At 36.7% G+C, this 71,464-nt stretch overlaps 10 protein-coding genes across 10 annotated transcripts in view; 2 read left to right on the plus strand and 8 right to left on the minus strand.

The window, feature by feature from the left end:
• Positions 1 to 23,603: 23,603 nt before the first annotated feature.
• LOC149373241 (uncharacterized) lies at positions 23,604 to 26,642 on the minus strand. The gene has a single exon (XM_089597631.1). It carries the CDS (start codon positions 26,640 to 26,642, stop codon positions 23,604 to 23,606), a length of 3,039 nt encoding a protein of 1,012 aa, XP_089453757.1.
• Positions 26,643 to 26,735: 93 nt separating this feature from the next.
• On the minus strand, positions 26,736 to 27,455 carry LOC149373242 (uncharacterized). The gene has a single exon (XM_089597632.1). It carries the CDS (start codon positions 27,453 to 27,455, stop codon positions 26,736 to 26,738), a length of 720 nt encoding a protein of 239 aa, XP_089453758.1.
• Positions 27,456 to 27,509: 54 nt separating this feature from the next.
• On the minus strand, positions 27,510 to 28,793 carry LOC149373243 (uncharacterized). Its single transcript, XM_089597633.1, has one exon. The coding sequence runs from the start codon at positions 28,791 to 28,793 to the stop codon at positions 27,510 to 27,512; it is 1,284 nt and encodes a 427-aa protein (XP_089453759.1).
• A 2,116-nt stretch (positions 28,794 to 30,909) lies between these two features.
• Positions 30,910 to 33,948, minus strand: LOC149373244 (uncharacterized). The gene has a single exon (XM_089597634.1). The coding sequence runs from the start codon at positions 33,946 to 33,948 to the stop codon at positions 30,910 to 30,912; it is 3,039 nt and encodes a 1,012-aa protein (XP_089453760.1).
• Positions 33,949 to 34,041: 93 nt separating this feature from the next.
• Positions 34,042 to 34,761, minus strand: LOC149373245 (uncharacterized). Its single transcript, XM_089597636.1, has one exon. It carries the CDS (start codon positions 34,759 to 34,761, stop codon positions 34,042 to 34,044), a length of 720 nt encoding a protein of 239 aa, XP_089453762.1.
• A 54-nt stretch (positions 34,762 to 34,815) lies between these two features.
• Positions 34,816 to 36,099, minus strand: LOC149373246 (uncharacterized). Its single transcript, XM_089597637.1, has one exon. The coding sequence runs from the start codon at positions 36,097 to 36,099 to the stop codon at positions 34,816 to 34,818; it is 1,284 nt and encodes a 427-aa protein (XP_089453763.1).
• Positions 36,100 to 43,602: 7,503 nt separating this feature from the next.
• Rpe (ribulose-phosphate 3-epimerase) lies at positions 43,603 to 44,880 on the plus strand. The gene is made up of 4 exons (XM_014356481.3): positions 43,603 to 44,032; positions 44,239 to 44,346; positions 44,429 to 44,650; positions 44,727 to 44,880. Exons 1-4 carry the CDS (start codon positions 43,796 to 43,798, stop codon positions 44,844 to 44,846), a joined length of 687 nt encoding a protein of 228 aa, XP_014211967.2. The 5' UTR covers positions 43,603 to 43,795; the 3' UTR covers positions 44,847 to 44,880.
• Positions 44,096 to 46,653, minus strand: LOC106641902 (28S rRNA (uridine-N(3))-methyltransferase). The gene is made up of 2 exons (XM_014356480.3): positions 45,868 to 46,653; positions 44,096 to 45,794 (listed from the first exon to the last, which is right to left on the minus strand). Exons 1-2 carry the CDS (start codon positions 46,495 to 46,497, stop codon positions 45,228 to 45,230), a joined length of 1,197 nt encoding a protein of 398 aa, XP_014211966.2. The 5' UTR covers positions 46,498 to 46,653; the 3' UTR covers positions 44,096 to 45,227.
• A 639-nt stretch (positions 46,654 to 47,292) lies between these two features.
• LOC149373247 (uncharacterized) lies at positions 47,293 to 58,427 on the plus strand. Its single transcript, XM_089597615.1, has 4 exons — positions 47,293 to 47,331; positions 49,486 to 49,629; positions 49,829 to 50,048; positions 57,198 to 58,427. Exons 2-4 carry the CDS (start codon positions 49,487 to 49,489, stop codon positions 58,344 to 58,346), a joined length of 1,512 nt encoding a protein of 503 aa, XP_089453741.1. The 5' UTR covers positions 47,293 to 47,331; position 49,486; the 3' UTR covers positions 58,347 to 58,427.
• Positions 58,428 to 64,118: 5,691 nt separating this feature from the next.
• LOC149373248 (uncharacterized) overlaps positions 64,119 to 71,464 on the minus strand; it is a 13,061-nt gene continuing 5,715 nt past the window's right edge. Inside the window, exons 2-4 of the mRNA XM_089597638.1 lie at positions 66,884 to 67,040; positions 66,348 to 66,435; positions 64,119 to 65,519 (exon numbers count right to left, since the gene is read on the minus strand). Coding sequence (XP_089453764.1) covers positions 64,119 to 65,519; positions 66,348 to 66,435; positions 66,884 to 67,040 — 1,646 coding nt within the window. The remainder of the gene's footprint in view (positions 65,520 to 66,347; positions 66,436 to 66,883; positions 67,041 to 71,464) is intronic.

Consider the following 71,464-nt stretch of genomic DNA (forward strand, 5'->3'; position numbering starts at 1 on the left):
ATTATTTATTCTTAAGAGTTGCCAGTTAGCGTCCCGTGTCATTGGTCGATAGGTGCTTGTGTTAGCAATAATTCTTTATTCTTTCGAGTTGCCAGTAAGCGTTCCGTGTCATTGGGTGATAGGCGATTGTGTTATTAAAAATCATTTATGGAACAGAGAGGCCAGTAAGTGCCCCGATTATTTATTAAACTGAGTGGCCAGTAAGTGCCACGAGTCATTTGGTGATGGGCACTTGTGTTATTAATAATTATTTATTCATCCGAGTTGCCAGTAATCGCCCTGTAACTTTAAGTGATAGGCGCTTTTGTAATTATTAAAACTATTCATTGAACAAAATGGCCAGTAAGTGCCCCGTGTCATTGGGTTATAGCCGCTTGTGTTATTTATAATTGTCTATCTATCCGAGTTGCCAGTTATCGCCCTGTATCATTGGGTGATAGGCTTTTGTGTTATTAAAAATTATTCAATGAACAAAGTGGCCAGTAAGTTTTCCGTGTCATTGGGTGATAGGCACTTGTGTTATTTATTAATAATTATCTGCTAAACAAAGTTGCTAGTAAGCGCCCTGGATCATTGGGTGATAGGCGCTTGTGTTATAAAAAATTAATTATTAAACAGAGTGGCCAGTAAGTGCCCCATGCCATTGGGTGATAGGCGCTTGTGTTATTAAAAATTTGTTATTAAATAGAGTGGCTAGTAAGCGCCCTGTATCATTGGGTGATAGGCGCTTGTTTTATTTATTAATAATTATCTATTAAACAGAGTGGCTCGTAAGCACCCTAGTTAATAAGATGATAGGCGCTTGTGTTATTTAGAATTATTTTTTGTACAGAGTGGCCAGTAAGGGCCCCGTGTCATTGGGTGATAGGCGCTTGTGTTATTAAAAGATATTTATTCAACAGAGTGGTCAATAAGCGCACTGGGTCATCAGGTGATAAGGTCTTGTGTTATTAAAAATTATTTTTTTAACAAAGTGGCCAGTAAGGGCCCTCAGTTATTGAGTAATAGGCGCTTGTGATATTTAAAATTATTTATCAAACAAAGTGGCTACTAAATGCCCCTTGTTATCGAGTGATAGGCGCTTATGTTATCAAAAATTTGATATTAAACAGAGTGACCAGTAAGCACCCTGTGTCATTGGGTAATAGGCGCTTTTGTTATTAAAAATTATTCATTAAACTGAGTGGCCAGTAAGTGTCCCGTGTCATTGGTTGATAGACACTTGGGTTATTAAAAATTACTCATTGAACAGAGTGGCTATTAAGTTCTCCGTGTATTTGGGTGATAGGCTTTTGTAATATTTATTATTAACTATCTATTAAACAGAGTAGCCAGTAAGCGCCCCTTGTCATTGAGTGATAGACGCTTGCGTTATTAAAAATTTGTGGTTAAACAGAGTGGGCAGTAAGCGCCGTGGGTCATTGGGTGATAGGCGCTTGTGTTTTTTATAATTACCTATCCATTCGAGTTGCCAGTTATCGCCCTAAGACTTTGGGTGACAGGCGCTTGTGTTATAAAAGATATTTATTGAAGAAAGTGGCCAGTTAATGCCCCTTGTTATTGGGTGATAGGCGCTTTTGTTAATAAGAATTGTTCATTGAACTAAGTGGCCAGTAAGTGCCCCGTGTCATTGGGTAATAGGCGTTTGTGGAAATAAAAATTATTTATCGAAGAGAGTGGCCAGTAAGTGCCCCGTAACATTAGGTAATGGACACTTGTGTTATTAAAAAATATTCATTGAACAGAGTGGCCAGTAAGTGCCCCGTGTCATTGGGTAAAAGGCGTTTGTGGAAATAAAAAATATTTATTAAAGAGAGTGGCCAGTAAGTTCCCCGTGTCATTATGTGATAGACACTACTGTTAATAAAAATTAATCATTAAACAAAGTGGCCATGAATATACTGTGTCATTAGGTGATAGGTGCTTGTGTTATTAAACAGCGTGGCCAGTAGGAACCCCGCGGCATTAGGTAAAGGCGCTTGTGTTATTAAAAATTAATTAATAACCATAGTGGCCAGTAAGAGCCTTGTGTCATTGGTCGAAATGTGCTTGTGGTATTAAAAATTACTCATTAAACAGAGTGGCCAGCAGGTGCCCCAGGTCATTGGGTTATAGGCGCTTTTATTATTAAAAAATTTTTATTAAACTGAGTGGCCAGTAAGTTCCCCGTGTCATTGTATGAAATGTGCTTGTGGTATTAAAAATTTTTATTACACAAAGTGGCCAGCAGGTGCCCCAGGTCATTGGGTTATAGGCACTCGTGTTATTAAAAATTATTTATTAAACAGTGTGGCGAGTTAGCGCCTCGTGTCATGAGGTAATAGGCGCTTGTGTTATTTATAAATGATCATTTATTTAACAGAGTGACCAGTAAGCGCCTCGGGTCATTGGGAGATAGGTGCTGCTGTTATTTAGTAATAATTATCTATTCAACAGAGTAACAAGCAAGCGCCCTGGGTCATTTGGTGATAAGCGCTTGTGTTATTAATAATTATCTATCAATCCAAGTTGCCAGTAATCGCCCTGTAACATTAAGTGATAGGCGCTTTTGTAATTAAAAAATTATTATTTGAACGAAATGGCCAGTAAGTGCCTCATGTAATTGGGTTATGGGCGGTTGTGTTATTTATAATTGTCTATTCATCCAAGTCGCCAGTTATCGCCCTGTAACATTGGGTGATAGGCGCTTGTGTTATTTAAAATTATTTATTAAACAGAGTAGCTAGTAAGTACCCCGGGTCATAATGTGTTAGGCACTTGTGTTATTTATAATTATTTCTCTATTAGAGTTGCCAATTATTGCCCTGTAACATTAGGTGATAGGCACTTGTGCTGTAAAAAATTGATTATTAAACAAAGTGGCCAGTAATTGCCCCATGTTATTGGGTAATAGGCGCTTGTGTTATTAAAAGATATTTATTTAACAGAGTGGTCAATAAGCACACTGGGTCATTAAGTGATAGGGGTCTGTGTTATTAAAAATTATTTATTAAACAGAGTGGCTAGTAAGTGCCCCTTGCTATTAAGTGATAGGCGCCTGTGTTTTTGAAAATTTGATATTAATCAGATTGGCCAGAAAGCACCCTGTGTCATTGGGTATTAGGCGCCTTTGTTATTAAAAATTGTTCATTGAACTGAGTAGCCAGTAAGTGCCCCGTGTTATTGAGTGATGGACACTTGTGTTATTAAAAAGTATTCATTAAACAGAGTGGCCAGTAAGTGCTTCGTGTCATTAGGTGATAGGCGCTTGTGTTATTAAAAAATTGTTATTAAACAGAGTGGACAGTAAGAACCCCGTGTCATTGGGTGATAGGCGCTTGTGTTATTAATAATTATCTATTAATCTAAGTTGCTAGTAATCACCCTGTAACATTAAGTGATAGGCACTTTTGTAATTGAAAAAATTATTCATTAAACAAAATGGCCAGTAAACACCCCATGTAATTGGGTTATAGGCGCTTGTGTTATAAAAAATTAATTATTAAACAGAGTATCCAGTAAGTGCCCTATGTTATTGGTTAATAGGCGCTTGTGTTATTAAAAATTTGTTATTAAACATAGTGGCGAGTGAGCGACCCGTGTCATTGGGTAATAGGCGCTTGTGTTATTTAAAACTAGTTATTGAACTGAGCGGCCAGTAAGTGCCCTGTGTCATTGGGTAATAGGCGTTTGTGGTAATAAAAATTATTTATTGAACTGAGTTGCCGGTAAGCGACCCAGGTCTTTAGTCGATAGGCGCTTGTGTTATTAAAAATTATTTATTGAACAGAGTGGCCAGTAAGTGCCCCGTGTCATTGAAAGATAGGCGCTTGTTTTATTTTAATAATTATTCATTTAACTGAGTGGCCAGTAAGTGCCGCGTGTCATTTTAAGATGGGCACTTGTGTTATTAATAATCATTTATTAAACATAGTGGCCAGTAAGTGCCTTATGTCATTGGGTGATAGGCGCTTGAGTTATTTATAATTTTCTATCCATCCAAGTTGCCAGTTATCGCCCTGCAACATTGGGTGATAGGCGCTTGTTTTCTTAAAGATATTTATTGAAGAGAGTGAACAGTAAGGGCCCCGTGTTATTAGGTGATAGGCGCTTGTGATATTAAAAGATATTTATTTAACAGAGTGGTCAATAAGCACACTGAGTCATTAGGTGATAGGGATCTGTGTTATTAAAAATTATTTATTCAACACCGTGGCCAGTAAGTGCCCTCTGTCATTGAGTAATAGGCGCTTGTGTTATTGAAAATTTGATATTAAACAGAATGGCCCGTTAGCAACCTGTGTCATTGGGTAATAACCGCTTTTGATATTAAAAATTAGTCATTGAACTGAGTGGCCAGTAAGTGGCCCATGTCATTGGGTGATGGACACTTGTGTTATTTAAAATTACTTATTAAACAGAGTGGCCAGTATGTTCTCCATGTAATTAGGTGATGGGCTCTTGCATTATTAAAAAATTGTTTCTAAACAGAGTGGCCAGTAAGTGCCCGGTGTCATTAGGTAATGGATACTTGTGTTATTAAAAATTATTTATTAAACAGTGTGGTGAGTTAGCGCCTCGTGTCATGAGGTAATAGGCGCTTGTGTTATTTATAAATAATTATTCATTAAACAGAGTGACCAGTAAGCACCCCGGGTCATTGGGTAATAGGCGCTTATGTTATTTAAAATTTTTTATTAAACAATGTGGCCAGAAAGTGCTCCTCGTCATTAGGTTATAGGCGCTTGTGTTATTTAATAATAATTATCTATTAAACAAAGTAAAAAGTAAGCGCCCTAAGTCATTTGGTGATAGGAACTTGTGTTATTTATAATTATCTATCCATCCGAGTTTCCAGTTATCGCCCTGTAACATTGGGTGATAGGCGCTTGTGTTATAAAAAATATTTATTTAACAGAGTGGTCATTAAGCTGACTGGGTCATCAGGTGATAGGGGCTTGTGTTATTAAAAATTATTTATTCAACACTGTGGCCAGTAAGTGCCCTATGTCATTAAAAGATAGGCGCTTGTTTTATTTAAAATTATTTATTCAACAGAGTGGCTAGTAAGTGGCCCTTAATATAAGGTGATAGGCTCATGTGTTATTAGGAATTTGTTATTAAACAGAATGGCCAGTAAGCGCCCTGTGTCATTGGGTAATAGGCTCTTTTGTTAATAAAAATTATTCATTGAACTAAGTGGCCAGTAAGTGCCCCGTATCATTGGGTAATAGGCGTTTATGGAAATGAAAATTATTTATTGAAGAGAGTGGCTAGTAAGTGCCCCGTATCATTAGGTAATGGACACTTGTGTTATTAAAAATTAATTATTGAACAGAGTGGCCAGTAAGTTTTACCGTGTTCTTGAGTGATAGGCGCTTGTGTTGTTGAAAATTTGTTATTAAACAGAAAGCGCAGTAAGCGCCCTGTGTTGTGGTTAATAGGCGTTTGTGGAAAAGAAAGTTATTCATTAAAGAGAGTGGCCAGTAAGTGCTCCGTGTCATTATGTGATGGACACTTGTGTTGATAAAAATTAATCATTGAACAAAGTAGCCAGTAAGTGCCCCGTGTCATTAGGAGATAGGTGCTTGTGTTTTAAAAAAATTGTAATCAAACAGAGTGGCTAGTTAGCACCCCGTGTCATTGGGTGATAGGCGCTTGTATTATACATTAATAATTATCTATTAAACAGAGTGGCTTGTAAGCACCCTGGGTAATTGGATGATAGGCGCTTGTGTTATTAAAAATTATTTTTCGTACAAAGTGGCCAGCAGGTGCCCCAGGTCATTGGGTGATAGGCGCATGTGTTGTTAAAGATTTGTTATTTAACAGAGTGGCTAGTAAGCGCCCCATCTCATTAGGTGGTAGAAGCTTGTGTTATTATTAATTATTTATCCTTAAGAGTTGCCAGTTAGCGTCCCGTGTCATTGGTCGATAGGTGCTTGTGTTAGCAATAATTATTTATCCGTTCGAGTTGTCAGTAAGCGTCCCGTGTCATTGGATGAAAGGTGCTTGTGTTATTTCAATAATGATTCATTTAACAGAGAGTCCAGCAAGTGCCGCGTGTCATTGGGTGATAGGCGCTAAGTTACGGATAATTATTCATTCTTACGAGTTCCCAGTAAGCGTTTCATGTCATAGGGTACTAGGCGCTTGTAATATTAGAAATTATCCATTAAACAGAGTTGCCAGTAAGCACTTTGATTTATTGGGTAATAGTTACTTGTGTTATAAATAATTCTTTATTCTTTCGAGTTGCTAGTAAGCGTTCCGTGTCATTGGGTAACAAGCGCTTGTGTTATTAAAAATTATTTATTTAACAAAGTTGCCAGTAAGCACCCTGTGATATTGGATGATAGGCGCTCGTTTTGTTAAAATTTATTTATTAAACAGTGTGGCGAGTTAGCGCCTCGTGTCATGAGGTAATAGGAGCTTGTGTTATTTATAAATAATTATTTATTAAACAGAGTGACCAGTAAGCGCCCCGGTTCATTGGGTGATAGGCACTTATATTATTTAAAATTCTTTGTTTAACAAAGTGGCTAGTAGGTGCACCTCGTCATCAGAGGGAAAGCGCTTGTGTTATTAACAATTATCTATCAATCCAAGTTGCCAGTAATCGCCCTGTATCGTTGGGTGATAGGCTTTTGTGTTATTAGAAATTATTCAATGAACAAAGTGGCCAGTAAGTTTTCCGTGTCATTGGGTGATAGGCACTTGTGTTATTTATTTATAATTATCTGCTAAACAAAGTTGCTAGTAAGCGCCCTGGATTATTGGGTGATAGGCGCTTATGTTATTAATAATTAATTATTTATCCGAGTTGCCAGTAATCGACCTGTAACATTAAGTGATAGGCGCTTTTGTAATTAAAAAATTTATTCATTTAACGAAATGGCCAGTACGTGCCCCATGTCATTAGGTTATAGGCGCTTGTGTTATTTATAATTGTCTATTCATCTGAGTTGCCAGTTATTGCCGTGTAACATTAGGTGATAGGCGCTTGTGTTATTTATTAATAATTATCTATTAAACAGAGTGGCTCGTTAGCACCCTAAGTAATTAGATGATAGGCGCTTGTGTTACTTAAAATTATTTTTTGTACAGAGTGGCCAGTAAGAACCCCGCGTCATTGGGTAAAGGCACTTGTGTTATTAAAAATTAATTATGAAATGTAGTTGCCAGTAAGTGCCCCGTGTCATTGAAAGAAAGGCGCTTGTTTTATTTTAATAATTATTTATTCAACTGAGTGGCCAGTAAGTGCCGCGTGTCATTTAGTGATGGGCACTTGTGTTATCAAAAATTATTCATTAAACAAAGTGGCCAGTTGTCCGTGTCATTGGGTGATAGGCACTTGTGTTATTAAAAAATATTCATTCAACAGAAATGCCAGTAAGCACTTAGTGTCATTGGGCTATAGGTGCTCATGTTATCAAAAATTATTCATCAAACATAGAGGCGAGTTAGCGACTCGTGTCATTGGGTAATAGGCACTTGTGTGATTTAAAACTATTTATTGAACTGAGCGGCCAGTAAGTGCCCTGTGTCATGGAGTAATAGGCGTTTGTGGTAATAAAAATTGTTTATTAAACTGAGTTGCCAGTAAGCACTTTGATTCATTGTGTAATAGGTACTTGTGTTATAAATAATTTTTTATCCTTTCAAATTCCCAGTAAGCGTTCCATGTCATAGGGTAATAGGCACTTGTAATATTAAAAATTATTCATTAAACAGAGTTGCCAGTAAGCACTTTGATTCATTGTGTAATAGGTACTTGTGTTATAAATAATTTTTTATCCTTTCAAGTTGCCAGTAAGCGTCCCGTGTCATTGGGTAATAGGCACTTGTGTTATTATAAATTATTTAGTTAACAAAGTTGCCAGTAAGCACCCCATGTCATTGGGTGATAGGCGCTCGTGTTATTAAAAAATATCAATCAAACAGTGTGGAGAGTTAGCGCCTCGTGTCATGAGGTAATAGGCGCTCGTGTTATTTATAAATAATTATTTATTGAACAGAGTGTCCAGTAAGCGCCCCGGGTCATTGGGTGATAGGCGCTTGTGTTATTTGAAATTATTCAGTGAACGAAGTGGCCAGTAAGTTTTTCGTGTCATTGGGTGATAGGCACTCGTGTTATTTATTAATAATTATCTGCTAAACAAAGTGGCTAGTAAGCGCCCTGGGTAAGTGAGTGATAGGCGCTTGTGTTATTAATAATTATTTATTCATCTGAGTTGCCAGTAATCGCCCTGTAACACTAAGTAATAGGCGCTTTTGTAATTATTAAAACTATTCATTGAACAAAATGGCCAGTAAGTGCCCCATGTCATTGGGTTATAGCCGCTTGTGTTATTTATAATTGTCTATCCATCCGAGTTGCCAGTTATCGCCCTGTATCATTGGGTGATAGGCGCTTGTGTTATTTAAAATTATTTATTAAAAAGAGTAGCTAGTGAGCACCCCGGGTCTTTACGTGTTAGGCTCATGTGTTATTTATAATTATCTATCTATCAGAGTTGCCAATTATTGCCCTGTAACATTGGGTGATAGCCGCTTGTGTTATAAAAAATTAATTATTAAACAGAGTGGCCAGTAAGTGCCCCATGTCATTGGGTGATAGGCGCTTGTGTTATTAAAAATTTGTTATTAAATAGAGTGGCTAGTAAGCGCCCTGTATCATTGGGTGATAGGCGCTTGTATTATTTATTAATAATTATCTATTAAACAGAGTGGCTCGTAAGCACCCTAGTTAATAAGATGATAGGCGCTTGTGTTATTTAGAATTATTTTTTGTACAGAGTGGCCAGTAAGGGCCCCGTGTCATTGGGTGATAGGCGCTTGTGTTATTAAAAGATATTTATTCAACAGAGTGGTCAATAAGCACACTGGGTCATCAAGTGATAAGGTCTTGTGTTATTAAAAATTATTTTTTTAACAAAGTGGCCAGTAAGTGCCCTCAGTTATTGAGTAATAGGCGCTTGTGTTATTTAAAATTATTTATCAAACAGAGTGGCTACTAAATGCCCCTTGTTATCGAGTGATAGGCGCTTGTGTTATCAAAAATTTGATATTAAACAGAGTGACCAGTAAGCACCCTGTGTCATTGGGTAATAGGCGCTTTTGTTATTAAAAATTATTCATTAAACTGAGTGGCCAGTAAGTGTCCCGTGTCATTGGTTGATAGACACTTGGGTTATTAAAAATTACTCATTGAACAGAGTGGCTAGTAAGTTCTCCGTGTATTTGGGTGATAGGCTTTTGTAATATTTATTATTAACTATCTATTAAACAGAGTGGCCAGTAAGCGCCCCTTGTCATTGAGTGATAGACGCTTGCGTTATTAAAAATTTGTGATTAAACAGAGTGGGCAGTAAGCGCCCTGTGTCATTGGGTAATAGGCGTTTGTGGAAATAAAAATTATATATTGAAGAGAGTAGCCAGTAAGTGCTCCGTGTTATTATGTGATGGACACTTGTGTTAATAAACATTAATCATTTAAGAAAGTGGCCAGTAAGGGCCCTGTATCATTGGTTGATAGGCGCTTGTGTTATTTAAAGATATTTATTTAACAGAGTAATCAATAAGCACACTAGGTCATCAGGTGATAGGGGCTAGTGTTATTAAAATATATTTATTAAATAGTGTGGCCAGTATGCACCCTGTGTCATTAAGTAATAGGCGCTTTGGTTATGAAAAATTGATCATTGAACTGAGTAGCCAGTAAATGCCCCGTGTCATTAATATAGGCGCTTGTGGAAATAAAAATTATTTATTGAAGAGAGTGGCCAGTAAGAATCCCACGTTATTGGGTGATAGGCGCTTATGTTATTTATTAATAATTATCTATTAAACAGAGTAACAAGTAAATGCTCTGGGTCATTTTGTGATAAGCGCATGTGTTATTAATAATTATCTATCAATCCAAGTTGCCAGTAATCGCCCTGTAACATTGGGTGATAGGCGCTTGTGTTATTTGAAATTATTTAATGAACGAACTGGCCGGTAAGTTTTTCGTGTCATTGGGTGATAGGCACTTGTGTTATTTATTAATAATTATCTGCTAAACAAAGTGGCTAGTAAGCGCCCTAGGTGATTAAGTGATAGACGCTTGTGTTATTAATAATTATTTATTCATCTGAGTTGCCAGTAATCGCCCTGTAACATTAAGTAATAGGCGCTTTTGTAATTATTAAAACTATTCATTGAACAAAATGGCCAGTAAGTGCCCCATGTCATTGGGTTATAGGCGCTTGTGTTATTTATAATTATTTATTAAACAGAGTGGCTAGTGAGCACCCCGGGTCATTACGTGTTAGGCACACGTGTTATTTATAATTATCTATCTATCAGAGTTGCCAATTATTGCCCTGTAACATTGGGTGATAGCCGCTTGTGTTATAAAAAATTAATTATTAAACAGAGTGGCCAGTGAGTGCCCCATATCATTGGGTGATAGGCGCTTGTGTTATTAAAAATTTGTTATTAAATAGAGTGGCTAGTAAGCGCCCCGTATCATTGGGTGATAGGCGCTTGTTTTATTTATTAATAATTATCTATTAATCAGAGTGGCTCGTAAGCACCCTAGTTAATAGGATGATAGGCGCTTGTGTTATTTAGAATTATTTTTTGTACAGAGTGGCCAGTAAGGGCCCCGTGTCATTGGGTGATAGGCGCTTGTGTTATTAAAAGATATTTATTCAACAGAGTGGTCAACAAGCACACTGGGTCATCAGGTGATAAGGGCTTGTGTTATTAAAAAGTATTTATCCCTTTAAGTTGCAAGTAAGCGTCCCTTGTCATTAGGTGATAGGCGCTTGTGTTATTTTAATAATTATACAACAGAGTGGTAAGTTAGCGCCACGTGTTATAAGGTGATAGGCGCTTGTAATATTTATTAATATTTATTTATTAAACAAAGTGGCCAGTCAGCCTCCCCGGTAATTGGGTCATAGGCTTTAATGTTATTAAAAATTATTTATTACTCAGAGTGGCGAGTTAGTGCCCCGTATTATTACAAAATAGGCGCTTGTGTTATTACAAGTTATTAAATAACAGAGTGGACAATAAGCTCACTGGGTCATTAGGTGATAGGCGCTTGTGTTATTTTAATAATTATCTATTGAACATAGTGGCCAGTAAGTGCCCCGTGTCATTTGGTGATAGGTTCTTGTGGTATCAACAATTATTTATTGAACAAAGTGGCCATTAAGCACCCCGGGTCATTACGTGATAGGCAGGTGTGTTATTTATAATTATCTATTTATCAAAGTTGCCAGTTATTGACTTGTAACATTGGGTGATAGGCACTTGTTTTGTAAAAAATTTATTATTGAACAGAGTCGCCAGTAAGTGTTTTGTAACGTTGGGTGATAGGCAATGGTGTTATTAATAATTAGTTATTTATCTGAGTTGCCAGTTATCGCCCAGTAACGCCCGCGTTATTGGGTGATAGGCGCTTGTGTTATTAAAAATTATTTATTAAACAGTGTGGCCAGTAAGTGCCCCGTGTCATTGAATAATAGGCGTTTGTGGAAATGAAAATTATTTATTGAAAAAAGTGGCCAGTAAGTGCCCCGTGTCATTAGATGATGGACACTTGTGTTATTAAAAATTATTTATTGAACAGAGTGGCGAGTAAGCGCCCTGTGTTATTGGGCGATAGGCGCTTGTGTTATTTATTAATAATTATTAATAAAACAGAGTGGCCAGTAAGCGCATAGGGTCTTTGTGTGATAGGCGCTTGTGTTGTTAAAAATTATTTATTGAACACAGTGGCCAGTTAGTGCCTTGTGTCATTGGGTAATAGGCGCTTGTGTTTTAAAAAATTGTTTATTGAACAAAGTGGCCAGTAAGCGTTTCGTTTTATTGGGTAATAGGCACTTGTATTATAAATAATTCTTTATTTTAGAAAGTGGCCAGTGAGCACCTTGGGATATTGGGTAATAGGTGCTTGTGTTATTAATAATAAGTAATCCATCCAAGCCGCCAGTAAGCGCTTTGTGTTATTGAGTGATACGTGCTTGTGTTATTAAATATTATTTATTGCACAGAGTAGCCAGTAAGCGCCCTGAGTCATTCAGTGATAGGTGCTTGGGTAACTAAAAATTATTAATTGAACAGAGTTGCCAGTAAGCACCCCAGGTTATTGGGTAATAGGTGCTTGTGTTATTAAAAATTATTTATTGCACAGAGAGCCAGTGAGCGCCCTGGGTCATGAGATGATGAACACTTGTGTTATTAAAAATTATTTATTGAACAGAGTGGCCAGTAAGCGCTTCGTGTCATTGGATGATAGGCGCTTGTTTTATTAATAATTATATATCCATCCAAGTTGCCAGTAGGCGCCTCGTGTTTTTGGATGAGAGGTACTTGTGTCATTGAAAATCATTTATTGCACAGATTGGCCAGTAAGCACCCCGGTCATTGGGTGCTAGGCTTTTGTGATATTTTAATAATTATTTATTTAACAGAGTGGCCAGTAAAAACCCTGAGTTATTAGGTAATAGGCGCTTGTGTTATTTATTAGTAATAATTTAATGAACATTGGTGCCAGTAAGCGCTTCGTGTCATTGGATGATAGGCGCTTGTTTTATTCAACATTATTTATTAAACAGAGTGACCAGTAAGCACCTTGTGTCATCAGGTGATGGGCATTTTTTTTTTTTTAATTAATTATTTATCTAAGTTGTTAGTAAGCGCCGCGTGTTATTGGGTGATAGGTTCTTGTGTTATCAAAAATCATTTATTGCACATATTGGCCAGGAAGCACCCTGGGTTATTGGGTGATAGACGCTTGAGTTATACAAAATTTTTTATTAGACAAAGTGGCCAGTAAGCGCCCTGGGTCATTAGGTGATAGGCTCTTGTGTTATTTAAATAATTATTTATTAAACAGAGTAGCCAATAAGTACTCTGTGTCATTGGATGATAGGCGCTTGTTTTATTAAACATTATTTATTGGAAAGAGTGGCCAGTTAGTGCCTCATGTCATTGGGTGATAGGCGCTTATGTTATTTTAATAATTATTAATTGAACAGAAATGCTAGTAAGCACCCCGTTTTATTGAGTTAAAGGAGCTTGTGCTTTTGATAATTAATTATTTATCCAAATTGACAGTAAACACCCAGTGTTATTGGGTGATAGTTGCTTGTATTATTAAGAATCATTTATTGCACAGAGTGGATAGTTATTATCCTGGGTTATTGGGTGATAGACGCTTGTTCTATTAAACATTATTTAACGATGAGAGTTGCCAGTACGTGGCTCGTGTCATTGGGTGATAAGAGCTTGTGTTTAGAAATTTTTTATAAAACAGAGTGGCAAGTATGCATCCCGTGTTTTTGTGTAATAGGCACTTGTGTTATTTATTTATAATTATTTATAAAACAGAGAGGCCAGTAAGCACCCCGAATCATGAGGTGATAGGCGCTTTTGTTATATTAATAATTATTTTTTGAACAGAGTGGCCAGTAAACGCCCTGTGTTATTGGGTTAAAGGCACTTGTGTTTTTAATAATTATTTATTGCACAAAATGGCCAGTAAGCGCCCCGGATCATTGAGAGATAGGCTCTTGTGTTATTAAAGATATTATTTATTGAATAGAGTGGCCAGTAAGTTTCTCGGTAGATTGGGTAACAGGCACTTGTGTTATTTTTATAATTAGTAATTTAACAAAGTTGCCAGTAAGTGCCTCGTGTCATTGGGTGATAGGCGCTTGTGTTAATAATAATTATTTATCAAAATAAGTTGCCAGTAAGCACTACGTTTTATTAAGCCCAATCAAAAGGATCCATATGGAAATCCATATGGATTTTCCATATGGAAATCCATATGGCGTTTTGGAACGAAATCCATATGGATTTCCATATGGATTCATCCAAAAAAATTTCCATATGGATTAATCCATATGGATTTTCATATAGACGTGTGCGTTTGTTATCACTGCATTAAGCATAAGCGGAAAATGCATATAGCACTAATAATATTCCGCATTTATTGGAATGAAGATTTCCATATTGATGGATCCATATGGAACAATCCATATGGATTTTTATCTGGAATTTTTATTTTGTCATAATAGCAGTGTAAGAATAGAATACACAATAAGAGTAATTATACGAATAGATTTTTATATAGATTTATCTATTTGGATTTCCATATGGATTTTTATACAGACAGAACCATTTGCTATACCTGCATTCAGCATAAGTGTAAAATGCATGTGGCACTAATAATATTTAGAAAACATTTAAATAAAGATTTTTATATGGATAGATCAATATGGAACAATCCATACGGATTTTATAACTGAAATTTTTATATTGCCAGAATATCATTGTAACAATAAAATATACGATAAGAGTAATTATCCATATGGATTTTTATATAGACTGATCCATGTGGATTTCCATATGGATTTCTATATGGATAGATCCATTTGGAACAATCCATATGGATTTTGTATCTGGAATTTTTATTTTGTCATTATAGCAGTGTATTAATAGAATATACACTAATAGTAATTACCCGAATAGATTTTTATATAGATTTTTCTTTATGGATTTCCATATGGATTTCCATATAGATGGATCCATAAGGAACAATCCATATGGATTTTATATCTGGAATTTTTACCTTGTCATAACAGCAGTGTAAGAATAGAATAAACAACAAGAGTAATTATCCGAATAGATTTTCATATAGATTTATCTATATGTATTTCCATATGGGTTTCCATATGGATGGATCCATATGGAACAATCCATATGAATTTTATATCTGGAATTTTTATTTTGTCAGAATAGCAGTGTAAGAATAGAATATACAATAAGAGTAATTATCGGTATGGAATTTTATATAGACTTAACCATATGGATTTCCATATGGATTAATCCATATGGATTTTCATATAGACGAATCCATTTGTCATATCTGCATTCAGCACAAATTTAAAATGCATGTAGCACTAATGATATTTCGCATTAATTTAAATGAGGATTTTTAAATGGATAACTTGGCGACTGTGGGCGACCCGCGGTGGCCCGAACTCGCCTGAAATCAACAAAATAGCGTTCTTTGGCCTAGCTGAGCGAGTTCGGGCCACCACGGATTGCCCGCTGTCGCCTAATTTCGGATCCTCCAACATACCTTACATTTGACAGTATGAGTTGAGATTGCTGATTTCCTTTTTTATGATGATCGTCAAGCGTCAATGTGGAATTTCCTACATTTATGTTTCACATATATGACACGTGTTAAAATAAGATTTTTTTCGTACAAGACTAGTCGTACGTCATATTTTAAGCTTAGACATAATGATTTGGAGAGACAATTTTTTTTTTAATATACTACAGGAATTTTTTAGGATTAAAATAGTTTTCTGAGATTCTGCTGTATGAGAAATAAAATCCGGTACTTACTACGACCCAAAAGATGTTGGGGTAATGTTATCGAAAAAGCTTATAAAAGGTGCAGATGTTCTACATTAGGGTCTATATAAATTAATATTTAACAAGACAAATCATGTTTAACAAAGTTTAATTTCAAGAATTATTATTTTTGTTGTACTTCCTCCATTACATCACAGTGTTAATTTTAAAGAAGCATACATAATTATACTTACACCTGAGGACGAAAGATTCATCATACATTTATTTTGAAATATTTCAAATTAAGTCATACGAACTTGTTTCTTGGGTTTCTTTTGTTGATTAAGAGTCAAGTTCACAACTGTGATTTTTAAACGTATGTTATCAAAATCATTTCAAACGGACAATGGAAAACACTCACAATATGATTGAAACAGTGATGTTTGTTGAATCACTATCCTGAAGTGACAGACTTCTTCTTAATTTTTTTCTGAAACCAAAAAAAATTTTTTTTTATCGGCAAAGTTTTTATTCTCATTGCATTTTATACAGAAAGTTCGAAATCAAGTGGCGCGGTAGATCTACATGTCAGTTTGTGTAGCAGACGAGCCTGTTTACCGCGCTATTTATGTACGTCTAAAATCGTCTTCCAAATTTCCTAAATCAATAAAAAAATACTTAACACTGCTACACACCTGATATTTCGTAATAATTCGACATTTTTAACGTTAAACTATGATTTACACAAAAAATCTGGACAAGAACTATCGTTAAACATCGTTTTTACAAGGTTTGTCAATGCAAAATGGTGATTTTATTATTTTCCAGTTTTCTTCCAGTCCGAAAAATTCAGACTCTTAATTTAGTCGCAAGTCAGTATGGATATCACATAGAGATATAAGAATATAGCAAGTCAATACAACGCAAGAATATTGCACAAATACATTATTTCAGTCATAATTTACTTTAAAAATGTAATAGTGTATGAAAATAAGGTAATAACTGTGAGTACCAGTAGGCAGGAGAAGCAAGAAAGCCACAAGAAATATACTACATAAATATGATCCTGAGTACACGGTGGTCTAGCGCACTAGTCACGACATTAGTAATCCGTTAGTCTGGGTTTAATCTTGATTAGAACGAATTTTTTTAATCGACCAAGTGATTTTAATAAGCAAAAGATTATGACGTTTTGTATTAAATTAAAGAAAACGAGTAAACTTAATTAAAAAATTGTAAATTTAAACATGACATCATCTACGTAAGCGCCAAAATTTGAAAATAACCGTTATTTTTCGTTCATGAGGAAAAATTTGAAATATGTTTTAATATGTACATTTACATTTTCAATATGTTCATTTACATTTAAATTTTACATTTTTACCCGTACTTTTTCACGAAAGATCCCAATTAAGTAATGGACATTGCTTGCTTACCTCCTTCTTGATCTGGTAATTTATTTCTTCGGTTATAAACTTATTCATATTTTTGATGGCCTCCGCTTTTTTAGCTTCTGTCAAAGACGGTTTATGCGTTGCAAACCAGGTTAAGCACTCTGAAACAATTTTTTACAACTGTTAAGTACTGTAGTATGTAATTTTTTTAAATTCATAGTTATTATTCGTGCGAAGCGTGCACTTTATCCACATAAAATTAATGCAAAAACCAACGAAAGTACAAATGCCTCAATCAGGGTTTATCACTATCAAAGTTAAAGACCGGCTTTCTTCGCATCGTATGTGAATAGACCATTATTAATAGGCCATTATTAATACTTACAATGAAAATTTTGAGAAATGTGAATACAACATTTCAAATGTTACGATAATGTCTAGCCAACGTACTTACGGGCAGTAATTTTTTTCCACACACTTGTAATCATAAAATTTTTATTTTGAAAAGAATTAACTGATTGTTGCATGATTGTTGGTCTTTGTCTTCCACACAAATATTACTTTCTCCTATCACGCATCTAGCACTCCACAGGTAAAATAATTGAATAATTGAAATGTTTTTATATACATATTACTATTATTTTCATAAGTTACACTAATACTTGAATTTTTGTTAATAACAGCGACTGACATTTTCTCTACTGCTTTAGTTACTATATTTTAATAATGATAAAATAATTTCTTACGATCGCTCCATACAGTTAATTGTAATTTAAGTCTTTGAATTATTGCTTTTTACTATTACAGAGAAATTAATAGAAACAATCTTGTATGCATTATATATGAATTACCTTTTAAACAATTCACAGTATCATCAGGAATAACTTATAAGAGCATATTAACAATATAATTCGTGCTCATATTTATTATAATAGATGATTGGTAGGCTTACTACATTTTTGCATGCTATATTCGTGCGTCGTAACCTTTATTACACTAATAACGTGACAATCATAATACTACCACGGTAACTAACTTCACTTGTGATACCATATCAATAATTTTGCTAAGTACTTAGTAGGTTGTTACAAATATCATGGTATTGTCAGTTATGTTGAAATCTTTTGTTTACTGGTTAGTTTGTTTGTTCATTGTTAAATTCTTTTTATGTTATATACAAATTTATTCTTAAAGTGCATTAAAAAAAATTTTTTTATTTTGGCAATTTTAGACTTGAATTTTAATTTCTTCTTAAAATTACGTTTAAAAAAAAAAAAATTAATAATAATAATTAGTATTTGCGTCATGAAGAATTTCTGAAACTTGAAAAATAAAGAAAATATGAAAATAAAATAAAAAAAACAAATTAAACGAATTTTAAGACACACTTGACTAAGAAATATAGTCGTGAAAACTATTTTAAACAAGTTGTAACTTGCACTTGGTACACGAAAAATCATCTCAGAAATTGAATAATTCGATAAAAAATTGTCTCATAAAAAACCAGCCGTCAGTGGGGTATCCAAGTATGAAGTTATACATCTCTGGCAGATAAATGTATAAATGTAGATAAATCTTTTACGAAACGATATATTAAATGACACGCGACAATTTATCGAAGGTGATTCAACTGTCCTTGAAATTTGAAAACAAATAATACATCAGGTTAATGGATGACATTGCTGTCCTTAGCTTAACCTAAAAATCTTTGTTACTTGTGGATGAGCTTCTTTTTCCTGCCCAAAATTGAAGCATTTTTTTTCAAGAGCTCTTGAAATTGCTTTAAAGTAAGTTTTCCGTAATAGCTTTCGTCTTGCATTTTAAAAGGAACGTGCTGCTAATACTTTGCTTTTGTTGACAAGCTGATTGCTGAGTCAGCTGATAATACATGAGCTTGTCAAGTTGACCAATACAATTTTATACATCATATTTACTGTGCGTATAGCCTATAGCAGTATGCACAAACATACAGTATCCGCAATATACACGAATACATTATCCTAGTGTTACTGAGGGAAAATAGTGGGGGTTTGCTAGCCGAGCTACATGCTGCCCTCTGGTAGCCAGTTTTTTGATACTCCCTCATTGCCAGCGTTGCTGCATATTTGTGATTTCCTCACCTCTCTGAACTTTCTCCTCGCTAACTGTGATGGACAATGATGAACAATGAAAATAAATTAATAGATTTATAGAATGTCATATAAATAAAATATCAGTAAAAAAAATATTGAAAAATAAGAAACTGCTTGAAAGAATTTCGAAAAAAATACAAAAAAATTTATAAACAATTATTCATTTATGTATTTCTTTTAAAATTAACGAATTATTGGAAATCAAATAAATGTTTATTAACGTATAGAAATGCTGCTACTAAAAAACATTTTTCGAAGTTTTGAAAAAAATTACTCAATTATACCTTTACATGATCAACTGTGTATAACAAATTATACATTATAAACGAATTAATTATTAAACAGTAAATTTATATTTAAATTGAAAATAAGTTTGAATAATTTAAGAAAAGTAAAAGGTATCCTCTTTTCAGGCATAGCTCATGGTTGAGTGAATGTCGTGATAGGTTAGTATGAAAAAGGTCGTAAGTTTAAGCCCGGTGAAAAGTGTGGTTTTTTTCTTAGGAATCAAAATAAAAAATTTATTTGTGTCACTTATTTCTCAATCCCGGGATCGTAAACGAAAGTAAAAATTTACGATTCCATTAAAAAATTTTTTGAAGGAGAAACATTGAAATCATTGACTTACTCTTGTGCATGTATAGTGCGCCTACAGAAGTAAAACTCTAAAAATTGAGATTAGCAGTGTAGGCAATGACATGTAAATAGCTGATTTTCTTCTGATTCACATAAACTTACACAGTGAACTCATGTTTATGTATATCACTTAAATCATGCGTAGTAAATGGTACCCCAACAGAAAAAATTAATGTATGAAAACGTAACAAACCATAAATTTCTGTGATACTGTGTTGGATTTTGGACCACTGTTACAGTTTTGTACGTTTTGTTACGTTTGATTATAGTCTACTACAACTCAATACAATACCTTACAACTCGTTACGTTTTATTATGATTCTAAAAAGGCTCTTGAATCTCGTGATAATGCAACTGTAATAAACTCTAATAAATCGTAAGGAAATGTTGTCATCTGTAATATTTTGTAACAGCTGACATTTTGTGGCAGTTTATTACACTTTTTTACATTTTATTATAATTTATATAACTGTTAGACACATTTTCTGACATTTTTGAATAAAATTCACTATTAATGAAAAAAAATCGAGTAACTATTATGAAAAATTAATAGTGTTATAGTATATGATAAATCATGACAAAACGTAACAAAACATAATGAAATGTAAGAAACGTCCGAAATCCATGAGAATATTACAGTTTCTTACGTTTTCTTACGTTTTCTTGCGTGTCATATGGCATATTACTACACATGTTTACTTTTTCTTACACTTAGTTACTATTTCAAATTTTTGCTCGGGTAATATTTAAGATATTTTTCTATACAACATATTGTTCTACGGTATGATAAATTATCCTAATATTGAATAATATTTATCTTAAAACTAACATATACTTGATCCGTAAATTGTAGGTGCACTTATTTATTATGTTATTTCGATTGATAGTATTTAGTAGTCTTACTAATATATAAAGCAAAGTCGCTAAAACCGTTGTAATCGCTAACCGCGAAAACTATTGAACCGATTTTGCTGAAATTTTGCACACTGATTCATGATACCTCCTAGATGGTTTTAGTATAGTTTTTATCTTAAAAAATTTAATAACAATAGCAATAAATGAGCTCAAAGTTTTGCAAAAATACGCCAGCTTTTCACTTTAGTTCAGTAAAATCCGCTAGGTGGCGTCGACATAAAATCGAAGCTACCTGCAACATAATTAAATAAGTGTGGTTATAATAAGCCGGAGCGTATCGATAGCTGTATAGTCGAGCTTCGGCAGCTCAACAAGCTGTTCAGAGAATGCTGGTGATAGTCCTGCAGCTGGATATCCCGGTTACGGACGACACTCTTCTCTAAGGGAAAGGGGCCTAAGTGTCCCTTCACCCCGAATCTCGACGAGTGCGATCAAAACAAAAAATTAATCACAACCGATGCCGTCTCTGCCACAATACCAGGAGACATATCTAGCCGGAGCACAATCTGCTCCAACCCATCAAAGTTGTGAGGGAGTTCCACCATCCCACCTGGTGCAGTTAGAGAGTTTGTGGCTACGAATGTAAGCAAGGGAAGAAAACAGCTCTGAGCTCTGAGGGGCATGGGCAGCCACAACGGCTACCTTCTTGGTCGTCGCGTCCCCAATGCGCTCACCCACATGTTCCCGTCTAACGGTGAGCGGTTGGTTATCCGGGGAACGACCCGAGACGAGATATTCTTTGGTCAGAAGCGTACCTCCCTCCATCCACAGTCTCAGTATATCGAGACTCCCAGGGTAAGAATCAAGCAACCGTAGCCAGCTCTTCATCATCAGGAATAAGAATAGCCTGGAAGTTTCACCACTGGCGCTTTTAAGGGCCATTATAAGTATTTACGTTCCCTACTTAACCATCAATTTCATCGGTTCTTTTTAGGGGCCGCCTAAGTGTAAACTACCTTGCCAACAAATACATTTTTATTACCATTTCCGGAAGCGATTCGTCGACTAAAAGACTATATTAACTAAAGACGGGCACTATTAAACCAAGTCAGCTATTCACTGGCAGACGTCACCTGCGGAGTTGTTCTTCGCAAGTCTGGAAAACCCGGTGACCGACGACTCTATATTAACCTCTTGACTCTAAGCATTTAACCAGGAATCACTGATCCTCTCCAAGGTCTGCGCTGGGCAAACCTATAACAGCTATAAAGGAAAAAAAACTTGAGCCAACGGGACAGCCTCCACTGGACAAGTATCACTAACCAATCTCCCCGTCTAAGATCACCAAAACAACTGAATCTGCAAATAAAAAAGGTGCTTTAGACACCAACGTCTTCGACGTTATACCGGGAGACGTTGGGAAAGAGCACTACAACTAGCCCCAAAGCTTCGGACTTTGTAATTTTTCTCCCAATCAGTCTGGGTCTTCAACAGTAAGCCAGAGAAGATCACCCTAAGGTATCCAGGCAGTCACAATTGCTGTTAACTGCAGTCAAGAAAGAGTTAACTTAAGAAGCTCACCGGTCTTTTTTAGGGCCATCTGTTGCGTGTGAACACAGCCGATCCCACATGGATTGCCTGGTTCGAATTCAAAGGAATGAGATATAGATATAAGGGGGGGCTTGTACTGTATAGAGGGGTTGCTTAAGTTAAATTAAAAAAATTAATACAAAAAAAACAAATAGGGATTAAAAACTAAATAGAATTAAAGGGAGAGGAAAGTTAACACAATAAGAACAACTAATTAATGGGAAAAAGCCTATGGCATAAAAAACCCAGATTTATTAAAAAACGAATCAGAATTAATACAATTGAAGAAAAAACGGTTAAACTAAATATACCATTAACAATGGGAACAATAATAAACCTATGTTGTGTTAGTATGGGTATGTGTGAGGATGTGCGGGAGGACCTGGTGGTAACGACTCCCAGTGTGTGTGAATTCAAGGCGAATGAGGGAGGAGTGATCTCCTCTGCGAACCGGCGGGCCCTGCACGGTCGCACGAGTCAGCGCAAGGCTGGTGAAAGCGGGCCGACGCCCGAAAGTCGAAATTAACTACCACCTGCGGCAGCTCAGTAATGATGTTATGTGAATGGCGTATTCGGGTGAGGACCCTGATTCCGAAACGAGAAACGGGATTGAACGGATGAGACGTGGTGTGATGACAGCGGGATGACGATATGCACTGAGTATGGTGTAACAGACGTGTGATTGGTATAATAGACGTATGATTGATGCAGGTAATGGTGTGATTGAGTGCGGATGCGTGGATAGAAGTTAACCTAAAATGATGTTGGAAATATGTAGACAGAGACACTGAGCGGATGATGATAGAGGTTGTAGGGTGACGTGACGTATGGATAAGCTGTTCGTTGACGTGAGGTGAAATGATTAGCGAGATATGTGTTGAGCAGGGCGCAGATGATGCAGATGGTATAAGCGTAGGCGTATAGACGGGTGAAAAAGGATAAGTCGAGAGCGACTGTGAAGGTGATTCCGGATAGAGAAGGGTTGTATAGAAAACAGAAGAGTAGCACGAACGAGAGGAGAAAAGGTTGTGATGACGATGAGGACGAGCAAGGGATCGATGGATGACGATGAGCAAATGAGAATGGAGGCTGTAGAGGCACAGACTTAGCACGACGCGTGCTTAATGAGATGTGATGAAGAGGCAAGTCATGAGAGAATGAGAGGTCGAGTTAATGAACGAAAGATGAAGACGAAATGCAAATTAAATGAATTATGATAAAAAAAACTTAGCGTCTCGATGTCGATGTCCTGAGTCCTGGGGCTCGATGACAGCGGCGAAATCTCCTGCTGACGGTGCAGACTGCAAGCGATAAAAAACACTAAGCGTGAAGATGCTTCCAATTCGGCAGGCCAAGCAAGAGAGCGAGTGCAAGCGAAAAGCAACTGACAAGTCCTGAAGTCCCGCCCCTCCCGTCACCGTGCCGATGGGATATGAGCCAATCAGCGACGGAGGCGGGCGCGCGCAAGGCTCCAGGGAAAAATGAGGTGCGTGCGATTCTGGAATTCGGAACGAAAAGGAATTAGCTCAATTCCGTCCCTCGACGGAACAGGCTCCCCCCGTTGCGAGAGTATGCGAGCAAAATGATTTGAAGTGTGTTTGTGTCTGTGTAACATGTTAGTGGCGCTACATATTGAGTCCAAATACAATTAAATTTGACTACAGTCTAACAGCGGGCATAACTGAGTGATATTTCTCTTGTAGATTCCTGTCTTGGTTTTCACAGACACCACTCGGAGGACACCATCGCTCCCAGGATAAACCTCCATGACTACTCCCAACGGCCATTGGTTATAATCTCTATTCTTATCGCTGATTACTACGACTGCGCCCACCTTGACTTCTCCCTTGCTCCCAAGCCATTTCTGTCGTTTTTGCAATTCGCTGAGGTACTCTGTGTGCCAACGTTTCCAAAAATCCTGCCGTGCCTTGACGATGAATTTCCATGCTGGAAGACGATTATCTGGAATAGAAGTCATGTCATGATCAGGTAACATAGTTAATGGTCGGCCAATAAGAAAATGCGCAGGGGTCAGTGCGGCAGGATCGTTTGGATCCGCTGACATACAACTAATCGGGCGAGAATTTAAAATCGACTCTATTTCTACGCATAAAGTATTAAGTTGTTCGAAGGTTAGTAACTGCTGTCCTATAACTCGTTTAAGATGATGTTTAAAGGATTTGACGGCTGCTTCCCAAATACCCCCAAAGTGAGGAGAAAGAGGTGGGTTAAAATGCCAGACAATGTTACGTTGTTGGGTGTATCCGCTAAGTGCATCGCGAAAGGGTTCTGACTGAATCAAGGCGTAAATCTTACTCAACTGATTATTCGCACCTACAAAGTTTGTCCCGTTATCCGAATATACGTGAGATGGAATTCCCCGGCGGCTTACGAATCTTTTGAACGCACCTAGAAATCCATCGGTAGTCTGATCGCTCGCTATCTCAATGTGGACTGCTTTTGTGTTCATGCAGATAAAAACGCAACCATAAGCTTGAAGAATAACACGATTCCTAAACTGTTTTTCCTTGATGTTGATAGGGCCAAAGTAATCTACTCCTACGTGTTCGAAGACCGAAGCTTGTTGCACGCGCGCCTGGGGTAAATCGCTCATTTTTCCCTGAAAGGCTATTGGACGATGTTTTACGCATGTGACGCAATGCCGCACAACTCTCCTAACTTGATTTTTTCCATCTAACAACCAAAATTTCTGACGAATTCTATACAACGTGCTCTGGATTCCTGCATGCAATAACGACTGATGAGTTTGGCGAATAATGAGATCCGTTACGTGGTGATAAGAGGGTAGCAATATTGGATATTTTTGTTCATCAGAAATCTGCGCGTTGCGAAGCCGGCCACCTACACGAAGTAAACCGTTGGGATCGATAAAGGGGTTGAACGCTGCTAATTTCGTATTTTTTGTAGAACCAGTTTTCTCGATTTGCCTAATTTCCCTTTCAAACTGCTCATATTGGATCGATTTCAATAATTTCCATTCTGCTCTGGATCTCTCGGCCACCCTGAGTGAATCATGGTTTCGATCAGCTGAAAAACGCCAACGCAAACAATACGCAAGTGAATTAAGTAGCGACTGATAGGATGAAAAGCGCCTGTAACTTAATGGGTCCTGTGACAAGGGGTTGGGCCTAGGGACTTTTGAAGGCAGAACTTCATTAGCGGTGAGTGCAAGACAGGTTGGAGTTCTTAATCCTGGAAGTTCGACGTTGGGGTCTCTCTCTCTCGCAGATTTGGGCCAATTTTCCTCTGATTGGTACAGCCATTTCATCCCTGAACTCCATGTATCATTCTGAATGAACTCGGCTGGAACTTGACCCCTAGAAAGAACATCGGCGAAATTGTTTTTGCTGGAGACATGACGCCATTCAACGATACTCGACAACTCTTGGATTTCTGCGACACGATTCCCTTCAAAAACCTTAAGGGTTTGTGGAGGCTTTTTAATCCACTGCAAAACAATCTCTGAATCGGACCAAAACACGACCTTGTGGAACGAAACTTCAAATGATTCCCGAAACTCTCTAAACAATCTCACTAGCGTTAGAGCGCCACACAATTCAAGCCGGGGAATGGTGGTTTGCTTGACTGGAGCTACCCGAGACTTGGCGCACGCTAAGCGAACGAGGACCTGGTTGGTTTTATCGAATGATCTTAAGTATATACAAGCACCATATCCTCGCTTGCTTGCGTCGCAAAATCCGTGCACCTCAATCGCTAATGCGCCGGGTAAAATAAGATGTCTAGGGAACGATACTTCTTCTAATCGATCTAGTTGCTCTACAAATAAACGCCACCTGGTGTGTAGTTCTTGTGGCACTGATTCATCCCATCCTACCTTTGCCTTCCAACAATCCTGCATGATGACCTTAGCTGCGAACACGACTGGCCCTAAAAGCCCTAGGGGATCGAAAATCTTTGCGATTTCGGATAGAATGACTCGTTTCGTGACTATTTGGGGCGTTTCTATTCGTTTAACTACATATGAAAAACAATCTAATTGGGAGTCCCAAGATATACCTAAGGTTTTAACTATCGGATCCCCCTCTGTTAAGCTATCCATTTTAAAGACCCTCCCCTCTGAATCGTCAAGTGCATGAGCGTGATTTGAAGCCCATTTTCTAATAGGAAACCCCCCGCTAGCTAACAATTGAATTAACTCATCCCGAATCTGTAGAACCTCCTGTAAAGAATTTGCCCCAGTAAGTAGATCATCTACATAAAAATCCCGCTTCAAGATAACACTAGCCCTAGGGAAATTTGCCTTTTCATCCTCTGCTAACTGATGAATCGTCCTAATAGCTAGAAAGGGAGCGGATGATACTCCAAAGGTAACCGTGTTCAGCTCGTAAGTCCTAATTCTACCCTGATGTTCCCATAGAATTCGTTGGTAGGGCCGGTCCCGGGGATCTACTAAAATCTGCCTATACATTTTCTCTATGTCCGCAGTAATGACGTAAGTATGAGCACGAAACCTAAGGAGGTGGTTGAAGAGTTTAGGTTGAATTGTAGGGCCCACCATGAGCACGTCATTCAGTGAGAGATTTTTATCGGTCTTGGAAGACGCATTGAAGACTACGCGAGTCCTTGTTGTAATACTAGATGGTTTGACAACGGCATGGTGGGGCATACAATATCCCCCGGCACCCTTATCCTTTGTCAATGTCATGTGACCTGAGTCCATATATTCTTGCATAACCTTAGTGTATTCGAGTTGAAGATTGGGGTTTGTTTTAAATCGGTGTCGCATGGCCTGCAATTGTCAAAACGCTTTCGACCGCGAATCTCCGAGTTGAGGATCTACTTCTTTGAAGGGTAACCTAACCATGTATCTGCCGCTTGGAGTACGCTTAACATTTTTGACATAATGTTCTTCGCATGCTTTCTCCTCAGAGGAATACGCCAATCTATTTCCAATCTCCTCCAATTCCCAAAACCTGGTCAATTGTGTGTCCAACTCCACTATACTGCAGGTAGCTTCGGCCTCGCTGTCTGGATTCGTTCCCCCTACAATAACCCAACCTAACTGTGTTTTCTGGAGGTAGACGTCGTATTGATCTCGAGACAAATGGACCTGGCCAATGGACAAAAAGGACAAGGTTTCTCCTGAGCCTATAAGAATGTCGACTGGACGGGGAATATGGAATTGGGGATCAGCCAATCGGATTCCTTTGGGAAGATCAACTATCTCTCGTGGAAATGGTTCACTTGGGATCGCACTAGTTATAATTGGAACGACAAGACAATCTAATACCCTATGAAATTCATTAAGACGCGAATGGATCTCGATTTGAATGCTACCCTTCGAGCTAGTGCCAGCACCCCCGAATCCCTTGATGGGCATCGCCTGATTCTGCACTGGAAGTCGTAACCGTTGAACGAATTTTTCGGTTATGAAGTGGTTTGTTGAGCAGGTGTCTAGCAAAGCACGACCCTCGATGAACTTCCCTCGATTCGATTTGACATGAACAACAGCACTCATTAACAATTGAGATGTACGAGCTCTGGAAACAGCGCTAAATACGTCAAAATCTAGTCACGCCGATGACGCACCACCTCCGCCATTACTCGCTAGACTTCCGGTGGACTGGGCTGGATTTTGGGACGATCTTGGATCTGTGTGGAGCAAAGTGTTGTGATATCGATCGCAGCGTTTACAATGACCTAACGAACATTTACCCCCGTGGGATCGCAAACAATTGAAACACAATCGGTGAGACCTGACGAAATCCCAACGACCTTGGACTGGCAAACTATTGAACGCTGGACATCGAAACAATGAATGCTGCTCGTTACACTGGATACAAGACGTCTCAGACCTTGTTACTAAGACGCGTCCACCGTCGTTCGTCTTTCGCGCCTTTCGTGTCTCGGAGTCCTGCTTGGCCATCGATTTCCCAGCTGTTGACTCACTGCCCCGTGGAACGTCAGTCTCCATGGTGTAAAGCCTGGACACAACTCCATCTATAAACCTATAAAATTGTTCAAGAGTTGGAAGCTCGTCTACCCCTAGTGAATCCTCCCACTTTTGCCTAATAGAAGGGGGCAAAGCTCTCTCTAACAACCTAACAATCATACGTGGAGACTCCTGCACACCTAACGATTCGAGAGTATTCAAATGCTGCTTGACATCATCCACCATCTTCGAGAGATCCTTGGACGTAGCGGATTGAAGAGGACCAATATCAAGAATGGCGTCGAGATGCTTTGATACCAGAATACGTTTTCGCTCGTACGACTCGATGAGTGTTTTCCAAGCGACGCTGTAATTTCTCTCACTAACGTCATAAATCGCAACCTTTTTCAACGCCTCACCCTGTAACGTGTTCTTTAAATACATGAACTTAACGAGATCATCTATATCATTACGCATGTGGATCATAGTGTGGAACGAGTTCTTGTAAGACAGCCATTCTTCGTGGCCACCACTAAACTTAGGGAGCTCTGCTACCGGGAGCTTTAAGAGCTGTTGCTTCTCGATAAAAGTCGAATGACCCATAGGGACTCCTACATTGGACGCTCCGATGCCTCCGTTTCCCATTCGTGCAATCCTTCCCGCAAGATTATAATAATCCTGAGAGACGTCTGCCCAGCCCTTCGCTTCTACAGCCCTTCCCTGTTCTACACTCATCGCGTCTGTCAGATCTTCAATCGCTTGAAACCTCCTAGTCAAATCTTCTAGTCTCAGTTTCGCATTCGTGCTATCTACATTGCCCTCCGTGATCAACTTGTCTAAACCCTTGAGCCGAAACGTAAACAGATTGATCTTGACCACTACTTCTGACTGCCCCTGTTTGGTCTCCTTACCGTCGTTGGTCATGGTTATAAGTTGAATCCCACAGTACAGGGTTTCCTTCCAATAAGTCAATGACGACTATACCCTATTCTTACACGACTAAACGCTTGACGCAAATAAAAGAATCCTGTTGATCAGGAACGCTCAATCAAATCTAATATGGAACGCAATTTTTATGAGGGGATATGAAATCAAGTGTCACAAGTTAAAAATCTAAACAAATGACCCAAAAAAACTTAAATCGACTAAGCAGCGCAAAAGGGGGGCTTAAATTATACTCACGCACTGACACTTATTATTATAATTAACCGGTTTAGGCAAGAAGAGACAAAATAAAGGGCACTTAGCTGTAGAACTTAAAAAATGTAGACAGGCTGCGGCCGCTGGGAGAGAGGTGTCCGGTGAAGCGATGATGGTTTGCCAACGAAGAGATGATTTTGCAGATTGACGATGAGTGATGAGAATGATGCAGCGTGAATTCTACCTCACAGGAGGCACCAAAATGTTGCGTGTGAACACAGCCGATCCCACATGGATTGCCTGGTTCGAATTCAAAGGAATGAGATATAGATATAAGGGGGGGCTTGTACTGTATAGAGGGGTTGCTTAAGTTAAATTAAAAAAATTAATACAAAAAAAACAAATAGGGATTAAAAACTAAATAGAATTAAAGGGAGAGGAAAGTTAACACAATAAGAACAACTAATTAATGGGAAAAAGCCTATGGCATAAAAAACCCAGATTTATTAAAAAACGAATCAGAATTAATACAATTGAAGAAAAAACGGTTAAACTAAATATACCATTAACAATGGGAACAATAATAAACCTATGTTGTGTTAGTATGGGTATGTGTGAGGATGTGCGGGAGGACCTGGTGGTAACGACTCCCAGTGTGTGTGAATTCAAGGCGAATGAGGGAGGAGTGATCTCCTCTGCGAACCGGCGGGCCCTGCACGGTCGCACGAGTCAGCGCAAGGCTGGTGAAAGCGGGCCGACGCCCGAAAGTCGAAATTAACTACCACCTGCGGCAGCTCAGTAATGATGTTATGTGAATGGCGTATTCGGGTGAGGACCCTGATTCCGAAACGAGAAACGGGATTGAACGGATGAGACGTGGTGTGATGACAGCGGGATGACGATATGCACTGAGTATGGTGTAACAGACGTGTGATTGGTATAATAGACGTATGATTGATGCAGGTAATGGTGTGATTGAGTGCGGATGCGTGGATAGAAGTTAACCTAAAATGATGTTGGAAATATGTAGACAGAGACACTGAGCGGATGATGATAGAGGTTGTAGGGTGACGTGACGTATGGATAAGCTGTTCGTTGACGTGAGGTGAAATGATTAGCGAGATATGTGTTGAGCAGGGCGCAGATGATGCAGATGGTATAAGCGTAGGCGTATAGACGGGTGAAAAAGGATAAGTCGAGAGCGACTGTGAAGGTGATTCCGGATAGAGAAGGGTTGTATAGAAAACAGAAGAGTAGCACGAACGAGAGGAGAAAAGGTTGTGATGACGATGAGGACGAGCAAGGGATCGATGGATGACGATGAGCAAATGAGAATGGAGGCTGTAGAGGCACAGACTTAGCACGACGCGTGCTTAATGAGATGTGATGAAGAGGCAAGTCATGAGAGAATGAGAGGTCGAGTTAATGAACGAAAGATGAAGACGAAATGCAAATTAAATGAATTATGATAAAAAAAACTTAGCGTCTCGATGTCGATGTCCTGAGTCCTGGGGCTCGATGACAGCGGCGAAATCTCCTGCTGACGGTGCAGACTGCAAGCGATAAAAAACACTAAGCGTGAAGATGCTTCCAATTCGGCAGGCCAAGCAAGAGAGCGAGTGCAAGCGAAAAGCAACTGACAAGTCCTGAAGTCCCGCCCCTCCCGTCACCGTGCCGATGGGATATGAGCCAATCAGCGACGGAGGCGGGCGCGCGCAAGGCTCCAGGGAAAAATGAGGTGCGTGCGATTCTGGAATTCGGAACGAAAAGGAATTAGCTCAATTCCGTCCCTCGACGGAACAGGCTCCCCCCGTTGCGAGAGTATGCGAGCAAAATGATTTGAAGTGTGTTTGTGTCTGTGTAACATGTTAGTGGCGCTACATATTGAGTCCAAATACAATTAAATTTGACTACAGTCTAACAGCGGGCATAACTGAGTGATATTTCTCTTGTAGATTCCTGTCTTGGTTTTCACAGACACCACTCGGAGGACACCATCGCTCCCAGGATAAACCTCCATGACTACTCCCAACGGCCATTGGTTATAATCTCTATTCTTATCGCTGATTACTACGACTGCGCCCACCTTGACTTCTCCCTTGCTCCCAAGCCATTTCTGTCGTTTTTGCAATTCGCTGAGGTACTCTGTGTGCCAACGTTTCCAAAAATCCTGCCGTGCCTTGACGATGAATTTCCATGCTGGAAGACGATTATCTGGAATAGAAGTCATGTCATGATCAGGTAACATAGTTAATGGTCGGCCAATAAGAAAATGCGCAGGGGTCAGTGCGGCAGGATCGTTTGGATCCGCTGACATACAACTAATCGGGCGAGAATTTAAAATCGACTCTATTTCTACGCATAAAGTATTAAGTTGTTCGAAGGTTAGTAACTGCTGTCCTATAACTCGTTTAAGATGATGTTTAAAGGATTTGACGGCTGCTTCCCAAATACCCCCAAAGTGAGGAGAAAGAGGTGGGTTAAAATGCCAGACAATGTTACGTTGTTGGGTGTATCCGCTAAGTGCATCGCGAAAGGGTTCTGACTGAATCAAGGCGTAAATCTTACTCAACTGATTATTCGCACCTACAAAGTTTGTCCCGTTATCCGAATATACGTGAGATGGAATTCCCCGGCGGCTTACGAATCTTTTGAACGCACCTAGAAATCCATCGGTAGTCTGATCGCTCGCTATCTCAATGTGGACTGCTTTTGTGTTCATGCAGATAAAAACGCAACCATAAGCTTTAAGAATAACACGATTCCTAAACTGTTTTTCCTTGATGTTGATAGGGCCAAAGTAATCTACTCCTACGTGTTCGAAGACCGAAGCTTGTTGCACGCGCGCCTGGGGTAAATCGCTCATTTTTCCCTGAAAGGCTATTGGACGATGTTTTACGCATGTGACGCAATGCCGCACAACTCTCCTAACTTGATTTTTTCCATCTAACAACCAAAATTTCTGACGAATTCTATACAACGTGCTCTGGATTCCTGCATGCAATAACGACTGATGAGTTTGGCGAATAATGAGATCCGTTACGTGGTGATAAGAGGGTAGCAATATTGGATATTTTTGTTCATCAGAAATCTGCGCGTTGCGAAGCCGGCCACCTACACGAAGTAAACCGTTGGGATCGATAAAGGGGTTGAACGCTGCTAATTTCGTATTTTTTGTAGAACCAGTTTTCTCGATTTGCCTAATTTCCCTTTCAAACTGCTCATATTGGATCGATTTCAATAATTTCCATTCTGCTCTGGATCTCTCGGCCACCCTGAGTGAATCATGGTTTCGATCAGCTGAAAAACGCCAACGCAAACAATACGCAAGTGAATTAAGTAGCGACTGATAGGATGAAAAGCGCCTGTAACTTAATGGGTCCTGTGACAAGGGGTTGGGCCTAGGGACTTTTGAAGGCAGAACTTCATTAGCGGTGAGTGCAAGACAGGTTGGAGTTCTTAATCCTGGAAGTTCGACGTTGGGGTCTCTCTCTCTCGCAGATTTGGGCCAATTTTCCTCTGATTGGTACAGCCATTTCATCCCTGAACTCCATGTATCATTCTGAATGAACTCGGCTGGAACTTGACCCCTAGAAAGAACATCGGCGAAATTGTTTTTGCTGGAGACATGACGCCATTCAACGATACTCGACAACTCTTGGATTTCTGCGACACGATTCCCTTCAAAAACCTTAAGGGTTTGTGGAGGCTTTTTAATCCACTGCAAAACAATCTCTGAATCGGACCAAAACACGACCTTGTGGAACGAAACTTCAAATGATTCCCGAAACTCTCTAAACAATCTCACTAGCGTTAGAGCGCCACACAATTCAAGCCGGGGAATGGTGGTTTGCTTGACTGGAGCTACCCGAGACTTGGCGCACGCTAAGCGAACGAGGACCTGGTTGGTTTTATCGAATGATCTTAAGTATATACAAGCACCATATCCTCGCTTGCTTGCGTCGCAAAATCCGTGCACCTCAATCGCTAATGCGCCGGGTAAAATAAGATGTCTAGGGAACGATACTTCTTCTAATCGATCTAGTTGCTCTACAAATAAACGCCACCTGGTGTGTAGTTCTTGTGGCACTGATTCATCCCATCCTACCTTTGCCTTCCAACAATCCTGCATGATGACCTTAGCTGCGAACACGACTGGCCCTAAAAGCCCTAGGGGATCGAAAATCTTTGCGATTTCGGATAGAATGACTCGTTTCGTGACTATTTGGGGCGTTTCTATTCGTTTAACTACATATGAAAAACAATCTAATTGGGAGTCCCAAGATATACCTAAGGTTTTAACTATCGGATCCCCCTCTGTTAAGCTATCCATTTTAAAGACCCTCCCCTCTGAATCGTCAAGTGCATGAGCGTGATTTGAAGCCCATTTTCTAATAGGAAACCCCCCGCTAGCTAACAATTGAATTAACTCATCCCGAATCTGTAGAACCTCCTGTAAAGAATTTGCCCCAGTAAGTAGATCATCTACATAAAAATCCCGCTTCAAGATAACACTAGCCCTAGGGAAATTTGCCTTTTCATCCTCTGCTAACTGATGAATCGTCCTAATAGCTAGAAAGGGAGCGGATGATACTCCAAAGGTAACCGTGTTCAGCTCGTAAGTCCTAATTCTACCCTGATGTTCCCATAGAATTCGTTGGTAGGGCCGGTCCCGGGGATCTACTAAAATCTGCCTATACATTTTCTCTATGTCCGCAGTAATGACGTAAGTATGAGCACGAAACCTAAGGAGGTGGTTGAAGAGTTTAGGTTGAATTGTAGGGCCCACCATGAGCACGTCATTCAGTGAGAGATTTTTATCGGTCTTGGAAGACGCATTGAAGACTACGCGAGTCCTTGTTGTAATACTAGATGGTTTGACAACGGCATGGTGGGGCATACAATATCCCCCGGCACCCTTATCCTTTGTCAATGTCATGTGACCTGAGTCCATATATTCTTGCATAACCTTAGTGTATTCGAGTTGAAGATTGGGGTTTGTTTTAAATCGGTGTCGCATGGCCTGCAATTGTCAAAACGCTTTCGACCGCGAATCTCCGAGTTGAGGATCTACTTCTTTGAAGGGTAACCTAACCATGTATCTGCCGCTTGGAGTACGCTTAACATTTTTGACATAATGTTCTTCGCATGCTTTCTCCTCAGAGGAATACGCCAATCTATTTCCAATCTCCTCCAATTCCCAAAACCTGGTCAATTGTGTGTCCAACTCCACTATACTGCAGGTAGCTTCGGCCTCGCTGTCTGGATTCGTTCCCCCTACAATAACCCAACCTAACTGTGTTTTCTGGAGGTAGACGTCGTATTGATCTCGAGACAAATGGACCTGGCCAATGGACAAAAAGGACAAGGTTTCTCCTGAGCCTATAAGAATGTCGACTGGACGGGGAATATGGAATTGGGGATCAGCCAATCGGATTCCTTTGGGAAGATCAACTATCTCTCGTGGAAATGGTTCACTTGGGATCGCACTAGTTATAATTGGAACGACAAGACAATCTAATACCCTATGAAATTCATTAAGACGCGAATGGATCTCGATTTGAATGCTACCCTTCGAGCTAGTGCCAGCACCCCCGAATCCCTTGATGGGCATCGCCTGATTCTGCACTGGAAGTCGTAACCGTTGAACGAATTTTTCGGTTATGAAGTGGTTTGTTGAGCAGGTGTCTAGCAAAGCACGACCCTCGATGAACTTCCCTCGATTCGATTTGACATGAACAACAGCACTCATTAACAATTGAGATGTACGAGCTCTGGAAACAGCGCTAAATACGTCAAAATCTAGTCACGCCGATGACGCACCACCTCCGCCATTACTCGCTAGACTTCCGGTGGACTGGGCTGGATTTTGGGACGATCTTGGATCTGTGTGGAGCAAAGTGTTGTGATATCGATCGCAGCGTTTACAATGACCTAACGAACATTTACCCCCGTGGGATCGCAAACAATTGAAACACAATCGGTGAGACCTGACGAAATCCCAACGACCTTGGACTGGCAAACTATTGAACGCTGGACATCGAAACAATGAATGCTGCTCGTTACACTGGATACAAGACGTCTCAGACCTTGTTACTAAGACGCGTCCACCGTCGTTCGTCTTTCGCGCCTTTCGTGTCTCGGAGTCCTGCTTGGCCATCGATTTCCCAGCTGTTGACTCACTGCCCCGTGGAACGTCAGTCTCCATGGTGTAAAGCCTGGACACAACTCCATCTATAAACCTATAAAATTGTTCAAGAGTTGGAAGCTCGTCTACCCCTAGTGAATCCTCCCACTTTTGCCTAATAGAAGGGGGCAAAGCTCTCTCTAACAACCTAACAATCATACGTGGAGACTCCTGCACACCTAACGATTCGAGAGTATTCAAATGCTGCTTGACATCATCCACCATCTTCGAGAGATCCTTGGACGTAGCGGATTGAAGAGGACCAATATCAAGAATGGCGTCGAGATGCTTTGATACCAGAATACGTTTTCGCTCGTACGACTCGATGAGTGTTTTCCAAGCGACGCTGTAATTTCTCTCACTAACGTCATAAATCGCAACCTTTTTCAACGCCTCACCCTGTAACGTGTTCTTTAAATACATGAACTTAACGAGATCATCTATATCATTACGCATGTGGATCATAGTGTGGAACGAGTTCTTGTAAGACAGCCATTCTTCGTGGCCACCACTAAACTTAGGGAGCTCTGCTACCGGGAGCTTTAAGAGCTGTTGCTTCTCGATAAAAGTCGAATGACCCATAGGGACTCCTACATTGGACGCTCCGATGCCTCCGTTTCCCATTCGTGCAATCCTTCCCGCAAGATTATAATAATCCTGAGAGACGTCTGCCCAGCCCTTCGCTTCTACAGCCCTTCCCTGTTCTACACTCATCGCGTCTGTCAGATCTTCAATCGCTTGAAACCTCCTAGTCAAATCTTCTAGTCTCAGTTTCGCATTCGTGCTATCTACATTGCCCTCCGTGATCAACTTGTCTAAACCCTTGAGCCGAAACGTAAACAGATTGATCTTGACCACTACTTCTGACTGCCCCTGTTTGGTCTCCTTACCGTCGTTGGTCATGGTTATAAGTTGAATCCCACAGTACAGGGTTTCCTTCCAATAAGTCAATGACGACTATACCCTATTCTTACACGACTAAACGCTTGACGCAAATAAAAGAATCCTGTTGATCAGGAACGCTCAATCAAATCTAATATGGAACGCAATTTTTATGAGGGGATATGAAATCAAGTGTCACAAGTTAAAAATCTAAACAAATGACCCAAAAAAACTTAAATCGACTAAGCAGCGCAAAAGGGGGGCTTAAATTATACTCACGCACTGACACTTATTATTATAATTAACCGGTTTAGGCAAGAAGAGACAAAATAAAGGGCACTTAGCTGTAGAACTTAAAAAATGTAGACAGGCTGCGGCCGCTGGGAGAGAGGTGTCCGGTGAAGCGATGATGGTTTGCCAACGAAGAGATGATTTTGCAGATTGACGATGAGTGATGAGAATGATGCAGCGTGAATTCTACCTCACAGGAGGCACCAAAATGTTGCGTGTGAACACAGCCGATCCCACATGGATTGCCTGGTTCGAATTCAAAGGAATGAGATATAGATATAAGGGGGGGCTTGTACTGTATAGAGGGGTTGCTTAAGTTAAATTAAAAAAATTAATACAAAAAAAACAAATAGGGATTAAAAACTAAATAGAATTAAAGGGAGAGGAAAGTTAACACAATAAGAACAACTAATTAATGGGAAAAAGCCTATGGCATAAAAAACCCAGATTTATTAAAAAACGAATCAGAATTAATACAATTGAAGAAAAAACGGTTAAACTAAATATACCATTAACAATGGGAACAATAATAAACCTATGTTGTGTTAGTATGGGTATGTGTGAGGATGTGCGGGAGGACCTGGTGGTAACGACTCCCAGTGTGTGTGAATTCAAGGCGAATGAGGGAGGAGTGATCTCCTCTGCGAACCGGCGGGCCCTGCACGGTCGCACGAGTCAGCGCAAGGCTGGTGAAAGCGGGCCGACGCCCGAAAGTCGAAATTAACTACCACCTGCGGCAGCTCAGTAATGATGTTATGTGAATGGCGTATTCGGGTGAGGACCCTGATTCCGAAACGAGAAACGGGATTGAACGGATGAGACGTGGTGTGATGACAGCGGGATGACGATATGCACTGAGTATGGTGTAACAGACGTGTGATTGGTATAATAGACGTATGATTGATGCAGGTAATGGTGTGATTGAGTGCGGATGCGTGGATAGAAGTTAACCTAAAATGATGTTGGAAATATGTAGACAGAGACACTGAGCGGATGATGATAGAGGTTGTAGGGTGACGTGACGTATGGATAAGCTGTTCGTTGACGTGAGGTGAAATGATTAGCGAGATATGTGTTGAGCAGGGCGCAGATGATGCAGATGGTATAAGCGTAGGCGTATAGACGGGTGAAAAAGGATAAGTCGAGAGCGACTGTGAAGGTGATTCCGGATAGAGAAGGGTTGTATAGAAAACAGAAGAGTAGCACGAACGAGAGGAGAAAAGGTTGTGATGACGATGAGGACGAGCAAGGGATCGATGGATGACGATGAGCAAATGAGAATGGAGGCTGTAGAGGCACAGACTTAGCACGACGCGTGCTTAATGAGATGTGATGAAGAGGCAAGTCATGAGAGAATGAGAGGTCGAGTTAATGAACGAAAGATGAAGACGAAATGCAAATTAAATGAATTATGATAAAAAAAACTTAGCGTCTCGATGTCGATGTCCTGAGTCCTGGGGCTCGATGACAGCGGCGAAATCTCCTGCTGACGGTGCAGACTGCAAGCGATAAAAAACACTAAGCGTGAAGATGCTTCCAATTCGGCAGGCCAAGCAAGAGAGCGAGTGCAAGCGAAAAGCAACTGACAAGTCCTGAAGTCCCGCCCCTCCCGTCACCGTGCCGATGGGATATGAGCCAATCAGCGACGGAGGCGGGCGCGCGCAAGGCTCCAGGGAAAAATGAGGTGCGTGCGATTCTGGAATTCGGAACGAAAAGGAATTAGCTCAATTCCGTCCCTCGACGGAACACCATCGGACGTCGAACTACCTAGCGATTATATATATTAGAACTTAACAAAGTTGACTGAAAATAGCCTTTAGGGGTCATAAAAGTCGTAAGCATACCAATAGTCGCAAAAGGGTATATTGGAAAGAAAACCTCAAATGTATCTAATGAATACAATTTGAGGCGTCAAGAAACTGACGCAGAAAATTTATCGAGATTGAAACAGCAGCGTCAAAATCGTCAACTTAAGAGTCCATTACGTGAGAGATCAGCTTTTCATTGTACCCTCACAGCAATCTCTGAAATCTTTAAAGATCCTACTTCAGATTTTTTAATGAGTAGAAAATGTATTTGTGTTTTTGTGGCAATAAAAATGTTGGGTTTGAGGTCCAGGACTTTGTTGCTCTGGTAATAAAATTGTGAGATATGAGAAAAAACAATTTTTTTTTAATATAAATTTTTTGGGGGTTTAAAATCTTAACAGCTTTAAAAAATAGCCCTTTTCGTGAATTACACAGAAGAAACCAAATCAACAACTTCTTATAGCCATCGATTATTTTATGGCATAAAGAACGCACGGTACTTTTCAGCATAATTATTTTTTTCAATTTGTACACCTTATTATTTGACCAAATAAACTACATGGATTCCGAAAAAATATGTTTTTAATAAGAAGATTTTTGTTCTGAGATGTATCGGGAATATGTGTAAAATTTTTTAACTAAAAATGTTTCACATTACGTGTCAACACACTACGGTGTTTTATTTAGTAAGTCTCGGGCGAAGCCGAGACGGGGGGCTGCTAGTAAATAGATAATTTTAAGTCATAGCCCACACCTTCCATTTGAAGTTATGATGAGACCGGCGATCCTGAATTGGTTCCCGGCGCATTTCTCCAGATATAATCATTATGGAGTTGGTTCCCAGCTCATTAGAATTCATACAGTAGTTGATTCCCGGCCATAAAAAATGATGTGTAATGTCTTTCATACTAATATGTTCAATATTTTTTCCGTAACACTTTCTTCAGGCTTCGGACTGACAGTAATTTTGTCGAGTTTGTCACTAATATTTAGCCAATTTTGAACGTCTTCGTCCACTTGTTCATGTTCGTGTTGATTACTTTATGTTTTAACGATGTCCTTAATTTGCTTCATTATAGGACCCCTTTTCAAATTTTTTTCGAAATCCAAAATTTTACTTATTAACACGCAAAATCGTTTTTTCTTTTTCACTGAGATATATTTCCATTTTACACAATAACAAGATTACTTGTAAACTAATCAAATACTAAAGCTGCTTTTTTACGTACTAAAATAACATGAGTATTTTTTTTCTGAATTTGGGAACCAACTCCATAACGGCCGATGAGACAATTTTTTCTCTCTCTCTCTCTCTCTCTCTCTCTTGGAGTATTGAGGTGTGTATCTGCTAAGACGTGTGTTTTGGAGCTCTTGCATTTTCTCTACCTGGCATTTTACTTATACCTCCGCTGGAGTTTTCTTTTGTCAGGTTCATCCCTCCTTGGACCCAGGGTTGGCCTTTACCTCGCTATTGGTGTCCAAGGTCTCCTGGTGCTTGAGGAAGTATTTTTTTTTGCCCTGTTGTGGTGCCTTAACCTCAATCTGCTATCTGCTGTTGGTGTGCTTTCTGGGTGACCTGGTGTACTGCTGGAGCTCTGGTGGGGTGGCTGAGGCTGCGGTGTGGCTGGGTGAGTGTGATTGCGTCCTTTCGTGATTCTATTAGTGGCCTTGAGTCCTGGACGCTACATCATCTCCTTGAAGATCAGCTTCACTTGCTGGTGGCGCCATCCGGTGGCTGTTGCTTTTACTATTGCTGTCATCGGTTTGGTGCTCACTGTTTTGCCTGCTGCTGCTTGTTGAGACTCCTTGACTTGGCTGTGTTAAGTGTATCAGTGTTGGTGTGTTTATTTACTGTGATGGTGTTATGCTAAGGTATGTCTGTCACTAGCGAGGGAGATTTCTCTGATTGTGAGTCTACTGCGAGTGACCAACAAGATATTCCCTTTGCGCTAACGAGTGATGATGTCAATAAGCTTTTGGTAGATGTTGACAAATACCGTGCTACCTTAATTGCTGCTTATGGTAATGCGAAGGTTTCTCCCAGGAGACAAGCAATTTTCGATGCTGCTGTTGCCTTCTCCATGGCTATTACACGGATATCTAATGCATACATTTCGAGACTTGCGGCAGACGACGAGACGACGCTTCAACGTCATGTAAGTCTGCTCTCAATCGTGCATGCCGATCGGTTTCCCGTGCTGCGAAGGCGATTGTGAAGCCGTCATGTAGCATTACTAATGTATTACCTGCCCGCACTTATGCGAGTGCAGTATCGCGTGGTACTGCACTCGGCTCGTCTAATGTACCATTTAACAGCGTATGACTTTCGCGTACTAAGCCAATCAAAATTTTACCAAGGCAGCGTATTGTAGTTGGTCCGACGGATGATGCGAAGGACAGGTTTAAGCGTCCTAAAGATGCTAGAGAGGCAGTAATGGGTGTTGTTGATCCGGTTCAACTCGGTCTCAATGCGCGTGTCTTTTCGGGCCCTGCGGGTACTGTTATTCTTGAGGGTTCTGCGATGAAGTCTTCTTTTATTGAAAAATGCCCTGCGCTCGTTGAAGCAGGTTTTGAGTTAAAGCCGGATGTTAAGCTTGCGCCTCGTCTTATTATTCACGATATTCCCGTAGGGCTCGAAAAAGACGAAATTGTAAAATGTGTTCGTGAGCAGAACTTGCAGGGTGAATCTGAAGCTGCAGTTAAAGCAATTTTTTTCTACCCCAGGGGCACCAAAAAGCATAGATCTTGCGTTGTGGAGGTCACTCCTGTCAGTCGTGTTCGTCTACTTGAACTTGGTCGTGTGACGATTGGGTGGAGCCGCTGTCGTGTTCAGGATCACGTATCAATTCCTCAATGCTTTAAATGTTGGGGGTTGGGGCATATTGCCGTAAGTTGCACGAATCGGTTATCTTGTGAGCGTTGTAGTGGGGAGCATCCTGGTCGTGAGTGCACGGTCACTGATGAACAGAAATACCGTTGCGTAAATTGTGTAAATTCAAAGCTGAAATCTGTCGCTCATGCTGCTTCGGACAGGGCAGCCTGCCCGCTGTTGTTGAGATTGATCGATCGTAAAATTTCTTCGACAAACTATGTCACGTAATTCCAATTTACTAAAAGTGGCACATTTTGGCCAATTTGATATTCCAGGTTATACCCTCGTTCGTCATGATAAGCTCTGTAGGGGTGGTGGTGGCGTTGCAGCTTACGTTCATGATTCTATCAAATTTCGTGATGTTTCTCGTTCGGCTCGTACTGATGCCTACACTCTCCGACCTGAGTTTTTATTACTCGAATTATCTATACTGCAACTCAAGTTTCTCTGTACTATTGTGTATAATCCACCTAAGTGTGGCTATTGGTCGGACGTTGAGGATGCTGTCATGAATTGTTCGACTGCTTTCGATTGCTCATTGCTTTTGGGTGATCTCAGTATTGATTGGACAGTCAACACTACTCCTTGCAGAATACTTCGTGAGTCATTTGCTGTTTTGGGCCTCTCGGTTACGGTATTTGATCCGACATATCATACTACCACCTCGGATAGTACCATAGATTATATCTGCATTAGCGATCCGAGCATGGTTGAGAGGAGTGTCCAATTCAGCGCTCCTGGTGTTTCGAGGCATGATATTATATTATTAGAGATCCGTTGTCCTCTTCCGGCCTTTGAATCACAGCCCATTTCATCGCGTTCATTCAGGGGCCTTGTTCTGGATGATTTTAAGCATGATCTTATATCGGTTGACTGGCATTCTATTTCTCGTATGTGTCATGTTGACGAGAAAGTTGAATTTTTTACGACTGCTCTTACAAACCTCTTTAACATCCATGCTCCTTTCTGTGCTTTCATTCCTCGGCACCGCCCTTACCCATGGATGACGGATGAGATTCATTCTCTCATTCGAGAGCGTAATAGGGAGTGGAGGTTGTATAAGAGAACCAGGCGTGATACACATGGAGTAGCTTTTCGCCGCCTGCGTAACAGGGTGCAAGTGCTTTCCAGAAATGCGCTTTACGCTTATAATAAAGATAGACTTTTGTCCTGTAGGCGTCCTGCTGACATGTGGAGATGTCTTCGTGATATTGGAGCATCGTCGAGTGCGAGTGCATCACCTGCTATCGCATTCGATGGTGACGCCCTTAATCGACATTTTGTGGGTGCTCCGTTGGTTACTGGCTCCTTTGCTGGCCGATCATGTGATGTGCCATTTGAGGATAGATTTTTTTTCGGCCATATTAATGAGTTGAGTTTGCTTGAGGCTTTTAGTGGATCAAAGACTAATGCCTGTGGAGTAGATGGGATCACGTTACAGATGTTGAAGCTCGCCATGCCTTTCATTACGCCCATCCTTTTAAACATATTTGATTGTTCCCTTCAGTCGGGTTTATTCCCGACTGTTTGGAAGAAAGCACTTGTGACCCCTCTACCTAAGGTGAAACAACCCTCTGAGTTGAATCATTTTCGACCCATTAGCGTGACATGCGCGCCATCGAAGCTTCTCGAGACGGTGGCACTCAGGCAGATGTCAGCTTTCGTGGAGTCTAACAGACTGCTGTGCCCCCAGCAGTCGGGTTTCCGTAAGCACCACAGTATCCATACTGCACTAATTAATCTTGTTGATGAAATTAGGGTGTCCATGGATGTAGGTCATGTCACGTTGCTAGTGTCCGTTGACTTTCGGCGCGCTTTCGATGAGCTCAACATTGATGTGCTAGTAATAAAGCTCCTTTCTCTTGGTTTTTCTGATTCTGCTTGCGGCTGGATCAAGTTTTTTCTTTCTGGGCATTCACAGGCGGTTAAGATGCGGGGCGGTTTGACCTCTGGTTGGCTTGATCGTTGTTCGGGTGTTCCTCAGGGTACTTTATGTGGACCGCTATTATTTTCTTTATATATCAATGATTTGCCCTCAGCTCTTACATCTTGCTTGTGCCACCTCTACGCTGATGACTTCGTACTAAAATTCTCCGGCCCAGTTGGCCAGATCCGTCGTATTGTTGCGGTCGTGAACGATGATCTGGATCATGTTTTGGGTTGGGGTCATGACAATTGTCTTTCTCCTAACTGGCGCAAATCTTTTGCCACATGGTTTGCCTCTAGAAGAAATTCGTCCACCATTCTTAGTGAGGCTAACCATGCCCCTACCCTTGATGGCCAACTGCTCCAGATCAGCGATACAATTAAGCTACTTGGTGTCACTCTTGACTCTACCCTTTCTTGGGGCCCTTTTGCAACTGAAACCTCTCGAAAGAGTTATGCTGCCCTCGCTCGTCTTCGGAGATGCCGTGACGCCTTGCCCCGTTCAATTCGCCTGAATGTAGTTAATGCCCTCGTGTTCCCCTATTTTGATTTCTGTTCCGGCATTGCATTGGACCACGGACACGAAACGGAGGGGCATGAATATCCACTGCCTTTTGATCACTCTTGGGGACTTGAGCTCGGACCTTAGCTCTTGGTCTAGAAGGCAAGATCAGCTTGGCTGAAATGGACTCCTGATGCCGATGTTGCCAAGACGTTAAAAATAATCAGCTTGAGTTGAAAGGAAGAAAAAATTTAAAACAAAATTTACATACTATTGGTAATATTAATAATATATTGTTTAATACCCAGACTTCAAAGCATGTCAGGGAAAGTAAAAGCGAAAATCGGACCTTCTATACTAAATGCTGACCTATCCCAGCTAAGTGATGAGTCTCAGCGGTTGTTGAACTGTGGAGCTGATTATCTCCATCTTGATGTCATGGACGGGCATTTTGTGCCCAACTTGTCATTTGGGCATCCGCTTGTCAAATGTCTCAGGGCTAAAATAAAGGACGCTTTCTTTGAGACTCATATGATGGTTTCAAAACCTCAACAGGTGCATTAAAAATCGCTGTATAAATAACTTGGCTTAAATTGTTATTCAAAATGTTAATTTAAAGAAATAGAGACTTAAATAAATTTAAACGGTAGCTTATCTGACAAAAAGTAGATAATAAAATGTGTCATCAGCAACACAGTACTCATGGAGATAAGTAAAAATGATTTATGTTTATAAGATAATAATGAATTTAAATTTTCAAGTGGATTACACCAATGGCTGATGCTGGAGTAAATCAATATACTTTTCACATTGAACCTGTTGATGACGTACCAACAGTATGTCGCAAAGTTAAAGAGGCTGGCATGAAGGTGAATTAATTTTCATTTTAAATCATAAATATGTTAAAAACAATTTTTCGTTTTCGATGGTTCCATAATGTAATGCTTGAAGGTTGGAATAGCTTTAAAACCGGGCACACCTGTTGAGGTCGTTACAGAATACATTGATAAGGTAGACATGGTATTAGTGATGACAGTGGAACCAGGTTTTGGAGGTCAAAAGTTTATGGAATCGATGATGAATAAAGTATCTTGGTTAAGAGAGAACTACCCAGCTATGGATATTGAGGTAGATGGTGGAGTTGGACCAAGCACTATTCATTGTTGTGCTAAAGTAAGATAAAGTGTGGCCATAAAAATTTGATAAGCTTAGTCACATTTAATATTAATGTCAACAAATTAATGTCTAGGCTGGAGCAAACATGATTGTGTCAGGTACAGCAGTTATTAATTCTAGTAATCCAGCTAATGTCATTAAAGAAATGAAAGATTCTGTGAATGAGGCTTTGGGATTTTGGTATCTCAAGTGATACATATGATAAACTTACTTTGTATAAATTTTATTAAAACGATATTTTAACAACAGTGCTTAGCAAAATTACTTTGAACTTTCTGACTTTTTTTCTTAAATTTACGTTTTCGACACGCCGTGCGCGGGGACCTTGATTATGAGCCATCTGTTGTGGCTCTAAAAACCTCGATTTACACACGCGACTCACAACTTGTGCTGCGCACTCGTGCGAGTGAGTGTATAAGTCGAGATCTTTGCAGAGCCACATTAGATGGCTCATATACTCGTTCCCCGCGCTCGATGTAACGAAAAGTTGTATACACCATACGTGCAAGAAGTTAGGTGATTGACACACACGTGTGCGTCAATCGCCTTCCTCGCGCACTAGTATCGTAATGTACTATTTTTTCACTGATTCAAATACAGATTCTTTTCTAGGACTAAACTGTGGATGATCAAACGAGGAAAACTCTGGATCCAACTTTGATCTCAGCTCAGCAAGTGTTATTAAAACAGCTTCCTCTGTTCTAATCGTTCTTGACCCTTGATTGGGACACGTATTTAAATACTTGTGGAATACCAGGGAAGCATCATTGATGTTTAAATTAGAGTCATTTTCTACAGCTGCTTCAATACCCGACAGTCCACCAAATACAATTAAAGCATGATTGTACTTTAAACTTTTCGACATCACGTCATCCACACAACTTCCTTTGTCAGATGTTCCAATCGATAAATCATATCCTTCTGGATATGGACAATTGGCAAAAACTTCAGAAATGTTAGGCGTCATTCTGACTGTGTATCCCCAGTAAATACCAGTTTCTGTTTTTGGCAAAGTTGGAGACACGATGGTACCGCTTAGATTATCACGATTTTCCTGGTTTTTTGGAATTTTAACAGTAACTCTCAGTCCACTTTCTAGTACTTTATCCACCCTAATGTCTCTTGAGAGCCCAACGTTGACCTGCAAGTGAAATTAAAAATGACAATCACTATGAAAATGAAGTAGAAAAAATCCAAAGCAATGATTTTCTAACCAGCGAGCCCTTGCCAACTTTCACAGGTTTATTAGTCACAACTCCTTCCCTGAATAAGCTGCCATCTTCCATCCTGAGATGATGCGGCGCGTGCAGAGGGTCTAGTATACCTGCTCTCTCGAGGTCCCTGTGCTGGGGGAAAAAGTTCTTCCTCAGATACTGTGGACACTCACAGTACTGCAGCAGCCTAGCAAGCTGCAGGCAGCCAGGTCTCGCTTCTCCCAGCACTTCATCCCTCTTGAGCTTATTCATCTCAGCCTCTACGATGTCTCCTTGGTCGTCGTAAACCACGATCTCGTCTACCTTGTAAATGCATGCCGCTCGTGCTATCTGCGAGGCAAGTTTGTACCTGAGGTCGATCGTCTGCGCGTTGTCCAAGATGGAGCCTGGTACGGCTATACTGACGGTAGACACTTTTCTAACCTTAAACGAGTCCTCATACCTCAACTTTTCTTTGTCAATACTTCGTTGATCGAACGTGATCTGTTCTTTCAGATTCTCAGCAAGCCGAGCTTTCTTCATCAACTGCTTTTCTCGCCATTTCTTCCGCTTCTCTTTTAACTCGCGGTTCACGAGTTTCCACGATTTTTCCAATACTTTCGTTGACTGATGATGCTTGATGTCATCCATGCTTACCTTAATCAGGATAAATTACATCAACCGATCACCTCAGAAATATGTGGCATATGTAAGTGCAATTGACGGTAGAAAATTAGCCTATTTTAAAAGGGATTTGACAGAAAAGCAGTATTGGCTTTAGTATGTGTGTTTGTAGGACGGAGGGCCACGGTCACAGTGTATAAATATATTCATAGACATTAAATTGTTATGACCTGAGCCTCGGGCACGGAGCAAGAAGGTGTAGATGGCGCAGTCCAACCTTTGGCTGGCCTTGGCCCTTGGGCGATCGGTCCGATACCTGGTTAGGTGCTGATGCACAAGGTCTCTCTCACTACTTCCTTGCGGTAGCTTCAAGTCCCGGGCAGCTTATTCTCGGAGATTATGTCTAGGTATTTTTTCCTTGAAGATGATGTCTAGGTACCTGGTGAAACTCTCCACAGGACCATCATTATTCTCTTGACTGACACTAATAATTCACAACAACACTGAGGTACTCGCCTTAGGGTTTTATAGGGGGGCACCTTGATTACTTTTATTTACGTGGAGCACCTCGCCGTAGGCAACTGTTGGAAGTAGACTGACTGCAAAGGACCTTTCCAGCTCCTTCTATAGGCCGAAAGACGTGCAGGAAGTCACGTAGGTTTTGACCTTGGCATCTCCTTTCGAGAATCCAGTACGGGTTTGGACTGGTTCTGGCTCGTCAAAAGCTAGTCCGTAAGGGTTCTGGAGGCGAGCTCGAACAGGATGGAACAGGTCAATTAATTGAGTCTTGAAGTTTGCGGCAGGTCAGGTCCGGTTTGTTCCTAAAACATATGAAATTCGCTTCCCACCAGTGGTGGGTAGGTAAGATACCTTCCATAACTTACTTAGTTTCTTACAAGTCAAGTAAAATATCTGTAAATTACCTGGATCAGTTTCTGACATTGAATGTCGTTTTGTAAGAAAACAGCTGCACCTATTAACATTATGCCTCTACCACGTGACCTCAGTATATATATGACTAATGTAGAGGGAAAATAACACAGGTCTCATGGGAGGAATCTTGTTTTTATTTTTTTTCGCACTTAAAAAGATATTGAGCTTAAAAATGTTGTTAATTCCATGTCACTAACATAATGAGAGTTACGTAGTTATTTTTTTCCTTTGGTGGATTCGTTTATAAAGGTTGTAACAGCGTTTTAAACGTGTACGAAGTGCCGTTTAACCCTACTGCTGCTGCTGATGCTCAGAGATAAACAAACATCTCAAAGTTGCTCAATGCTCATCAAAAGAAAAAATAACTACGTAAGTCTCATTATGTCAGTAACATATAAGGAATTAACCTTTTGCTCAATATCTTTTGAGGTGCAAAAAAAAATAAAAACAAGATTCCTCCCGTAAGACCTGTGTTATTTTCCCTCTACATTAGTCAAATATATACTGAGGTCACGTGGTAGAGGCATAATGCCAATAGTGCCCATGTTGTGCATTGCAAAAGTAACTTCATGTGCACGTACATTCACGTAAGATTAATTATAATAAAAATTCATGAGTTGATTTCAGTAATACCAATTCAAACATCTGTGTTTTTAAATAAAAATGTACTGCTTTACAGTGTGTTCCAGTAGCGCTCTCTGACAACTTACCGACAACTTAAACATAACGCAAGATATCGTAAGACATAATTAAGTTGTCGTTAACTTGTCAGAGGGCTTTACTGGAACACACCCTTAGTTACAAGCTAACCAGTGTCCCCAAAAGTAAGTGTTACCAAATGTAAAGCGCGAAATTCAAATCAAGTCTAACAACAACTTATTATTCAACAGAGTGGCCAGTAAGCGCCCCAGGTCATCGGAAGATAGGTGCTTGTGTTATTTATTGATAAGAATAGAGGGGAAAAGCGCTATACTAGCCCATTAGCGGCAGCGACAGCATAACTAAGTGTAACGGTGCATCTATCCTTGTTGCCAAAGCCACGTTATTAGCTACTCCTTCGTCCTAAATCCTACAGTTGATTCAATCTCATGTATGACTCGACCAATAACATAACTGCCAAACGAAGACAGATGCCCCGTTACGTAGCGAATTCTGCTGTCGCATATCACGCCCCCTTTTCTTCTCTATTCTTATACCTCTTTGTTAATAATTCATTATTTAACAGAGTGGCCAGTGAGCGCCCCGGGACTTTGGGTGATAGGCACTTGTTATTTATTAATAATTTATATATTTAACAAACTCACCAGTAAGCGCTCTGGGTCATCGGGTATTATACAATTGTGTTCTTAATTAATAATTTTATTATTTAACAGAGTGGCCAGTAAGCATCCCGGGTTTAAGGGTGATGGGCACTTGTGTTGGTGAAACTTATTTAATTTTATTGTTTACGTTTAGTGCTACCTTTGGGCTCACTGGTTGTAATCAGTACGACCTCCGTCGGATGGGATCGAAACCTGATTATCCGAATCCCAAGTTATTAAAACATTTAAAAAGTTCGGAAAGTTCGGAAATGAATCCGGCGTCTTATTTGATTTCCGAACTTTCCGATGTTTCCGAATGTTCTGAAATCATCGGAAAGTTCGGAATTGGAACTTTTTTGAGATTTCACCTGAAAAGTGCTTTTTAGCCTAATATTTTGCAAATTAACTGCCAATTTATTTCAAAACACGTAAGTAAGAGCAATTGAACGCTAATATTTCTGTAAATTAAAAAAAATAACACCTGCAACATAATTGAAAGTCGGTCTTTGCATCTAATGTTATGAGCATTATAACCTTAATTACGATTTCTTGTTGTCATAAGATATCTGCATTATTTTATTTTATTTTTGTGTAGATTATAAATAAATATTATGGTATGTACCTATTATTCTGTACCTTGCTTGCACGTTATTTTACCATGGTCTTCCTTTATTATTTCTGTCGTTAATAATGTTATCGAATTACTGTGGTGCTTATTTTTAAAGTGCTACTTGAATTTTCTTCTTGAATAATTTAATCCTTTTTTATAATTATTATTTAGGATGCCTAAAGGAAGGCCCAAACATGGAGAGTGGAATAATTTTGATGAAATCCGGGATGGCAGTGGAAAACTAGTTGCTGGTCGTTGTCACTTGTGTTTTGAAACACTTGCTGGACACTCGTCTAAAGCTCTATCGTCCCATCGGTAAGTAAACAAACATTAATTCTGATTTTTTAAATTGTATTATACGCATTTACGTAGGTAAAAGGTGTATTTCAAATATTATTATTTTATGCAACAAAGGTGTAAATAATGCATAAAACATTCACCTTCTTTTCTGTTCAGCAATATTATGCAGTCTTGTAGTTATGTATATTTGTAATTATGACAAATTATTTTTCAGAAGAGCCTGTTTGAAAAGGAGATCATCTGCTAACGAGTCAATCAACAATATGAATCAAGAAAATCATTTGCGTGAGTCCAATGAGCCCAATCATAATTCTGTGACTGCCCCACAAAGTCGTACTACTCCATCTATGTCAACAACTCAAAGGAATATCCTTAAGGACGTATCTGTTAATTCACGGGATCATAATGTTGCTGAAATATCCACAAATGGATCTGTAAGTAAATGTAGCAAATGTATTTGGAAAAAATAGTTTATTATTTAGGTTTTACTTATACTTAGACACACACCCACCATTATATATTTATAGACACACACACAAATAGTAACTCATGCATTAACAAATTTTATTGGTTTTGTTATATTACAAATTTAGAACTTTTACCATTATTTTTCTTACCATTTTGTTACCTACAACTTAACACTACTTTTTTTTTAGCATATCAGTCTTATACTCATAAAGTCATTTCTGTAAATAATTGCATTTTTTGTGTACCTGCAAATCGATAAATCCTGTCCATATTTTGAAGACAATACTATACAAACTGAACTAACAAATTTTACCATGCAAAAAACAATAACCGACTATAATCACATTTAAAAGCATTTCATTCTATACAGTTTTCTTTTGATTTGCTGATTTCAAATCTAAATTAAATTCAGTAAGCTAAGGGACTGCTTTTTTATATATGATACATTAATAATAAACCTTGCCACATCAATATTCAATGCACAATCAGTACATAAACATTTTTTTTAATTTGACCAATTAACAACATAGTTATATGGAACATAAAAATGTTGCAGTATTACCTGTGTACAAATTAATTTTCTAATACATCTTACAAATGTATATGGGAAAAAAAAAATTACGTAGTACATTAGTTGTTAATGGTTGATTTGATACATTTCATATATTAATATGTGAAAGTTTGTGTCATTAAAATTGCTTAATTTTGTAACTAGTACAAATAGGAATAAATTTATATGTTAAGTAAAGTAGTTGGTGAGATAGGTAAGAAATATTACAATTTGATGTCAGTTATATACATATACATGTACATATATACTTTAAGTAAGGATCCCTAGCGTAGAGCGTTTATGCCATCTTATGGTCGAGAATTTTAATAGTTGGATAGTATACGCAAGACAGGCATGACATCACCATGAGAAAACTAGTGTTTTATTTCCGAGTTTTACTCAATTATAAGGCTTCTTGAGACTTAACTCTTTTTTCAACGGTAAAAATAGATCTCTCAAAAGTTAGACCACAAGCATTTTTAGGAAAAACTTTTTCTGTAAAGCTAAAATGATAGATAATTAGCTAGTATAACAGAATATGTTTAAATCTCTGAGTCAAAAATTTATAGCTATAATTCTTTTTTTTATATATATTATAGTGTCATACGTCCGGCTCCTAATTAGGGCACTACTATGGGTACTCGACACTTGGGAGAGAGAAGGGATGAGGGATAGGGAGGCCTCCCATTACAGAAGGGGGTAGGGGGAAATAGGCAATTTTGCTGCGAGAAGGTCGCCTATTCCCTCCTCGAGGAGCATTGCGTGGTGAAAAAGCACATGTGAAAATTCACAAAAATACTTGCCCGAAAATGTTGCACTGGCTGGGAATCGAACCACGGTCTCCCGTATGCCGATCCACAACCTAGCCAACTGAGCCACCGCGCGCTCTATAGCTATAATTATACCTATAAATTATAGCTATAATTATAACACTCATAATTACCTGTAAAACAGCTATTGCTATCTGTAAAATATAGCTACAAGTATAGTTATAATTTACAGCTCTAAATGTTGCTCAAGTTTTAAATAAAAGTTGGTTTAAAATCTGACTTGTTTAAATTTATATTGATAACCTTTAGGTGCTATCGTATATGATAAGATCAAAACTAGGGGGCTGAATAACTAGAAAAAAAAAATCCAAAAATCATGAAGCAATTTTAAGTTTTTTAAAAATTGTTAACAATACTTTAGGCCCTATCAGTTTCGGTGTTATCATATGGAAGATAACGCTAGTATGTAGTAGTAGACCTTTAAAAAAATCAGATTTTAAACCAACTTTCGTTTCAAATTTGAGCGAAATTCTAAGCTGTGATTTATAGCTATATTTTTAGGTACGTTTTACATGTAAATATAGGTGTTTTATAGGTTATTATAGCTATAATTAAAGCTATAATTTCTAGGTGTAACTATAGCTATATCAGTGGTTGCGGTGGCGCAACGGTAGAGTTGCAGTTCCGTTGATCTCCGGGGTTAAGCAGCATTTGGCGCGGTTAGAAATTGGACGGGTGACCGTTCAAGTCTCGCCGTTTCACTTGTGCTCTTAATTCCGAGAGTCGATTAACGCTTACGCTTTTCCAACGTGATCATAGGTGAGATTGAGTTGGTCCTGGTTTTTATACGTGTTTACACGTAATAAACATCTGGTCATAACTCAAGCTTGCACCAATATCTGAAAAATACTATTCTCGTGTAATAAAAGCCATGTCTGAGCCTAAAGGCGATGATGAATAATAATAAGAAAAACTATAGCTATAATAATAATAATAATAATAATAAAAAATATTATTGTGTACATTTCTAACTGATTTGTGAATATAAGAAAGAACAAGCAGAACTGACCTCTCTTTCGCTCACATAGGCTCAAATAATTTCTGTTCGACCAGTAGTCGAACGTTTTAAAACACAAAAGCTTAGCTGTAATATTTAATAACCTCACACACGGCACAGTAGCAGTACAGCAATATCAAACGATAACAACTACTTATCTGAAAAAAAACGTGTGGGACTCGGAGTCCCACGGTAAGAACAAAGTTCTCGCATGTATGTTGAAATCACATGTATACTACAGCATACAAGGTTCGTGAATACATGAGAATTTCATATGTATTTTTTTCCGGGGGTTACGGCGATAAATGTCTTTCCTGTAAATTTGTTATGTATGAAAGGTTTGGGAACCCATCAGTCAGAAAGCGATAATTTTTTTTCTAATCAAATGATAATTCTAGTGGTTCATTAAAAGTGATGATTATTGAGTATAAAATATGTTATTTGGTTAATAAAAACGAGAAACAAATAATAAAATATATAGGAAGTAATTTGTTAAAAATATCGTTAACTTCAATTATAAAAATACAAAATGTATCCATGCAAATGTAATAAAAACAAATGAAAAAATTCGAATTCAATATAAAAATTTAATCACCCAATTTAAATTTTCCACCAATTTCCTAATGGTTATGGGAATGTGCCGCCTGGGCTTGTATGGGTACGAAAGTTGTGTGTATACATGTCGAACAAAAAAGTGCTCCCATTCGTTTACAGGAGCTCAGATTTAAAAAAAATTTTTAGCAATTGATTGGTAATCGGATTCTCTTAAATTTGGCTTTTTTTTTAGCTAGTGAAAATGTGAGTGCACGCGTTATTCTTACGCTTTTCGGCTGATGGGTCCCTGCTCTGAATGGAGCTCTCTCTCTCTCTCTCTGCTGCCGCTGCTACGCTGTACCCCCCCCCCCCCACAGGTGCACACTTTTTCCTTACGCTTTCTAGCTGATAGGTCTATGCGCTGGCTGGCGCTCTCCGCTCTCTCTCTCTGCGTCGCCACTGCTACTCCGTACTCCTCCCTCCCTCAAAGTGCACGCGTTTCTTCACTGGGAAAAAGTTAAAAGCGACGCTCACCCTAAATCCCTCTAGCGGCTCACCCAAGTATTGGTTCGACTGTTCTCCCAGTTTGGGTGAGCAGTTCACCCAAGACAGGGAAGCAGCAGCACCAAGACCTTGGGTGAGCAGACGCCGCAGCTTTCGATGAATAGCTTTACCAAAATATAATGTACTATTTGTACACCTTTGTTAATCATATTTTATAATTACTCACACTGATTTTGTTTTAATCTTAAAGGGAAATATGCAAGATATGTATATAACATATTTTGTTAGCAGTGAACACTCATTTTAATTTTTTAAAGGTATGCCAAGCTGTACGCTCGATTGAATGAAGTTAAGAAAATCTGAGGGCTAAAGGGCAGTGTTTTTAACTACCCAAGCGTTTCGCGCACACTTGTGCGCAGGTTTACTCTCTCTCTCAGACCCTGACCAGGAGTTGGAGAGCACCCTCTCCTAAACTTTAACTTAAGCCCCACCAACTTTTAACAGCCTAAATACAATATTTTACTTAAGAGGTCTGAGTCCTCGATAGGTCAGTTGGGTAAACCTTTTGCCCATACAAATCCGCACGGGAAATCTTCGATTTCTTGCGGATGCAACTTTTTTTTTTTTTTTTTTTTTTTCGTGTGTACGAACAATATTTATGAAGGATAATACGTGCTTTTTTCAAGGAAAAATATTTTAACCAATATTTAAAAATATGCTAGATAAATGTCTGCTTTATGTAATAAGAAAAATTAATTTAAGATTACATTAATTAATTATTCAAAAATGCATGCCAAAAATAATAAACAACCAGAGTACGATATGTTAATAATCATACTTTTTATCAATCAACTACTAAAATTCAAAATATGTATTCTTACATTTCGGGCATTACAAGCATAAATTCAAAATATTGCAAACCAGACAAGTTTGATATAAATTTGCATAATGTGGAATAACACTTCTTAGTAACGTCATTGTTTTCCCAGGATTGTAGTTTCTTATTGATATCTTCAGTTGCTTAAAATAATACATTTGTTAAAAAAATTTCATAACGGATTTGGTGGTATATAGTAAAGCTTATAATAATACAGCCCTGACTTTTACACTTTCTGTTGATCGTTTACACATGCTATTAATAAGATGACAGACGTTAGGGTAGAAAAATAAATGAAATTATAAGAAAACAAAGGGTTTTTAATATGTACATGTACATCGCTTGTTTTTTTTTTGTTATTAAATAACGAAAAAAAAAAAAAAAAATACCAACTAATAATAATACTTTATAAAGTCCAGATTTGAGACTACAATAAAGTTTAGAGAGTGTTATTATTAGTCAATATTTTTTAATATATATATATATATATATATATATATATATATATATATATATATATATATATTAGTTACAAATGTCATTATAGAAACATCGAAACAAGTAGCAACACTCGGACGATAATTCGGTTTGGGTGTGGAGATGCTTGTTTTGATTTAGTGGCTTTAGCAGACTCATAAAAAGAAAACAAAACGATATTATTTCTATGCTACCTAGCGGTGTATCTCAGCGTTTTTTTTTTTTTTTTTTTTTTAAGAAAAAATTAAAAAGTGTTGATATAAATATGGCCAAAAATCTCTCGTTACATTAGTAGTTTAATTTACAGTCAAATTATATTTTGCTAAAAAATAAAAAATAAAGTTTTAATTTTTTCTTTGAGGGGCTTCCCTCATAGGCTTAGTCTGTTCTTGATCATACGAGAATAAAATACAACAACCATCTTCGTGCCCACAGCAAATTATCGTCCGCTCACCGAATTTTCGCGCTCTATCAAATAGGACATAATTCACTGCATAATTTTCTCCTTTCATAGTTTATTCATTGATAGATACAAGAGCGCATTGCATCTCTTATTAATTTATGTATTATTGCCCATTATGCAAATTTATATTAAACTTGTCTGGTTTGCGATGATTTGAATTTACGCATGTAATGCATAAAATATACATATACATATTTTGCATTTTAGTAGTTGATTGATAGAAAGTATGATTATTAACATATTGTACTCTGCTTGCTTATTATTTTCGGCAGGCGCTTTTGAATATTTAATTAATGTAATCTTAAATTAATTTTTCTTATTACATAAAGCAGACATTTATCTAGCATGTTTTCAAATATTTGTTAAAATATTTCTAGAAAAACGCACGTGTTATCCTTCATTAATATTGTTCGTACACATGAAAATAAAAGAAAAAAAAAAAAAAAAAAAATAAGTAGCATCCGCAAGGAATCGAAGATTTCCCGTGCGGAGTTGTATGGGTAAAAGGTTTACCCACACGAAGGGGAAAAAATGGTATTATAGCATCGAAGAACCTATGTGGTGAGCCCATACGAGTCTGCGTGCTACGGAAGCATACGAACTATACAATGAGTGCATCTACACCTGTGTGTATATACGTACCTGTCTGTAACTGTATCCCTGGCTGGCATTCGGCATGTGTAGATAACACACATGCGCGTGACGCTCGTGTAAACGCAAGACAGTACCGGAGAAAATTTCATGAGCGCTATGCGTTTATCCCATATATATAGCTGATGCGTACGAAGCATCGAGTCGCTGCGCTGCTACTATACAATGGATGTACTCATTGTATAGTTCGTATGCTTCTGTACCACGCAGACTCGTATAGGCTCACCGCATTAATGCTTCCATGCTATAATACCATTTTTTTTCCCTTCGTGCAACTGACCTATCGAGGACTCAGACCTCTAAAGTAAAATATTGTATTTAAGCTGTTAAAAGTTGGTGGGGCTTAAGTTAAAGTTAAGGAGAGAGAGCTCCCCTACTCCTGGTCTGCCGTGTGAGAGAGAGTAAGCCTGCGCACAAGTGTGCGCGAAAACGCTTGGGTAGTTGGAAATATTGCTAAGGGATTGTAGGAGTCGGTGGTGGGTCTAGACAAAAAGTCAACTAAGCCGATACAAGGTAAAAAAAGACATAATTTTACCTTCTTCTGTGGGGGACATTGATGGGCTGTAGGAGGTTTGTGTGAAATACCCCACTCGTACATTTACATAATATAGAAAGATATATGAGTGTTTCATATATACAGTTATAATGTGTTTATATACATGTACGTATATAGGCATTACATACAGTAAATTGTATTTTTTAATACTTTCAAATCTCTACTCGGCTAAGATAAACTAAGAATCAGATAAATAATGAAGATATATAAAATACATTTTTGAACGCAAGCAATACGCCTGTTTTGTATAGTATGAAAAGATGCGATTAAAATGTCTGCGTTTTTTATTATGCATACCTCTCAAACTTTGTTTATACAGCAAATGACAGTGTAATACTGCTGTAATTAAATTTTTTAATTTATTTTCCAATATTCAAATGGTTACATCATTTATAATAATTGTTCAAATTGTTATTAATTGTTTCTTGTATCATGTCCTTATATTGTCTCAATAAAATCAAACTTTTCATAACATTTTAACATTTTTTGTCAGAACATTCAAAATTCACTGTCTAACAAACGAAAACAAGTACACAAATACTTAATTTACAGAAATACATCTATATAGATTTCATATGGTTTTGAAATACAAAAAATTAATACAATTTATTCATCAAAAATTATTCATGTATACTGAGTTTTACAAATTGTTGGCAAACTTTTCACTTTTTTCTAGGAACTCGTTGAACCAAATCATAATACAACAACTTCAGCGATTGACAAAAATGTGAAACTGCTCGAATTTTTCTTGAAGAAAGAGCTTGAAATCGACAGTATCGATTCGGATTGCACGTTGGAGTTGCTCAGAGCTTTCGATGAAAATCATACTTTGCCGTCTATTCAAGATTTTAAGACAACTATTTTGAGACATGCCTACGATACATCTTTTACACAAGATTACAGAAAACAACATTGCAAAATAATTGAAGTCATTACTGCCCGCCTTGATTCATGCATTGCGTGTCTTTCCGTCCTACATGCTTATGACGATAAGCCATCTTTTTTGCAACTGTCGTCGATTGTTGAGAGTGACACAACTTCCAAGGACTACTTAAAATTTTGTGCAGGAAGTTTCCTTAGAGCTTTAGGAATATACAAAGTGGAGGCTATTTTCCTCGTTCACGATGGCACATTACATTTACCGTCGACGATAACATGCACATCACAGGAAAAAAGCTCAAAAATTCATACAGCAATGAATCTACTCCCCCTGATAGATGAAATCAAAAAAATTCAAGTACCGTTATCTGCATCGACTGCGCCGCTTTTACTTAGTTTTATTGAAACAGTGTGTCAATTTGAGACCACTACGAAAAGAGACGATTTATCGCTCTCCGTTGCAACTGAAAAACTATGGGAAATAATTGTAAGCCATCCCGCATTTAAAAATGAAGCTTTACAAACAGTGTTATTAGCTACCATAGCAGAAAAAATTGATCCAATTTGTATTGCCAGCAATTATTTCAATCCAATGTTTCATGGACATGGTTTTCTACGCTATAAGGAGTTAGTTGATAAATTTGAAAAATTTATTAATGTTTCAGCTCATAACTTATTCGATTCTATTGGCATTTATTTGACTAAACAACAAGACTTCCAAAATTTGTTTCTATCTGATGCAGTGACAGACAGTAAACGTTTCTGGAATGATGTCAAGAAATCACATAATGCGCTGAGCGAGTATGCTTCAACAATATCAGAAATAAAAGCAGCTCACACTAAATACAATATTTTAAAATTAGTAAAGCTGTCCGAAAAATACTCGAGTGAGTGTCAAAAATCGTTCAAATTACAAAGTTACTTTTTTACTTTATGTTTTATTTAAACTTTATTTTTTTTTTACAATAAAAGTTTATAATTTATCTCATTACACTTTAGTATTTTTTAAATATTTTTAGTTTCTATTATTGCGAAAAACTGACTGATACGAAATCCTTAGGTGAAGTTAGTTCGGTTAAATGTTAGTAGATTAACTAAATAAATGCGCAACGGTAGGAATCAGACATGTAAATTCATAAAAAATTATTACAATATAATTTTTTTATTATACAATAAAATTTTTAATAAAATATGTACTTTATTATTTGTCGACTTTCTGCAATTTCATCAATAAGAAAGGATACTTAGTGTCAAATTGTTATTTATGAAGAATCGCGAAGTCTGAAAAAAAAAAAATTAAAAATTGTGATATAAAATATAATCAAGAAGTTTAAATATTTTATGTTATATGTATACATTGTTTGTATTTAATAAAAGATTTAAGATTTATTTGAATATCCGCATAAAACGATTAATTCTTGTCATTGTAATCGAGAGAAATATATAAAAACTGACAAGAAAGACATTGTACATAAATATAATATAAATGTTTGATGTTGTTATCTTATAACTTTGTCAAATCGTTAAATTGTCAATACTACATACATCTGATTGAAATACACATTAATTTTTTTCAAAAAATTTCAATTTTATACATATCTATGAAAAACTGTCTACCACCTCCTTTTACTCCCAATAAAAATATCATGATATGAATTGTGTTTCAAAACGCCACATTCATGGTAAATTTTAAATATGTATATCGATCGTATCGATCCGTATGGATTTTTTTTGACTCAGTTCTATGATTTATACTAATTTGCGTATGAACATTTCGAAATAAAGTTGCATTAAAACAGTTGCTGAAGCTTAGAAATACATTTCGTTAAAGCATTCAATTGTTTTCATAAATTTTCATAAAACACTAAATGATAAATCTTATTATAATCAAATCAATTTTTTTTTTTTTTTACATAAATTATTTATTCGAGTAGGATAGTATTTCCCAAATGCATTTTTCAAGCAGACCCCAAAAATTAAGTAAGTTTTTTTTACATTACTATGGAAGTTGTGGTTATCTTTAATCTTATTTATTCAAGTTAATCACTATTTACAATTGGAAACCTCATTTTTAAATTTTTCCGCTCTTGACAAGACTCTGCTAATATTGCAGCAAATACAAAAGTTTCAGTCATGTAACAACCAATCCCTTCTCATCACCTGAAATAAAATTCTCATTTTAATATATAGTTAATTGATTTATATCCTATTATTATATAGCTATTTATATAAAATAAGTATTTATATAAATATTTAAGTATGTTTACTACTATGTATTCTCTGCATTCTTAGATATTTATTCTTTATAATTCACCTTTACTTAATAGACTGTAGCACAAATACTGCTTTTTTACTTGTGTTATGATTCATTAAGACATGTCTATAGTCATTGATTTGGTGTTTTTTTTTTCTTTAATCACATCAAGTTGTAAAAAAATGTAATGAACTAATTTTAGAGGAGTTTCGCAACTATGGCAGGAAACACTATTAATACAGCTTTATTGTATTCTTAGAAATTTATGTAGAGCAACATCTGAAGTTAAAAAAGAAGAGATTTACAGGATTGCTACCGAAAAAATCGGATGAAATATGGTACGAGCGTTTAAAAACAGAAAAAATACTCATGTTATAAGCGAAATTCCTTGTTTTACAGTCTGTCACACTAACTGTAAAATATAAAGATATCGTTGAGGAAAGTTAAGGGATACCATCCAAAATTAAAGACAAGATGTAAAAGATATTTCATACAGACGTTAATTAGTGTATGGAAAACCGATAATTTTAATATTAATTACATCCATTCATAGCTTAAAAAAAAAGATATTATTGTTGTAGTAGTTGAATTACTATCATGGGCTCCTACAAAAAAAAGACTTAGTGGATATAAACCATCTCAACAGTTAACCTTAAAATCATCCAGAAGTTTTTCCTGAATAATTACACACATGATGATTACGAATCAATTGATCACACATGTATATCTATTTATGGCTTATGACATTATTACTAAATAAATCATAACAATAATCATCGTATTAATGACAGAAGATAGCTTATATTGTCAATGACGTGCTACTTACCAACGGGAACGTGCATCCGTCCCACACAAGCGTCCGAAAACTTGGATCACAACAGTGAATTTTTTATAAATAATGATAATTATTATTTCGAGTAAAGCATGTAACTTAAGTATTGATAAAAATTTAATGATGATTTTTTTTCCTCATCGAATATAATGTTAATCGTACTGACGAAACTGATTTCTTCGTCCCAATTTTTTTTTTTTTTTTTTTGAGGGGGGGGTTGGGGTTCCTTACAAATAAAGCTTTGTTCCAAATAAAGATTGCAATAGGGAGGAAACACGCTAGAAACATGATATCTGAAATCCAAAATCGAAGTATACTACTTTTCTAAATATTCCTGTATGTTAGTGTGTGTGGTCAGTTGTATGTTGAAATTTGTTTCTTAAGTTATACTTCTATAAGCTCGTTCTACACTACAGAGTAAATGAACGATTTCAGATTGGTGACCTTGAGAAAATGTGTAATGGAAGTGGATTTTGTATGTGACTCACCCTTCGCTCCACTCCTCTTGCTGTACTTCCAATCCCCTCTGCATCACACAACGCCACCACACCACTACAGCACACATTTTAAATTTTATTGAATTTTATTTATTTTTCTTTAACGAATAAAATGAAAAAAAAAAACAGTTTCCAACGTGATTTGATCCTTCAACCTTCAACCTTTCGAAATAGACCATTACCAAAAAATCGGAGTTGTAAAGTTTTGCAAAATTTTTTAGTAGAGTGACACATATTTTTAAAAAGTTGTAATGTGATTTTTTTTTTTTTTTTTCATCAAAAACTACTAATAGTTGATGTGTATGTAGGCTTTTATGTGTAAAATAAGCATTTACAACCTTATTCTTATCAATATTAATGTAACTTACGAAGCCAATAAATAATGATGCAAAAAATTCGTAAAATTAAGGTGTTTTCCTCCAGAATATGTAAAAAATTATTATTTAACCATTTATCAAAGCCACTTATGGTTACTTTTTAATTATGCTAAGACAATCGTAACTGTATTGTTATTGTGAAATTTTTTTATAACCTAAAAATTACGGCGATTTGTATGATAACAAAGATTTTCTATTTTAAATTCTAAATGTACCAGACTAACTCAGATAAAATCGTATTTATTTTTATATTATTTATCTAATACAACAAATTTTAACTGCAAACAAAAAAAGGATTGGATATCTTTCCCTTATATTGAACTATAGTGAAATTACTAAAAACAATAGTATTTTTTTACACCATAACGTGAATCTCTTATACAATTTCAGATGGAGTCATACAACTTTGGAAAATAATATAGGGAAGGCGTTGACTTGTATCGGAATTAATAAAATTTACACTTTAGAAAAAATAATTAATTTTTTAATGAAATATCATACATTTTGTATACACATTGAAATCGTTATACAACGTAGTTGTAAGTGTTTCTGTAATTGATTATTAAGACTATGAAAAGTTAAAGTTAACGTACAGATAGCACTATTAAATACATTATTAGAAGGGTTGTTACGAGTTTGTGCAATATTACAACTATGACTATATATTTGATATCAATTGTTACTAATGGCAATAACCTCAAAAATGAGTAGTGTTTTGTTACATAGCAAATAACTACGTGGTAAACAATGCTCTTTCTTACAACGTTTGTTCTGTATGAAAATACCAACAGTTTAATCCAAAAAAATTAATAATCGTATATCTGGCTTAAAAGATATGAACTTTTTAAAAATTGTCATAAGAGCCTATGTTAAAGCTGTAACTTTGTCATTGTAAACGTGCTAAGATACGTGGTAAAAAATCTGAAAAATTTCTAACTATTTTTTTATAGCGAACTAAAACATATCCCAAATTCAGCCAAACCGTATATATTTTGGTGTAGCTTGTGAAAGTTCTTAAATCGAAAATGTCACGCTACATATATGATGCTTTCAAATGTACCTCGAATAATGAGACATTTATTGTATTCCTAGTTAAATTGTAATAATAAAACAAAAGGTTTACTTACAAATAGCCATTCATTGTTTGTACTGAACGAAAATATTATGTAAGGGAGACCGGGGTAATCGTGGCCACCTGGGTAAACAGGCCACTGGATATATTCAACCATTTAATTGAGATAAAAATGTAATATATTTTTTTTTTTATTGAAATATATCTCTACTTACATGCCGTCAATAAAATAAAACCATAGAATTACTTTTTGTTAAATTTTTAAATAATTAAATTTGATAGTTAAAAAATTTGGAGGAACAGCTACATTATTAAACTTGCCTGAAGCGGAAAATACATCAAATCGATTCAAAATTGATACAAATTGAAAGTTTGAACCTCAATCTACAATCTGCTTTTTTTTATTTTACCAAATATTATTTAGAAAAATAATTATAAGCAATTTAAAATAGTCCTATTTTGGGGTGTGGTGGCCATCTCTCCGGGGTACAGTGGCCATCGAGTTTGTTGTTTACGTCAATACTGAGTCAGTCTGCTAATCTGCGGATCCTAACCTAAACTTTTTAATCGTACTTATAGCCAAAACAAAACAAACAGTGTCAGGTGAAAGTTATGTAGTACTTAAGTAATTAGTCATATTTTAAGTCAATTCGGTATTAAAGGTGCAATAAAAATAAGTCATGGTGCGTAAGTATAAGAGAAAAACTGTGGATAAAGGCTGGAATGAATTCCAATTGCAGTTACGATATACCGAAAAATATATATTTCTCTTTATTCTATGTGTATACTGACAGAAAAATAATTATGTCGATATACATATTTATTTATCAATCTGTTATGTGAGTAATTATTAATTTACATAAATTTTCAATTTTTAGACGTAAGTTTAGTAGCAACATTTAAAATAACAACCTTTTAAATCGATGGCCACTGTACCCCGGGGTATGGCCACCTCTACCCCGGCCCTGGGTAAAATGGCCAGTTTGAGACGCATTCACTTTTTCATATTTAAACTACATCTATTATAAATAAATAACTCAACAAATTGGATACTATTTCTACACATCCGGCCCCTTTTATTTGCGTTTTTTAAATTATTCTACAATCAAGTAGTCGTTCATAACAACGTGATAAAGTTAGGGTGGCCAGACTACCCCGGTCTCCCTTATAACTTGGAATTATTGCATTAAAAAAATTTTGATAATTTGATTTGCCAACTTCATATGTAACGTCAAGTAATGACGCTTGTATTACGAGATGAATGTGAAGTAAACGTATGAGTGATAATGAAGTTGACTTATTTACAGAAAATGTATTAGTAAATGCCGCAGCAAGCAACATAATTCATATTTTAAAAATGTATCGCTTCTGTCAGTAAGCAATGAGTAATAATAGTGACTTATTAATTGGTGATATAAATCTCAATTAATATTTATAATAATGACATTTTAATTTACTCATTTATATTTAGTACAAATGAAAAAAATTATAACTAATGTTACGTCAAGCTTTTGTACTGATGCCTACATTTGACGAATTAAAGCTTAGTGCTTACGCAATAATTGAAATTTACTACTTGAAAATGTTCAATAATATTTAACTTCATTATAATTATATGTTACAAAGTATTCTTTCAAAAATTAGTTACCTATAGAAGTAAGCGCTAGAAATATAATATATGCGGGCCTAATTATGATGTTTGAGAAAGTGGTAGACGTCTAATAAGCATGCAGATTTGTCGTCTCCTAATCGATTTCTGTAGATATTATGTACGTAGCTCCAATTTGAAAACATGCCTTCAAGTAAAGCAGTTGATGCGGGTATCAACATTAATTTTATACAAAACCTTGATAGATTTGGTAGAGATGAGCCCACTAAACTCCAGTAGGAGTGAGGATTGATACACTTTTCTTTATAATTACAATATCTTTCTATCTTTTCGTAATATGCATCTAATTCTGATTTTTCTTCCATGGTCATCTTTGTTTTTAAGAAATTCAAGGCAATCTTTCTTTGATCTTCGTTCAATAACTGTCCTTCATATTTGTGATGAATAAAATTAGCTGCATATACAACGTCGCTTATCGCCTTTTTAATTCTATTCAAAATGAGTGTATTATGTTCATTGGTTGACAATCGAAGACTTAACCAAAGCTCAGTTGAATCCGCTACATTGCAATCGGGAGATTGGCAACGGTTAATTAATATACATATTGGATTCAATAAGTCAACTGTCTTCCGTAATGAAACTTCCAACTCTTCACTTGACACGAGATCCGTTATGTCTTTTTTTATATAACTATCTCCAGCAGTACATAATTCTTTAAGTAATTGTAAATTCTTTAATATGCTGAGACATGTATTTCGAAAGAAACCAAATCGTGTATCAGGATAGTTTTGGAGTTTCGTACCACCTTTTCTTATCAGCAATGATTCGAGTTTTGGTTCTTTGAATACTCCTAGTAATTCTCGAAGTATCGTCATAAGGTCTGGGTCAACTAAAGATTTGAGAAGCAAATTGCCGCTGTGTGATGAGCAAGTAGATTGCCACAATTTGTTGGCATTGGCCGTACGAGAAAGTTGTACTCCTTTTTTGATTTTACTGTCATTATCAGTAACAACGCAATATACGTTAGTATTGTAGGTAGTTTTAGCAAAATCGATGGCATCATTGATATGAGCAGCTAAGTTATCTCCATCCTCTCTCTCCGTTGACGTATCAACGAACGACAAGAAAGTCTGGTGCGTGTTAAAGTTTCTCAATGAGAAGACTAAATATTTTTTGTTAGCACTTTTATTTCTCCATCCATCAACTAATAATACACTATCAGTACTGTTGAGAATTACTTTCTTCTCTTTTAATACATTATCGTGAACTTGTTGCAGTACATTGTTGCCAAAAAATGATCTAGTCGGAGGATTGTAATCTATGTTGAAGTCTCTCAACAATCTTATAAAACTGGTAAGGTATGGATTTTCTATCTGACGAAAAGGTATACCCCCTGTAAAGAAAAATTTAGCTAACTCCCGGTGCAACAAATTTGTTTTATCGTAAACGTCGTCTATTTCTGATGTAGGATGTCTTACCTAAAACAAAAACAATTTGATTCTTCATTATCGTAAATAGTTTTTACTATTTAACAAAATCAAAACTTATTATGCAAGAAATTCTATAAGCGAATAATATATTTTGTTTAGAGAGCATGTCATCACAATCGTTTTCATGTCATACGACGTGTATACATGAGGTGGATTATTTGTTCATTAATATAACAGAAAAAAAACTGGACTTAAAAACTGTTATTTATGATCTGATCTTACGTAACAAACGTAAGCTACCTGTAGTAAGTAAATAGTAATAAACATATAATTTTTTATTTGCTAATAAATGTAACATTTATTTTTACAACAGCAAACAGTTATATAAAATAGCATTAACATCTGACAGTAACATACTTTTTTATGAAAATAATCACGTGGTATGAAGCAAAAGTGGGTAGCTCGTTTGACAACTTTTACATTACAGAGAACAACTATTGTTAAATTGATTGGAACGCTCAAGCGTCTTAACCTTTATACTCTACTCGTTAGTTAAGGGTCTATAATCAACAGCCCATACCTCAACAACCTATTATCTTGTACGTTACAACACTATCTCACTACACTTAATAATGTTAACGATATGATGTAAATTGAGGACTGAATTACTTAATTAATTTAATAAATACAGTATTTATGAATGACAAAATATTTAAAAAAAAAAAATGTTATTTGACATGTTTCCAATAGTTTGCTAAATATATCGCGAAAATAATTCCTTAAAAAATAATAATTTTAGTCCTGCAATATACAATAATTATAAACTGTTATTAACGGAAACCGGTATAAACAAAAAAGCCAGACATATTTCCAAACCTCTTTATGTAAGTCATCAACTTCCATCGATTCATTAATGACTTCGCAGTGAACGGCATGAGATAAAGCTGTATCTTTGCAAGATCGTCTGTTAAAAGTACATTTAAACGTTTGTTATAACTTGGAAAAAAAAAGAATAAAATTTTTGATACATGTTTTAAATAATGTATTAAAAAGTCGAAAATAAAACTATTGAGTATAACCAATAAAAGGGGAAGCAAAAACACTTAGTAATTATTAACATTATAGACACTATTATTCAGTTGCTCCCATGTAAGAAGTTTTCACTTGTAACAGATAATTGCTTTTGGCTTTTTAGTACATTTATAAATTCGTATATTTGTAATTTTTTTAATTGTAGGATGTAAGACAAGATTAAATAGTGTGTACGATGTGCATTGTAAAAACGATTGCACCCTTCATTACAGTTATCATCATACGATAAGCACAGTTAGAAGTAACAACAGAGTAAAGTAAATCCAAATAAAGTCGGTAAAGGAAATTTAGAAAAAGTTAGCAATATAATTTGGTATGACCTGTGTGACTCAAACGTTCTTGTACATGGAGTGTGCAACAGTTGTTTACATGACTTGCACATTGCTGCAACTATTTTTAAAGTGTCATCATCCCTTAATTTGGAGAAACCTTCCCAGTTTATTCTTGTAGACCTATTCATGTTTACGCCACAAGTTGCTAAAAACAAACATACAACAAATAAGCATTAGTACTTTAAATAATACAAAATTTCAATAATATGATTTGAGTTAATCTATTTACAATATTTAAAGAAGTCCTATATTTTTCAGAAGAAATTGATATGTAGCACACAGGTCTTATTTTATTTATAAGGTCACGTATACATACAAGAAATCCGGAACACGACTTTTGGTCGATATTACAGTTTTTTTCTATCATTTTCATTAAATTAATTTACATCGATTTATGATATATATTGTGTAGATACAGAAATTGCATTATTCAAGTTTTTGATAGAGAGCATTGAAAAAAATTTTTTTTATGCCTAATCATTTATATTAACCATCTTATACCGAAAGATTCTACCGGAACGTTAAATTTTTCTGCAAAATAAAAATTAATTAAAACGTATAAGTCTATAAGGATGTAACTTGATCGACTACTTATTATAGTGGTTGCTAAACCCGAATAAGTGGTTTATTGGGTATTCTACTATAACAAAAAAAAAAGATTAATCTAAAAACAATTATTACTCGGTACACCCTTGCTCACTATAAAGTTCTACACTTCCAAGCGGAAAATATTTTGTGATTAAGTAAAGAAAAAAAAAAAAAATAACTAATAATATTTTGTAAAGTCCTAATTTGAAACTATAATAAAGTTCAATAAGTGTTATTATTAGTAATCATTTATTACTACTTTTTAGTATCTCTTTTTTTTCATCATGAATATAATTATAGAAATATCCAAAAAAGTAGTGACTAGAAACAACTTTTATGATTAATGATCACTGTTTAATACTTGACTTTTAAGATTTGTCAAAAACTAATAGCTGTTAGTAATTGTTAATAATAGATTATTTTTATTGTTTCATATTTTATATCAGATGAGAACAAATAAATAAAAAATAATAGAAAATAATAACTTTTATGGGCACTGTTGTATAGTTCGATCTGGCAAAAAAAAAAAAATAATAACTAATATAATAAGTATCAAATAGTTTTAATAATAACTTGTAACAGACAATTTTAAATACTAAGTCTTATTACTTGTCTCAAATCTAGACATTAAAAACTGTTATTTTTTTTCACATTTTCTACTAATTTTTAAAAATAATTATTACCAACTTATCACACAAAATTATTTCCGCTTGGGCTGTATTATTTACTGAGGTTGAATACAACTGAATGATTGCGTTTTAATTATAGGAATCACAGTGCACTAATAAAGATGAATAAATTCATGCACGTGCTCTTGGCCACGATTAATGTGCGGAGCGTTAATCTGTTGTAAAGGTAAGTAGGTTCAGCGGCAGGCTGCTGGTATCTGGTCAGCTGGTACACTGAAAAAAAAATTTCGTCCTCACAAATAAATTTTATTTGAATCAAATAAATCATTTATATAAATACAAAAAAATAAATAATTTATTTAAATATAATACATAGATTTATTTGAAGCAAATAAATATTTATGTACATTAATTTCTTCGCATTCTCAAAATTATGAAATACATATTCAATTTAATTTTATATTTACTTAATGATATTTCACATGTATTTATTGTTATAAAATATTTATTAGAATCAAATAAATGTTAATTCATTTCAACTACATCCAATAATTAATTTAAATAAGTATTTGATAGAGTTAAATAAATGCTTATTAGAGATAAATAAATATTTATTTATTTCGTAACCTTGTATTGTCTTTTGTTCGAATAGGTGTATATTTAACCCAGATAAAGAGTTATTCAACGAGATAGTGTAAGGTTAAAATTTATTACATTTATTTATTACATAAATAAATGTAATACATTACATTTATTTATTACATTTATTTATTACATTTATTTATTACATAAATATTTATTTGAGCTGAATAACCACATATTTAAATTAAGTAAGCAAATATGTAAAATAATATTAAAACTGTCGAAATATTCTATTAGATAATTATGCGGTCATATTTGGTTAATTACAGTAAACATATGTATATTATCGTTATATTTTGGGAGTTATGGTTTATATAGTAATTGTATATTATGCGGTAAATGTATAAGGTATGTACATATTATAATTATAGGTATATTTTATATATGTATATACATAATATTTTGTATGTTAGTTGGGAACAACTTATAGCTAGTTAGGAACTTATTATATATAGGTATGTGTACACCATATAGATATAACTTACAATCTAATACATTATTATATGCATATGTTTATATGGGGGTAGATATATACTGTATGTATTAGCTCATATATATACACAATGGGTTATAGGACATAATTATAAATTTTTAATTTTTTTGGGCTCTGAAAAAAATTGACTGGTGTTGGTTTTGAACTCGGATCTCCTACGTAGACAGCTGACACGTACTCCGCTGACCTAAGTCCTAAGATGCCTACGTATCGTAAAAATCTTGTACATATTAAAACATTTCTCTTAATAAATATTAATTCAATTTAAATAAATATTTGAATAGCATATTTAGAGTACGAAATATTAATTCGGATCAAGTAAAAATAATTTTTTTTTCAGTATAACAATTTTTTAAGAAATAAAGTTGTAATTTTTTTATATTCATAAACATGAGTATTTGAATTGAATAAGCATTTATTCAAATGTATCTGTAATATTACCGCATAAGTATTTTTGAAATAAAAATATTAGTAAAATAAATAATACAGCTTCAATGGATGTATCTTTCAGAAGAGAACCTTAACACAAACATTTTATTAATAAAATTACTTCACGGTCAGGTACAGATAATGTTTTTTAATCTAACAAACATTTGCTCAGATACATTACAGTATGTAAGGTATTAGTTTAACAAAACACTTATTAGAAATGAGAAAAAAATTCGTCATAAAAATAACAAAAATTGAAATTTCCCTTAAAAAATATTTGTTCGATTCCAGTAAATGTGTATCTGGACCAAATAAATATTAACATCCAATCTCATCGAATATACATATATTGCTTTGGTTTAAATAAATATTTAGTTCACTCGCATAACAAAGTTATTGAATGGACGAAACGATTTATTTGTTTGTATTTGTATGAAAGGCTTATTTAATTCAAACAAATATTTATGCGAATGCAGTAAAGTGTGTCAGGTATCAGTTGAACTATATTTTTTTTCACTTAAAGAAATATTTCTTCTCAAAAATAAAACTACAAATTCTCTTAAAAAATTTTTGTTCGAGCCCAGAAATGTGTATCTGAATCAAATAAATATTTGCATCCACTCTCATCGTATCTACAAAATATTTATTTGGTTTGAATGAATATTAAGAGGACTCGCATAACGAAGTTGTTGAATGGATGAAACGATTTATGTGTTCGTATTCATTTATCTGCATTGTAGTGTGAGGTATCAGTTCAACTAAGTATTTATTTTAATCGAAGAAATATTTCTTTATAGAACTGACAAAATTTAAATATTCTCTTTATGAATATTTATTTGTTTTTAATAAATATTTACATCGAGTATGATCGAAAAAACAAAATAATTTTTTAATTTGAATAAATATTTAGTTCACTTGCATAACAAAGTTATTGGTTGGACTAAATGATTTATTTGTTTTTACATGCATGATTGATTTGAATCAATAAAATACTTTTAAATTTATCAAAATTAAATTTTTCATCTTAACAAATAATCATTTAGTCAATACAAATAATTAATAATTAAAACATATGAATATTTATTTGATTCAAATAACTCAATTACAAATAAATGCGTTTATTCGACTTGACGAAATTTTTTTTCCAGTGTATAGCTTAACCACATCCATTCTAAAATTTGATGTGCATGTTAGGAGCTATAATCCCTACCTTTTTTCTAAATTTCAGCTCTGAATAATCATTAGAACAAAAGTTATTGAATTTCGAAAAAATGGCAAAAAATGACGGTTTTTTGCAAATTGCGAAAAAACGGCTCAACCAATTTCAATTCTGCGGGTCGCATTTTTTTGGTTTTGAAATTGCGCATCTTTTTTCATTCAAAACTTTTTTCTGTACCGTCTTTAGTTTTTTATGTAGACGAAAAAGACCTGTTTTTGCCATATTTACCATTTTTGGGGGGCCTTTACTGACATTTTTAGCTGTTAAAAAGTATTGCAATCTTTTTTAAATACAATTTCCTAGCGAGTAATATTTTTTTTTTTTTTTTTCAATCAGAATTTCCTTTACAGAAAAGCTAATTCTATCACTCTAGATAGGTATATGCGCTGGTTGGCGCTCTCTCTGTGTGTGTCGCCACCGGTACTCCGTGCTCCCTCTTTCCTAAAAGTGCACGTGTTTTTCTTACACTTTCTGGCTGATGGGTCCCCGTTCCCAACCATCCTCATTCACAGGAAATACACGGGAAGTATGTATCCCACCGTAACCCGCGATGAAGAACTTCGTTCTAA

This window comes from Copidosoma floridanum, unplaced genomic scaffold (assembly GCF_036245765.1).
Source record: "Copidosoma floridanum isolate Cflo_tuat_1 unplaced genomic scaffold, Cflo_Japanese_pri ptg000034l, whole genome shotgun sequence".
In the NCBI taxonomy this organism is placed as follows: Eukaryota; Metazoa; Arthropoda; class Insecta; order Hymenoptera; family Encyrtidae; genus Copidosoma; species Copidosoma floridanum.

Excerpts from the sequence above, each read along its gene's own strand:
- LOC149373247 (XM_089597615.1), top strand. The coding sequence starts at position 49,487 with ATGCCTAAAGGAAGGCCCAAACATGGAGAGTGGAATAATTTTGATGAA. Across the intron at positions 49,630-49,828 it reads AAAGCTCTATCGTCCCATCG|AAGAGCCTGTTTGAAAAGGA; the intron begins GTAAGTAAACAA and ends ATTATTTTTCAG. Across the intron at positions 50,049-57,197 it reads AAATATCCACAAATGGATCT|GAACTCGTTGAACCAAATCA; the intron begins GTAAGTAAATGT and ends ACTTTTTTCTAG.
- LOC149373244 (XM_089597634.1), bottom strand. The coding sequence starts at position 33,948 with ATGACATTGACAAAGGATAAGGGTGCCGGGGGATATTGTATGCCCCAC.
- LOC149373241 (XM_089597631.1), bottom strand. The coding sequence starts at position 26,642 with ATGACATTGACAAAGGATAAGGGTGCCGGGGGATATTGTATGCCCCAC.
- Rpe (XM_014356481.3), top strand. The coding sequence starts at position 43,796 with ATGTCAGGGAAAGTAAAAGCGAAAATCGGACCTTCTATACTAAATGCT. Across the intron at positions 44,033-44,238 it reads TGGTTTCAAAACCTCAACAG|TGGATTACACCAATGGCTGA; the intron begins GTGCATTAAAAA and ends TAAATTTTCAAG. Across the intron at positions 44,651-44,726 it reads CTATTCATTGTTGTGCTAAA|GCTGGAGCAAACATGATTGT; the intron begins GTAAGATAAAGT and ends ATTAATGTCTAG.
- LOC149373243 (XM_089597633.1), bottom strand. The coding sequence starts at position 28,793 with ATGACCAACGACGGTAAGGAGACCAAACAGGGGCAGTCAGAAGTAGTG.
- LOC149373245 (XM_089597636.1), bottom strand. The coding sequence starts at position 34,761 with ATGAGTGCTGTTGTTCATGTCAAATCGAATCGAGGGAAGTTCATCGAG.
- LOC149373242 (XM_089597632.1), bottom strand. The coding sequence starts at position 27,455 with ATGAGTGCTGTTGTTCATGTCAAATCGAATCGAGGGAAGTTCATCGAG.
- LOC149373246 (XM_089597637.1), bottom strand. The coding sequence starts at position 36,099 with ATGACCAACGACGGTAAGGAGACCAAACAGGGGCAGTCAGAAGTAGTG.
- LOC106641902 (XM_014356480.3), bottom strand. The coding sequence starts at position 46,497 with ATGGATGACATCAAGCATCATCAGTCAACGAAAGTATTGGAAAAATCG. Across the intron at positions 45,795-45,867 it reads AAGTTGGCAAGGGCTCGCTG|GTCAACGTTGGGCTCTCAAG; the intron begins GTTAGAAAATCA and ends TTTCACTTGCAG.